Raw genomic sequence first — 61,767 nt, forward strand, 5'->3', positions numbered from 1 at the left:
GCAGGCAGCAAATCTGCTGACCTCTGCATCAGATTCCTAGAGAGAGCAGCTGCGGCAGCCAGCTCCAAAGCTGCCTCCCATCCAAACTCTTGGCTCTGTTCTCTAAATTCAGACTGTAAAAATGGAGAGAGCTGATCTTAGACCCCCTGCCCTCTTACAGGTGAATTGCCCATGCCAGAAATCACCTTTACCATTATTTTGTCCTAGCTGCTCTGACCACATCCACACCATATATTTAAACCACATGACACGCCCCCCCCCCAATTCCTGAATCCCAGGAACTGTAGTTCGTTAAGCGTGCTCAGAATTGTAGCTCTGTGAGGGGTAAAATTCAGTACCCAGGATTCTCTGGGGAAAACCACATCCGTTAATGTATGGGATGGCTGAGACCCCTGCCAGAATGACCAAACTCTCCAAACTGACAACAGTATGTTAAATCATACAACTGAATTTAATACAGTCATCCAGCTTATAGACTAACTGTTTATTTTAAAAAGCAGCAGCAGCAAATTGGAAAATTATTGGAAGGTAAATCTACAGTGGATATGTTTAAGCCTCTTTTAAAAGTGCCAGTGTAGAGTTTGGAGTTTGGGGGAAAGCAGCTCTCCTGGGTTTTACAAAAGGGTTGTTTCCAGCCCTACCTGGAAATACCAAGGACTTCTGTATACAACACATGTGCTCTCCCACAGAGCTACAGAACTTCCCCCAATGCCATTAGGGTGACCAGATGGAAAAGAGGACAGGGCTGCTGATAGCTTGTTCCACAAAGTCAGCATAAAGGTAAAGGTAAAGGGACCCCTGGCCATTAGGTCCAGTCGCGGATGACTCTGGGGTTGCGGCGCTCATCTCACTTTATTGGCCGAGGGAGCCGGTGTACAGCTTCCAGGTCATGTGGCCAGCATGACTAAGCCGCTTCTGGAGAACCAAAGCAGCACGCGGAAACGCTGTTTACCTTCCCGCCGGAGCGGTACCTATTTATCTACTTGCACTTCATGCTTCTGAACTGCTAGGTTGGCAGGAGCAGGGACCAAGCAACGGGAGCTCACCCCGTCGCGGGGATTCAAACTGCCAACCTTCTGATTGGCAAGCCCTAGCACTGTGCAGTATATTTTTAAAAGGATTTCTAGTACTTATTAATAAAAGATTTGTATGAGTCATTGTACGAGACATTGTCTCAGAACCCCTTTAACTTCCTAAATATTTCAGTTTCTGAGGATAATAAGACTTCAGATCACTGCTTTCATCAGTGTTCTCTTGGGGGAGGAAGGGGGTTAAAGTAAGAGTTCATTCTGCTAGTCTCTCACAGTCTCACCAAATGACAACTCAGGATTTGGAAGCAGGAATGGAGCAGTGGCTATCTGGGCGGACATCTGGTCTCCTAAACCTGCTTGCACCCGGGTCTGCCTCACCTATGGACAGCCCTTTAAAAAATGCCTGATTTGAAACCAGCCCAACCAGTTCTGTTGACTGATAGCAAGCCAGGTAATTTGTTTTTTTAAAGTATCACTCTTACACAACAGGAACATTCATTTTGAGATATGAATGCATATGCAAGTGAGCATTGGCTTATTTAGTAGATAGGGGAGATCTCAGCTGCAAATCTTGGCTGCAACTTGACAGACCAGCTGCATCCGGAGGCATGTGCACTCATTAGTTATTGTTATTAATAATACTTAACATAATTATTTAAATGTATACAATTGTCTATCAATAAATATTTCCTGGGCGGCATATATCAAGAAACTGGAGGGCAAGTAATCTTAGTGACTTGACACTAATAACTAAAGTGAATTAGAATGACATGCCGCATTTAATCAAGTGCCAAATATGAGTTAAAAAGTCTTACCCTATTTACAACACTTTAACCAACCCGGTTATTACTATTATTATTAATCAAACTTCTGTACAAAACTTCATCCAAAGATCACAGGGCGGTTTACAACATAAAAATACAAAATGAAAACACAAAATACATACCATAACAACCACCACCACCAATAACCCCCTCTCACAGCACTTTTAAAAGGCCATCAATTGTTTAATCAGTTATATAGTTACCATATTTTTCGCTCTATAAGACGCACCAGACCACAAGACGCACCTAGTTTTTGGAGGAGGAAAACAAGAAAAAAAATATTCTGAATCTCAAAAGCCAGAACAGCAAGAGGGATCGCTGCGCAGTGAAAGCAGCAATCCCTCTTGCTGTTCTGGCTTCTGGGATAGCTGCGCAGTGTGCATTCGCTCCATAAGACGCACACACATTTCCCCTTACTTTTTAGGAGGGAAAAAGTGAGTCTTATAGAGCAAAAAATATGGTACTACATAACACAGATTAGAGCCAAATACACTCTACTGCCACCTGCCTCTTGGTCCTTTTCTGGTCTCTGCTGCAGAAGTGAAAAGTCTCCAGGTAAAGTCAACTAGTGTGGAAGGTGGGAGAGCAGGTAGATCTCATTCCCTCTCCCCCAGTCTCTCACTAGTGTCTGCATAAATGCCTTCTCCTTCTTTCCTGGGCACACTGCCAAGAACAGTTTGCAGTGGTTCAAAATGTATTGCTCTGGGGAGCCCCCACCCCCGGAGTGAGTGTTTTGCTGAGAGGCAGTGACTTCTGGAACTATGACCACCAACCACCCCATGGACCACAGCTAAGTGCACAGCTTGTTCATTGTAAGCTGGTGTGCACCATCCTAGTATAGGTTAATGAAACTTCCAGGTTTTCAGTGGATAAAATACTAGGTAAAAAGGACTTCAGTATTTTAAAAAACCCCACCTTGTTTATTATCATTTTATACTGCTGAAAGACTTTGCTGTTAAGTATGCAGCTTTCAAATTACCTCAATATAACAGAAAGAGCAAAGGGTGCTTAAATGTAAACATCTTTATTTTAAAAGGTTTCTTTATTATTTTTATTTTTATTTAAATGTCTATATCACCCTTCTTCTGAACATCACAGGGCAGTTTGCAATCTTCTGATTTTCACGGTAGGAAAAAAATTGCAGACATAAATTCACTTGGTCTCTGCATAACTCAGCAATCGGAAGTATGTATGTATGTATGTATGTATGTATAAGACACCATTAACTATTAGCTTACAGTCCAAGTCTTTGATAAGAAATCCAGCAGAGTCTGTTTACAACAGATGCTACATAAATGGCTCTGGGAAGTTTATAAGCAAGGCATGAAGGCAACAGCCCTCCCCATCTTATTTCACCTCGGGGATCTAGTCTTCAGCAGTACACTGCCTTTGACGATGGAGGTTCCATTTAGTTTAAATTTATTTCAATGTGTGGGTGAGTTTTGGGGGTTAAATGGATTTCGAGGCCCCACACCCAACCATAAGAGTGCACAGGTGCACCTTAACCAGAGTCGTGTGAATTTAGGGAGGTGAAACTGCATCCTCCTTGCTTTTTTTTGGACTCCAAGTCCTCCATGCCTAATGGAGGATCTTGTCTCACAATTTTTGTCCGTTGGTTGGCAGAGTTTAATACAGTGGTACTTTGGTTTACAACCATAATCTGTTCCGGAGGTCTGGTTGTAAACCAAAACAGGTTGTAACCCAAGGCATGCTTTCACCAATGGGGCCTCCAAAAAAACTGGGTTGTAATAAAAAAAATGGGCTGTAATCCAAGAAAAGGGACATGCACTTCCGGGTTTGACGTGGTTGTAATCCAAAAAACGGTTGCAAACCAAGATACCACTGTAGGAGAAACAAGGCACGGCTCCTTCACTGCAGGGCACCCTCCTTGCGCCTCATTATTTAGGCTGAAATGCTAACCCCTGCTACCTGGGAGTAAGCCCCAGTGAAACCAGTAGGACTTGATTCTGAGTAGACTTGGCTAAAATGCCCCTGTTAGTATTAAGAAAGGGGCTGATGCTGGAATTTTCTGTGTGTGTTTCACATTATGCAACAGGTTCTTATGTCATCTTCACACTTTGAAGACCAGTATATGATTCTCCCCGCCCTCCGCCTCTTGTTTCAGAAGCCTCCTTAGTTTTTCCTCCTTCCTTTTTTATTTTCTAATAAGTGAATATTTGACAGTTAAAACTGTCACTTTAAAGGCGGGCAAAGGGCAACAGCGAGAGCGTGCGCCACTCTTTGCCCCTTCACAAAGATGGCGGCGGCGTCCCAACCGCGCCATCAGATGCCCGAGGCAAAGATGGCCGCTCCGCCTCCTTAACGTCGAGACGCAATGGCCGCACGCACGCAACTGCGCCGCCTTCGGATCCTTTGGCTAGCCAAGCAATGAGGTGATCGACTAAGCGGCGGGGAGGAGTCGTTCCGACGGGTTGTGGTTGGCAGAGCGTTGATCACGTGAGACTGTCGGAATTTGTTCGCGGAAGTAGTAGTTGGGGTGAGTACAGTAGTGGCTAATTGAAGAGGTGAGTGAGTCCAAGTCTTAGAGGACAAGGGAAGGGTAGATCTCTCTTCTGCGTATTTCGTAGTCCTTAAAATGTGAGTCTCAGTGGCTTAATAAAGGCTCTTGGGTCTAAGATAAGCAAGGGGGGTGGGGAAGCTCCCCTTTCTGCTTTATTTTCTGCTGCGATCGCCCATTGCACCACTTTTCCATATCCCACCTTTAAACCAGAACCCCAGGAACTAGGTGCAAAAGACATAAGTTTTACAATTCGCCTCTGACCACATTGTGAGTCCGGGCATTTGCTCCCAGTGCCAGAACTGAACTGAGCTCACAGTCGTTTCACACAAAAGCCCACACATGATTATAACACTCATCATTTCAGCAGCCCAGTTTAGGTAGAAAAAGTCGTTGCTGCTGTTAAACAATTGAGCAGCCATTCAACAGGTGAGGTTTTCCTGGCCTTCATAAACAGTTGTATCTTAGTGGAAATCTGCATGCCCAGCAGCTGCTAAAGGCAAAGGAACCCTGCCAGAAAAATAAGGTGATATCCCCCCATGTGCTGTGTGTAATTGAGTGGAAGACGTAAGGCTTAAAGCCTTCCATATTTTTGAAGTGTTTTTGAAGAGTTGTGATCAGATAGCTACTTGATGTGACCAAAAAGCTTGAACTTATAACCAACCTTTTTATATCTGTTAGTTGAATTTCACATTCACTTTAGGAATGTGCACACTTTCTTCATCAGGCAGAACCTATGCAATGCTGCATTTCATCTTGGAATATAATACAAGAGATGTCATGTACAGTTTCTTAAAAAAGTTAAGTACAGGAAATCTGTGATAGTACAGCTCTGATGGGTTTCAAAAGGTAATGCTCTACTTCTGCTGGAAAATTGGTTAGTTGCACAGTGGAAGACAGATTCACATATGCAAGAATTGGAAACTATGTTAAGATCTCCAGACTTTGAGCACAGTGTAAGGTCCACAGGAAAATGTGATTTCAGGGGCTCTGAATTGCCATAGTGAAAACATGAACATGGTTCAGTACTGTAAAGAAAAGTGTAAGAGTCGGGCAAATGGAAATGTCAGAGACATTAAAACGGCACCTTTTCTGAAAGTTGGTGGAAGGAAGTAACAAAACGGAAGTTACTTTAAAATTCCAAAGTTTGCCAATTTTTTTTCCTTTGTTGGTTTTTAATATGATTGAATTGGCTTTCTGTTCCTTTCCTCCTTCTGTATGTATTTATATTGTGAATATAAATACATTATATGCTTCTCTTGCTTGCCTTTTCTATCTCCTGGAGGTGAAACCATGAAAAAGGAAAGACTGAATGCAAAAATGTTAGATTGCTTATTCTCGTTATCTGTTTGTCAGCCCACCTCTCGGTCAATGTTAAGGGGCAAGTTTTGCCATCTTCCCTACTTTGTAGGAATACAACAGCTGTTTGTGTACATGTCAGTTTAAACATACCATCTGCTTTGGGTGAACCCTAGCTATTATTTTAAATAAAGACCTCATATCTCAAGAGCTCTAACCCTTCATCTTCAGTTCTTTTTCTTGGTCACTCTAACATGCAGTGGTGTGGGACAAAATCTTAATGAGCATAAACTTCCTTGCCATTTTCCTTTACACACTCAAAAGTGAATTGGAGAAAGTACAAACCAAGCATACAAAAATGAACAACTGGAACACTGCTTAGACTTAATAATTAAGCAATATATAAATGCCTTAAATAAATAAAATCTTCAGTTGTTAGTGGAAAGAATATAAATGTGTCTCCTTACAGATCATCCTAGGTGGAGTGTTAATAAAGTAGCCTCCAATATGTTGAAGATATATCATGAATGTGTTGCCTTTCCCTTACATCAGGAATTTATGAAACATGTGGCCCTCTAGGTATAGTTGAACTCTAAATCCCATGAGCCCCAGCCAGCAGTGCCAATGGTCAGAGGTGATTGGAGTTGTAGTTCAACAGTATCAGGAGGGCCACAGGTTCTGCATCCCGGCAGTAGGGAATATGATATTCCTCTGTCATGTGATGAGAGAAAATGCCAGCTGCTGAACTACACAGAATTTCAATTGTGCTTAGCACAATAAGCAGGATAAATACACTGTGCACAAACTAGTTTTATAAGAGAGGTATAGGAACTAGCTGGAGGATTTCTTCTTGGTGGACTACTAATTGAGCTATAATGATTCTAGACTTGTAGCTAGGATTTCCAAATTGCAAGCCAAGTACTATTGTACTAAATCAGGAACTTGTGGCCCTTAAGATGTTATTGGGCTCCCATCGTCCCAACCACTGGCCGTATGGGGTGCCTCTAGTATTTTCTTGCCCACTACTCTACATGTCTTGGGTTCTCCACCCTGCTCACAAAAGTAGCCACCAATTTGCATAAACTTTGTATATGCTTTGTGTCGTATTCAAATTTATATCCTGTTTTGTTGATCAGGTGGAGGACTCAAAAATAAATCTGTGGCTGCACACCAAGTAATAAGATATTTGACCAGCTGAATGTCAGCAGGTTTAACCTGCTGAATTTCTGCTTGCCACGCAGTTGTTGAAAGACAAGAGCACCCTGCTTAATGCCAACCCTAAACCGTGCAAATAATTCTAGTTTCATGAGATGTAAACTTTTATGTTACAGTAGGTCTTTCATTCAAGATTCAGTTAAAAAGCAACCAGTGTTTTTAAACAGCATTTTTTGGGGTGGTTTTTTAAAATTATACCTCTTAATAATTAGAGCAGTGTTATTAGCCTAGGTCAAACAGACAGCCATTCTTTCTTAATTTTTAGGGTTTGTATCTTTCACACAAATATACCCATTTAAGTGTTCACAGCAACAGCCCAAGAATGCACCTATTTTCCTTCATGGGAAAGCAATTAATCACCCCCTCCATCACATTGCTGCTACATTAGCTTAACAGTCCCTCCTGTATTTCTCTAAAAACAAAACAAAAACACACCAAGAAACTGTGTAACAACAATGGACTACATGCCATAGCAACGTTGTTGTATGCAACTTTCTCTCAGCCCCTCAGTATTAGTACAGCAACACTGGGATACTTTGTAGGCCCGATATAATCGATGCTTTCTCAGTCACACAGAGACGCCCGTCCACCCACTGGCAATATGAAAATACTAATTATGGATTTTATTTGCATTTTTTTGAAATGTTTACATACAGAAGAAACAAGAATTTTAAATGCATGAAACTGAACCTGAGTTAGAAAGGGCACAAACTCCTTGCCTTTGCTTCTGCTTAGTCACAGCTGTGCTAAAACTCTGGATTTTTTTTCACTGGGCAATAATCACTTCCCTACCAGGAAAGATGTAAAAACAGGACTTCCGGGTTAGCGCCAGCGGCTAATGGCGGATTCCCTCCGAGCTCCGGAGGGAATCGGCTCCGCAGGAGTTGGGTTTTGCCGCCGCGGCGACGTGGGGACCCTCACAAAACACAGGCGGTGAAGCCTGTGAACTTGGTGACTCGGTGGGCACCATTTGCGCCCCCCCGACCCGCGAAGGAGCCCTTTTAAAGACTTCGGAACGGGGGACGGGGTGAGCGGTGCGGTGCTGAGAGTCGACTGCTTCTCCTGCGGAGTGAAGTCGCATGCCATGGTCGGAGAGCGCTGACTTCTTCTTGTGAACAATTGGACTTTAAAAGCAACAACCCGTGAGTAGTACAGAAATTGGATTTATAAAGAATTTTTTTTTTTTAATTAGGCACGATCGGGGAAGGCGCAAACAGGAAGTCCGTCTCCCCGTCTTGTAAATAATCTAAAGCAAGGATTAGCTAACTAAGGTCGAGAGAATTGTTTCTTGTTTATTGGATAAAAGACATTAATTTCACGATTTGGCAGTATAAGTAATTTTACTGGAGGATAAGAGCTAATTTTGGGAGCTGAAGTGCCACCCCCCTGGACCCGGGAGTGATCCGCGAGAGAGCCTGTTGAAGAGGTATTGAAGAGTTTGACAGCTGTCAAATTAGCTGTCAAGGCTGAAAAAGAGAACTTTGTTTCTGTTGTCTCTGCTGGTTATATTTGTTACAATTTGGTTATAATTTGTTGAAAACAAGGAAGAACTGATACAAACTAACTTGACTTTTGGATTTGAACTGGAAGGAATATTAAGTAACCAAAATCCCTCTAGAGGGGGTTTTGGGACATTACAAGAATGGCTGAAGGAGGGAAAATACAAGCTAAATTAGACAGAGTTTTTGTTCTCTTGGGAAAGTTACAAGGCCAAATTGATGTTTTGGCTACAAATGTTGCAACTCTGGATTTAACAGTAAATAAACTCATTGAATTTGATAAGGACTTGACTCAGGAAGTCTATGCAGCTGGACAAGAAGAGAAACTTGAGAACTTTGAGAGTGTGGAGAAAGAGATATATGTTGTTCCTGAGGAAAAGGAAGGAGGAGCTGTAATGTTGCAGATAACAAAGGAGAGCCAGAGGCCTGACATGATGGCTACAAAGGAAAATAAGAACTTGATGTTGAAAATTTGGTTTGAATTGGAGATTGAAGAATGGAGAGATCTCCTTATGTGGAGATCTGAAGATCCAAGGATTACAAATCTGATTAAGGTGGAAGTTGGAGCTTTGGGGACATTTGGACTTGAAAGGAGTAAGAAACAAGATTCGGGCTCCACTTTTAAGTATGGAGGTCTGGCTGGAAGAAACATGGATCCCATTCGGCTAGAGCTTCTCCGAGATCTGGTGTTTAATATTAAGGACTATCAAAAAAAACCGGCAGAGAGGAATTGAGAGAGAATTAAGAGCCTCGGACGTGAGATCTCCAGGCTGATAGTAGATCAAGACTGATGGACATTTGTTGGGGATTGAAACCGGGAAAGGGGGGGGGTGGAGTTTGGGGATCCAAAGGGTGCATAATTAAAATCTGTTTTTGTTTTTATTCTGTTTTGTTATTTGTATGAAAATTGGGGAAGTCGTGGAAGGGAATTTGGGTCGACTTTAGAAAAAAGTTTTAAGAATGAGAACTGATGTATAAATATTGATGTTTATAAGGTAAAATTGACTTTTTTAAAAAAAGGAACTAATTAGAAAAAGGTTAAAAATTGGGAATAAGAACTTGTTGAACTAACAATTTGAACTGGAATATAAGAAGGGGAGGTGTGGGGAAGTCAGGGAAATATGTTATAGAAAAATAAGGACTGTAAACTTTATGTGTTTTTAAATTTTTTTTTCCTTTTTTGACTTTTTAATGTATTAAAGTGGAAAATTCCAATAAATATCTTTAAAAAAAAACAGTTTCAGAATAAGTCAAGAAATCCCCTCAGAACTAACAAAGCAGCTCTTCTCTATTGTCTAAATTTAGAATAAAACTTGTCTGTGACCCAGACATCGTCCTCTTACCCCACTGTTTTGAGAAGGGATCTACTGGGTTCTGTTGAAGCTGTTTTGGGGTCTTCTCCTTGGGTTTCTATGAGTAACCCCATCAGGAGTGAGCAGCCTCCTATCTATCCAGTCTAGGGAACCACCCACTAACAGTGCCTCAGACTTATATGGATTGAGCTTCAGTTTCTTGGCTCTCATCCAGTTTATTACCGAGGCAAGAAAGTGGTCCAACACATTCACTGCCACACGGCAGTGTCATCAACATATTGCTGACAGTGTAATCGAAAGCTCTGGATGACCCCCACTCAGCGGTTTCATGTAGATGTTAAACAGCATGGGGGATAAAATCGAACCCTGAGGAACCCCACATTGAAGGCTCCACAGTGCTGAAGAGCACTCCCCAAACGACTATCCAAGTAGGACCAGAACCACCACAAAGCAGGTCCACTCACCCCTAACTCAGACAGCTGGTCAATGGTATCAGAAGCCACTGAGAGATTAAGGAGACATAACAAGGAAACATTTTTCCTGTCTCTCTTCTGACAGAGGTGCTCCTAATCTAATTTAATGGGATGAGTTACATTTTTGAATTTAGGGATGGGAATGTTATCAGGCAATGGAATAGATTTGCAGCTCTTTCAAATTTATTATTTTAATCACGTATTTTTGCTGTTTTTTTAAGAATAAAAACATTTTATCATACTTGGCTATCTATAGATCTGTAGATATCTTTATTTTAAAAGGTAGCGTAGAAGTCTACTCAATATTAAAAACGTTTTTTAAAAACCAGGAAAATGATTATGCTGAGGAGAAGATTCATTCAGTGGATGATGATGGCATTATCTGAATTTGAACTTTGATCTTTCCACAGCCTTGAACGAAGATAGCTTGCACTACTTTTTAAAGACATGCAGTTCTTTGGTCGGCTTATGAACACTTTAAACAATGTCACCGGCTTGTTTTCAAACCCTTTCCGGATCAAGGAGGTATCTCTGGCGGACTATTCATCTCTGAAACGTGTGAAGTCTGAAGATAGGATAGTGCTGTATGAAAAAAGTTCATCTCACTCTTGGGAGTGCCTTCTTCTTAACCCCAATAATGAAAAAGTTGCTTTCCGGTGAGTGGCAGGGAGACCTTGTTTAATTTTAGCTTCAATCTGTTCCTTAGACCTTAAGAAACTCTGATATAAAACCTCTTCCTAGTAGGAGAGGGTGAAATTGAGGGTGGATTGGGAAGAAAGGGGATCAAGGGGACTATGCAGGAATGAGGGAACATTGCTATAATAGCATAGGTTTTCATGGTTACTGTGCACCAGGCACTTGAGAGAGCCAGTGTGGAGTAGTGGTTAAGAGTAGTAGACTCATAATCTGGTGAACCGGGTTGCTCCTCCACATGCAGCTGCTGGGTGACCTTGGGCTAGTCATACTTCTTGAAGTCTCTCAGCCTCACTCACCTCACAGAGTGTTTGTTGTGGGGGAGGAAGGGAAAGGAGAATGTTAGCCGCTTTGAGACTCCTTCGGGTAGTGATAAAGTGGGATATCAAATCCAAACTTCCCCTCTTCTTCTTCTTCTTCTTCTTCTTCTTGAAGGGTTATAGGTTAGGCAGGTGGGGTGGAGGACAGTGATGGCTGGTGACTATTGGGTCTGGTAGGGTGGAAGGCAGGGAGACCAGAGCCAATGACAGGCAGAGGCAAGTAATTTCAGTTTGGTGGCCATCATCCTTCCTGCTGAGTTCTGCAAGGGCAACACCAAGACTAGGGAGGAGAAAGCTGGCAGAGAGACCCACCCCTGGAGTTGTTGTAAGTAGGAAGGCAAGCAGGCTGGCTGAATTGGAAGGGACCACGAGGCTCATCTAGTCCAACCTCCTGCAATGCAGGAATCTTTCACCCAATGTGGGGCTTGAACCCACAACCCTGAGATTAACAGGCTTCTTCTCTACCGACTGAACTATCCCTCAGGTGTGTTTTGGTTCTTCTCTTTAAACCTTCTGGAGAGGGTATAAAATTGTCCTGTTCCATTAGGACTTTTGACTGCTAAGTTTGAGTGAAGTCAAATATTTTGCAGCAGCAGCAAAACATTAATAGTTCTTGCTGATTGACTGGGGTTGTGGGTGTTTATGGTCTTGCATATTCTTAATTCTTTTAATCTTTGTTGCGAGCCCCACCGCAAGCCGGAGAAGCAGGCTCTAATCTTTCTAAGTAAATTCCTTTTGTAGGCTCTTCCAGGTAGACCACGAAGGATTTGCCCTTGAGCACTACGAGCTGTACGCAAAGAAGTTGCGCCCCTTCTATGAGAGTTCCCACAATCCTTTGCAGCTGGAGGTTTTGCAGCAACTGACGGACTGTTTTCGCAGCCACCCTAGCTGGTCGCTGGCTCATGTAGCGGTAGAGGTTGGGCTCCTGGAGAGCTTCCGTCACAATCACATCCTGAGGTATGAGAGCTTGGGCTCCTTCTAACGGGGAATGATTTATATTGCAAACTTAGTTTAGGGCATTTCAAATGGGAGTCTGGGGGCCATCTTAAAGCCTTTTGCAAATCTCCCCTCCTCTCCTTTTAAGCCCCCAAACTTAACTTGGGGTTTTAACTTGGGTGGGTCCTGTTTTGTTTGGAGGGTGGGGTTGTTTTAAATTGTTTTTAAATGTCAATTTGTATTTTTGTATTTTTTGGCCGGAGTATTGTTTCCCAACGTGGGGTGCACACCCCACAGGGGGGCAATTTTATTTTTAAGAGTGGCAATTTGAGAATGAGTTATTAACAGTTAATGGCCTTTTAGTCTTCCTCCATGTGAATAAATAAGAATTATATGTTGCAGGGGGAAAGGGCATCAGGATTTTAGAGATGCTTAGGTGGGGCATGGCCAAAAAAAGGTTGGGAACCACTGGTTTACGGGCTTTTGTTGGGGAGTGTACTGTTTATTACTGTGTATACATTAGTATTGTTAATTGTTTATTTTATTATGTGCTTTGTGTTTAGATTAAACTTATTGTATATTTTATGCTTCATATATGGTACCTTTGTGTTGTCAACCACCCTGAGACCTATGGATATAGGGCGGTATACAAATTTAAACAACAACAAGCTCTGTAGCTCTTCTCCTGCTCCTCCTTTAACTTTCTGAGATTGAGTACTTAAAAGGGGAGCTGGGATAGACTTGCAAAGTGGACAGGTGGGTGTCCCTGCCCATTTGTTAAACTTGGCCCTTGAGGCAGAACCTGGTAAGGATCACACCTGTGGAGCCCGAAAAGTCCCTGCTCTAATGATTGATTTCAGTGGCTCTGGCTTGTCCTATTGGAATTGAACAGGACAGGGGTGGCAGTTCTTCCAGTCACTGATCTTACCCTTTATCCTAGATAGTAATCTTTCCTAGAGCACTGAATACCTGCTATATTGGAAGCGCAGCAGCGGTAGAATTTGGTTTGCTGTTCCACAAAGTAACGTTAATGAGCTTTTCGAAGCAAACCGTTTTGGGTGGGCGTATGTGATTCTGGCTGGTTTTGCGCTTGGGCCTGGCGGTGTGCCCAGAATGCCTCCATCTTGCATTGCAGCTGCATAAACAGCAACAGCGGTGATAATGAATGCACTCCGGTGCACTTGGCCTGCCAAAAGGGAGACATGGAGTGCCTGCGGGAGCTGGTGGAGCAGTGCCATGCCCGTCTCGATGTCACGGACAAAAATGGAGATACCGTCTTCCACTACTCTGTCCGAGGGAACAACCCTGAGATCATAGAGGTGAGGATGTTAACAGAGAAAGGTAGGTTTCCTGGTAGAAAGAAGAAAATGAAGGGAAAGGTGCAGAAGCAGAGGAAACAGGAACTTTCCATGTCTGGAGAAGCTGGAGAGAGACTGTTCCCTATGAGTTTATGGGACTTTTCTTGCAGAGCCAGTGTTGTGCAGTGTTTAGAGTATTAGACTAGGACCTGAGAGACTGGGGTTTGAATCCCCACTTGGCCATGAAGCTCACTGCATGACCTTGGACCAGTCACTCCCTCTCAGCCTAACCTACCTCACAGGGTTGTGGGGAGGATTAAAGGAGAAAGGGCAGAGCCATATATGTCACCTTGAGCTCCTTAGGTGAAAAAAGGTGGGATATAAATGCAGTAAGTAAGTGGTTCCTAACCGGTGGTCTGTGGACCCAGAGGGTCCATGTGAGCCACCTGGGGGTCCATATCCATCAACTGTCTGGAACTTCCTGTTTTGGGGGCTGTGCTCTCATGGGAGAGCACTGTGTCCAAAGTTGTGTGAGAGCACGGCACCCCAAAGCACACACTTTTGGGTGCTGTGCTTTCTTGTGGGTCACGTGACTTGTGCAGGAGCATGGCCCAGAAGACGTCTGGCCTGGTTTTGCTCTGGAAGGTATGGCGACACCATTCCCATAACAAAAAAAATACCGGTGAGATATCAACTTTTTCCAAGTAGGGGGTCCATGGCTTGGGTCCGTAGTACTTAGCTAATAGGGAACTACTGTGATAAATAAATGAAATGAAAAGAATGCTGCTTCCATGGCTAAGGGCAAAACTATGCATTATGAGGCACACATGAGATTCCCAATCCCTTGCTTGCGCCATCGTTCTGGTGTCTGTGTTTGTGTGTAGATGCGCATGAGGGAAGGGTTAGACAGTGGCCCTTGCCCATTCACCAGTTTTCTTCTCTACACAATTTCTGGTCTGGTATTCCTGCTGAGTCATCTTATCCATCCTTCAGAGTCTCCAGACTTGAGTGACATTGTTCAATTGTTGCAGCTCATGGGCAAGAGGTCAACTGCCGCTTTGGACCATGTGAATGACGAAGGAAAGAGCCCTTTGCACCTGGCCTGCCAACTGGGCAAAGAAGATGCTGTTCATGCTCTTTTGAAGGTCAATGCTAAGTGCAGCAACATGGGAGCACTCGGCTACCCCATCCACATTGCCATGAAACACTCCCAGAAAAGGTGTGTTTGCTTTTTTCATTTGGATAAGAGCGCTAGATTTTTTTTTTTTTTTGCTAATAACTATATTTTTGCATTAACTATATTTTTATTCCCCTCCACCCCACTTCCTCCCAAAAGAGCCCAAGGTGGCGAGCAAGGAAACAAGGCCAAAATCTGAAACAGATTTAAACATAAACCACCTTTTCTCACAACGAATATGTTTTGGAGTTGCCTGAAGAAATGGCAATGTTCACGCCACACATTTAAAGCACTGTGGGGCCACTTTAAACAGTCACGGCTTCCCCCAAAGAATCCTGGGAGCTGTAGTTTGTGAAGGGTGCTGGGAGTTGTTAGGAGACAGCTGCCCCACCCCTGATTTAACAGTACAATATTAAAAGGATACATGATTGAACCGTAAAGGTGACCGACTCTGGGGTTGCAGCACTCATCTCGCTTTATTGGCCGAGGGAGCTGGCGTACAGCTTCCAGGTCATGTGGCCAGCATTACTAAGCTGCTTCTGGCAAACCAGAGCAGCGCACGGAAACGTCGTTTACCTTCCCGCCGGAGCTGTACCTATTTATCTACTTGCACTTTTGGGCGTGCTTTCGAACTGCTAGGTTGGCAGGAGCTGGGACAGAGCAACGGGAGCTCACCATGTTGCGGGGATTTGAACCGCCAACCTTCTGATCGCCAAGTCCTGGGCTCTGTAGTTTAACCCACAGCGCCACCCGCGTCCCCTGATTGAATCATGGAGTGGGCTTAAGCCTGGATCGGTTTTCCTTGGAGCCATTGCTGGCACACCTGCCACTTCCAAGGCACCATGCTTCCCTCTTGTTTTGCATGTGCACACCTGCAGGCTGGTTAATGGAGCCTTGGAAGTGTCCCCTACCTACTGAATATTCAGGGATCCATGCAGCTAGCGGGCAGGTGTTTGTCGTATCCCTTCATTCTTTTCCTTCTTGTTCTTCTCTTCCAGATGTGCTCAGGCCCTTCTTGATAAGGAGATCAGCCAGATTCAGCTGCTAGACCCACGCTATGGAGCAACGCCGCTCCACTGGGCCAGAAATGCTGATGTAAGCGGGTAGTCTGCTAGCTGGCCAGACATCTTTGCTTTAAAGAGTCTTGCTTTCCTGGTCATGCCTCCACAAAGAGCTCCTTTCCATTCCCCATCTCTGACCTTCTGATCTGTGTAGGCTTGCTGGCTCCTGGGTCTTTAATACCTGCATGGCACTAAGATGCTTCGGAGGGGATGGTGGCATGGCGTATGTCAGAAATGGGATAAGCTTGTACCTGCCGACTTCTTCCTGATGCTGAAAGCAGCCTTCCCCATCTTGACCTTGTTGGGCTGCAACTTCCATCTGCCCCTGCCAGCATGGGTTGATGGGAGTCATAGTCCAAATAATCTGGAGAGCATACGTTCCACATGGACCTGCTTATCCTCTTCCTGACCTCTCTAGCTGGAGTCCTCCTGCAGTGGCGATTGTGGAGAGTAATAGGGGTTCTGTTGCAGCAGACATTCTGTGGAATTGCCTCCCAAGGGAGTCTGACCCTTTTTTCATTTTTAGAAGGACAATAAAGATATTAATCAACACGGCATTTAGAAGTAGTTAGGGAATTTGGGTGGCATTTTTATTAACTGGTTGCTCTCGCTGCCAGTATTGTCATTATTTTGAGGGCCTTGTTTGAGTTGGTTTTTAGAGTTCCATTTGTAAACTGATTTTTGCTCAATTGTATGACACTCCCCATCTGACTCCCAGTCTCAGGTGATTTACAGTTTTATTTATGTATTCATTAAAATTCTATATTGCCCTTCATCCGAGGATCAGAGGGTGATTTACAATATAAAAACACAAAAATACGCAACATAATAACAAACAAAAAAGCAGTAACCCCCCAGTTTAAAAGGTCATAGATTGGTTTGAGAACAGCAACCTTAAAATAAAACATGCAAGAATCATAAATATAACACAGAACCAGCTTCTTCAGAGTCCAATGCTAGCTGAAAAAAATTACTTTCATTGTTTTATGGGACAGGAGAAGAGAAGCAAGGGAGCAAGGATGCTCAAAGTGGATATCACAGGCCGTAGGACTGAAATGTTTCCAAGTATTTAACTTAATTTTTTCCTCACATAAACGTAACAGAGTAAATATTTTGGTGTGCCTGAAATCTAAAATATTTATCTCCATACAAGCACTGTAGTGCTTTTATCAGCACAGAGAGAAGTCATCTGATTTCTTTCGCCTTGTGGAGCTTTGGGTATTAAGTTCTCTACAGGGCTGTACTGTGGGAGTTTGCAAACATAAACAGCCTCAAAATAGATTTCTAAGACAAGCCCATGGCTGCAACCCCCCCCCCCAATAATACAGGCTTTCCTGACATAGATAGATAGGACCTTTTACCATTTCCTGCAAAATTAAAATACTGGCTACATTAAATTATACATAAGCTTCCCAGACCCCACTATAAGGAAGCTGGATCTCCTGAAGGACTTTTGTATTAGAAGCCCTTATACAAGGCTACAGTATCCTATGTTACACAAGAGGCAGAGCAAAAGCAAAACAGAATGTGATGAAGCAGAAAGGCACGTGCCAAAGGGTGCAGTTAAGCGGAAAAACTGTATATTGTTATGGTAACTGAGACATTTACTGTGAATTGGATGTCCCTCTTTCTGTTGTGTTTGTTGAGTTTGTAACTCGGAGGGAAGCAGATGGAACCAGCCTTATAAGTGAGAACAATGTGTGAAATATGTACAATGTCTTTATTGGTGAGATAATGTGTGAGTTGAGGCAGGAGCCTTAAACTTATAATTTTTGCGCTTCTATGAGCATGGGTTCATCTTTAAGATCAATGATTCTTCTCTTTGGCCTTAAATCTAGGGTTTTAAAAATCCTAGGTATCTTCCTTTTTAAATATTTGTTTATTGTTTCAAAAAGAACATAATAAAAAAACCCCAACCCTATTCAAATGCATGCAGCAATTTCTCATTTGCCTAAAAGTATCTTCCCATATGCCCCAGGTACCTTATTTGTTTTATCGTTGAAATAAATCCGACCTCACCTGTCCCGGTGAAGAAGCTCTTGTGATCCAAAGTGTGGCTTTATGCCTTTCCACCTTGTCTCCTAGATGACCCGGCTCCTCATTGACTACGGCTGCGAAGTGAACGCCCTCAGCAAGACAGGGGAGTCGGCCCTGCACATCGCTGCCCGGCGGGGGCGCTTTGATTGCACCATGGTGCTGCTGACGCATGGAGCCCTGGCAAATGTGAAAGGGGCAGATGGAAACACCCCACTGCACCTGGCCATGAAGGTGGGCTTCTCATCTGCCGGATGCTTGCTTTTCCCGAACTGAAGGGTGGGGCAGGGGCTGAGAGGAGAAGGGAGAGAAGTGCATAACATCTGCAGAGAACACCCACCCCCCTTTTTTATTCTTTTGTTGTAACAATCTCTGTTCTGGTTCAATATATAGACATAGCCCAGGGGTGGCCCACCTTTTAAGCCAGGTGGGCCAGATCCTAATCTCCAAAAGCCCCATGGACCAAGTTTGGTGGGTGGGGCACGGCAGCCCAGCAGTCTGTCACCTGGCATCAATATGACATCAGTGACAGCGGCGCTACTGAAGCATGTTTCCAGGTGGGTTCAGCGGAAGCTGCTTGCAAATGCACTTTAAAGTGAAGGTCACACCTTTCCCTGCCTCGCACTAGGCATCACATACAGCATCAACGGCAGGGCAGGTGGATGTAGTTTGGTGGAAATGACACCCCAGGCCAAATTAGAAGCCTTGTGTGCCTATTCAGGCCCATGGGCCAAAGTTTTCTCATCCCTCAATCCTAGCGCCTCAATCTTCCTTTCCTGAATATTTTTGTTTGTCTCTCTGCATGCAACCCGTCTAGTTAAAGTGATCCTTCTGCATGAAGAGACTCACAGAAACCTAGCTATTTGGGTAGGATGAGTATATATTGGCAGCTCATAGTGTGTTTGCCAAGATGGCCGCCAGGTAGGCATTCCAGCTCAGGAAGCTGAGGCTGGAGGGAGTTCCTGGCAACACTTTCCCCTTTACAAGCTCTTTTCCTCCCTGCAGCAAGACCATCTAGAAATGATCAAGGCCCTTATTGTGTTTGGAGCAGATGTGGATGTCCCCAATGACTTGGGAGAGACACCTGGGTTGTTGGCGGCCAGAATGAGCAAAGGTGAGAGGGGGGACCTGTGGGGAGGGAAAGGGAAGTATGGGAGCTGGGTGGAAGACAATGGTCCAGCACTGCCACAGCTACAGATGTAAAGGAGAAATAGAGCTGTGTGTCGTCAGGATATGGCTGGCAACGTACTCCATAATTCTAGATTTGGAGAATCCCCTTTGTGACCTTGTGGCCTCTTGCACAGATTTGTTCTGCCCAGGGGAGGTATGGTGGGAATCTCAGGCCTAAGGAGCACAAACAAGGCCCCAGCTGTGGCGTAGGATTCTGAGGACCAGGCCACAATCTCAGCGGGTTACTTAAACCACACATCCCGCCCTCTCTTGAGGCAACCACCTCCAGCCCTGTGTTTTTTTCAAACCAGGTACATGGGATTAGTCTGACTCACAGCAGGCAGCGGTGACCATTTCCTTTATATTAATGGATTTTCCTCTCTAATGCATGTGACGCTCTCACCATATCAAAGGTGCCAATCGGAAGGTGCTCTTAGACCTGCTGAAAATTGTAGGGATTGACCGCTTCCACCCACCTGGCATATCAGTACCAACTACTTCCACTTCCCAGGAAGGACTGCTGCCCCCGAGGAGCACTAACCAAAACCTAGGTAACAGACTACCTAGCCCTGTGCTTCTCTCTGTGTCTCTGCTTCACTGTCACTGTTTTAGGACCACTTTTTCTTCCAATCTGGGAAGGCATTTACATGTCGGAATAAACGTGAAACTTGAGCACGTGATCGTCTCAGTTGAGGGTTGAACCAAGGTTTCCTGTTGCAGTGCGAATGTGCTGGGGAAACCATGGCCAGTTGCTAATGGCACAGTGCTGGGATTCTTCCTTAAGGTCTGTTGCAGGGACGGATAAGCTGTGGCTTTTCAGATGGTGTTGGCTTCCAGCTCCCCATCAGCTCTCGTTAGCATAGCCAGAGATGATGGGAGTTAGCTTTGCCATCCCTGTTCTGTGACCACAAATGTCCTGACAGTATCAGTCATTTCCCTCTCTTTCTCCTTCCTCTTCTTTTTCTGCTTTGCGATATTTATATGCTAATATTCCAGAAAGGACCAAATGATGATGTAGCTCCTGGTAAGTGTTTAGGGGAAGCAGGAAGGATTGCCATGTTCAATAGAAGACTTTGCCTTTTGATAGGGATGTTTTTTATGATATAATGGTCATGGCAATGGACTGTGTGCTTGCTACGTATCTTCCTTCGATACAGCAATTAAAGGTATGAGAACCTTGTCTTCTATTGCATAGGGCCATTGGGGTGATGGGGAACTCAGTTCCTAGACTCCCAGCTTCCTAGTCTGCTGCACCTGCTTCTAAACATCCTGCTGAACAGAATATTTGCCTTTATTTTCCTTGGCTCTCTAGAATTCCAGGACGTCATTCATGTCTCTACAGCACTTGGTACCTTGCTGAAAAAACAAGATGTGGTCGATCTTGCCACCGAGAGGAAAAAAAGGTCAGTGGGTGTCGTTAGTAAGATGGGCTTCATCAAGTCTGCAATGCTCTGTCCTGTTGTGAAAACTGATAAGACTCAGAGAGAGGAGACCATAGTAAACCACAGTTAATGATGTACTTTGAGTGTGCTGATTCAGGAGAAACAAACTAGGATACCTGGCTTAGTGTCATATCTTTATCCAAGGACCAGGATTTATTCTGCTCCAAACAAATCATGGTCTGTAACCCAAGAGCAAACCTTGGCTACAGACCATGGTTGAATTGGAGCAGAAAAAACCACAATCCTAGGTTCAGCCAGGATTGTTTCTCCCACACACCAGAAGGAATAAGTTGCCCCAATTTGGGGCGTTCATGCAAACTATAATGTGTGAATGAGGTCACTGCATGCCCAGAGAGGAGGGATCCCTACCCCATTTTCCCCCTACCTGCTTGCATCATAAGCAGGGAGGGGAAGCTTTCTGGCCCTCCAAACATTGCTGAACTCCCATCAGCCCTAGGAAGCACGACCAGTTGTCAGGGATGATGGGCCTTGTAGTTCAGCAACATCTGGACAGCCAGAGGTTCCCCACACCTGATCCTCAGCATACCTTTCAAGAACTACAGTTCTTCCTCACCTAGGGTAGGGAAGATACTTTGATGGTTAGTATGTTGCCCCATGAGGCATCTGAATTTTAGGAGTGAATGTGACCTTGAGAACATTAAGCTCCTTCTCTTCTCTCTTCCCTCTCCTCTCCCCTTCTCTAGTCAAGACCGCCTTTTGAGTCTGGATGGTGGGGGTGTCCGGGGCCTGGTGCTCATCCAGTTCCTCATCGCTATAGAAAGAGCTGCAGGGCGTCCCATCCGGGATCTGTTTGACTGGGTTGCAGGGACGAGCACGGGGGGAATCCTGGCAGTGTCTGTTATACTAGGTAAGGAAAGAGCGCTCATGTGGGTCCACAGGTGGAGGAGGAAATCTCCCTACCTGGTGTGGGAAGAGTTCTGGAGTGAAAGAGAAAGGATGAGTGTTGGATATCTTCCTGGCCTAAAAGACTGTTCCTGTCATCTGTGAGAGAAGTGGCCCTGACTTACTGCGGCTTCCCCAGGCTGGGAGATGCTATTGGACTCCTAACTTCCATCAGCCCCTGCGTGGCCAAATGCTAAGAATTATGAGTAAAGCAACATCTGGAGGGCGCCAGGTTGGAAAAGACCTGATGGATAATTCACGAAGCAAGGGGTTTGCTTTTCACGAGAGATGGTTGGAAGTGGGTTTCACATTTCTGTCCAAGCTGCCACATGGCAAAGCTGACTGTGTGCTCTGATCCTAATCTATCCAAATGTTTGCTTTAGTCTGGTTTTACAGTGCTTGGATTTTTGCAGACTTTGCAAATAGGGGAGGCACATAAACCATACCCTGCTCCTTGGTGATTCTGCCCCTTTCCTCTTCCATGTCTTCTCCACTAACCTTTGTTTCACTTTTTCTAATTTCCTTATGGCTGCTTTTGTATATTGCAGCAAAACATGGGTCTTCGTGTTTCCGCAAAAAGTTATTTTCTGGGTTTCCAAGCACTCCAAATGCCCTTCAAACATTATGGAGGAGGAAACAGCACCAGGGCCATCTTACCCATAGGCGCAAGGGGTGTGGGGCACCTGGGCGCCAGGCTTTCAGGGGCACCAGGCCGAGAGTCCGGGGCCCGAGAGTTGAGTCCGGGGAAGAGAGCTGTGGCGGGCTCTTCTGCTGTGGGCGGCTCTGTGCTGCGAGTTCGGGGGTGACTGAGCCAGCGAGACGCTGAGGCGGCCGGCCAGCTCTGCCCTCCTGTGTGCCTGGGACTAGGCAACCTGGGGGGTGGTGGTGGTGCCGGGTGGATCTTTGCACCCCAGTGCCGCATATGCTTAAGACAGCCCTGAACAGCACCTGTGTGTGTGTGTGTGTGTGTGTGTGTGTGTGTGTGTTTGCACACATGCACACACACACAGCCCTTGGGGTAACACTAATGCCTTTTGCCTCTCAGGGAAGCCGATGGAATACATGCGCTGCTTGTACTTCCGCATGAAGGACGAGGTGTTTCGAGGGTCGCGGCCCTATGAGTCAGAACCCCTTGAGGAATTCCTGAAGAAGGAGTTTGGAGAGCATACCAAAATGACGGATGTCAAGCAACCCAAGTAAGTAAAACAGCAGTGACTGGTGCCCTTTGCATCTAGTACGGGGTGGGGGATGACTGTGGGCAGAACTGGACCCATTGATAGGCCGTTCCAAACCAATGACAGGCCACGCTGACTAATTCTAGTATTGTCCCCGACCCTCCCTCCCTTCTACAAGGATGAAACTAAGAAGGAATCCAACATCCAGGGTGAGTTTTAAGTCAGAAGGCAGGCAGGTGGGGGCTGATTGAGGCCAGACTGAGGTTAGGCAGACAGTACCCATTAGCCCTAATGGACTAGACCTCCACTGAGCCAAAACCAGAGGGATGCTGGCTTTGCCCTTTATCATGATGGCTTCCTGATCTCCTGTCCCTGGCGGAGGGAGATCATATCTATGACCACCTGTCTGAGGCAGGACCGGAAAGCACATAACATGGTTTTTAATATTTAAAATTTTATTATGTTTTTATATATGCTGGAAGCCGCTTAGAGTGGCTGGGGCAACCCAGTCAGATGGACGGGGTACAAATAATAAAGTTGTTGTTACTCTGCTGACTCTCACCAGGTTTGGGTCACCTCAGTGCCGAGGTGGGAGGATTGCCTGGGGGTGCTGCTTAAAATCCCATGGAAGAGAGGTGGGATATAAAAATAATATGTGAAGTTGCCATGTGCTGAGTCTGTCTAGCCCAGTACAGTGGTACCTCAGGTTAAGAACTTAATTTGTTCCGGAGCTCCATTCTTAACCTGAAACTGTTCTTAACCTGAGGTACCACTTTAGCTAATGGGGCCTCCCACTGCTGCTGTGCCGCTGGTGTGCAATTTCTGTTCTCATCCTGAGGTAAAGTTCTTAACCCGAGGTACTATTTCTGGGTTAGCAGAGTCTGTAACCTGAAGTGTCTGTAACCTGACGTACCACTGTATTGGCTAGTCTACTGTGGTTGGTAGTTAGGCCCAAAGTCACAAGAATCATAAAGATGGAAGGGCCTTGGAGATTAATGAGCCCAATCCCCTGTTCAGGCTGCCACTACAGCATCACTGACACAGATGGCCAGCTATCTCCAGTGGAGCCTTCACTACCTCCCAAGGAGATGGTTCCATGTCAAACAACTCTTACCATTGGAAATCTCCTCCTTGTGTTCAGCTGGACATTTGCTTCCCTGCCATTTCCACCCACTGGTTCTAGTTCTGTTCTCTGGAGCAACAGATATCCTGAGATCCTTTTACTGGAGATGCCAGGAATCAAACCTGGTACCTTCTGTACCCTCATCCCCTTACAACCAAGCTGAAATCTTGTCTTCATTCCTCAAAATCCTTACAGACTCATGTTGACAGCGACGCTATGCGACCGACAGCCTGCTGAGCTCCACCTGTTCCGGAATTACAACCCTCCAGAAGGAAGAGGCAAATCCTGTTACAAGTCGTCGGGTTTGTTTCAAGCGTTGACCAGGCCAGAAGGTAAAAGACTCGCTTGCACAGCACCCTTGTGGAGTCAAGTTGCTTGTTGAAGAAAAGCAAGCCCCTACTCAAGGATTCTTCCTCCCCCTTCCTCGTTTTTTGTGTGTGCGTCTCCAAGTAATACTGATCATACATGTTATGCTGATCTCCATATAGCATGGACCACGTCTTGGGTGAAGTTGGAACAGATCAGTCTCCCTAGACTGTGTACTTGCGCCAAAATAAACCCTGTGCAATTGTGAATGCAACAGTGTACATATTCCTCTCTTCTCAGAGGTTTTCTGTTCTGAAAAAATAACTCATGGAGCAGGCAGTAGTGGCCAGCAGTACTTTGTACCACAGTAGAATCATACCATCCAGTGAGGGTTAAATGACCCATCTTCTGCTATTCTTTCTCCAACAGTTTAGGTGCAGTCTCAGAAATAGGATTGTGTTCCCTCATTTGTCTGGGCTAAAAATCTACTGATGGGTTATCTTGTATTTTTTGAATCCAGCTGTGCACATTCCAACCAACATCTTCCCTGCCTTCATTTCACTTTGTGCAGGAAAGGTATTTGTGATGTTGGCTGGCACAGTCAGTCCACTCCTACATTGTGTGTTGTAAATGTGTGCAATCACAGTCCTTCATCCTTTTCTCCACTCTGTCCATGAGCTTTTGCCAGCTGTGTTACAGCATCAGAGTTTGTCTCTTACGCCACTTCTGGCCAGTCTGTTTCATTCTTCTGATTGTTTCCTGGTCCTTATTTGCTGTTGCCGCCTTTAAAAGGTTTCCTAGGTTGTCAGTGTGAAAGTTCTCTGAACCCTTGGTGTTTGCTTAGTCATTTGGATGTGATCCACTGTTTGTCACTTGGGCAGTGGAGAACCCACAGCTAATAGGGGTCTTTTGGCCTCAGCTCTCCCATCTTTCATATGGGGATAATAATGCAGACGTGTTTTAGAGATTGTCCTTGTTATGTGGATTATTGAGAGAATGTATGCACATTAAGCTTTTTGAACCTCTAAAGCAGGGATGAGGAACTTGTGAGCCTCTAGATACTGTTGGACTCACATCAGGCCCAGCAGTCATGGCCAGTGGTCAGGAATGATGGGACCTGTAGTCTTACAACATCTAGAGGGGCACAGGCTCCCCTCCCTGCCCTGCAGTACTATGTGCATTCTTAGTAGCAACAGATCTTGTTCTAGCAAGCAGCTGGATTCACATAGTTTAGTATGTGGAGAGAAAGACACATCTTTCTTTGTTTCCCCCTCACAGATCAGCTGATGTGGCAGGCTGCTCGTTCCAGCGGAGCTGCCCCAACATATTTTCGGCCCTTTGGGCGCTTTCTGGATGGAGGTCTGCTGGCCAACAACCCCACCATGGATGCCATGGCTGAGATCAACGAGTGCAACAAAATCTTAATCCAGAATGTAAGCTTAAGTGGCAGTCCTCATTGCACTTAAAATTCTGGGGGTTGTGGCCCCCTCCTACGGAAGAAGCATTTCCTCCTTTTTCTAAAAGCACCCAGAGCAGCATGCAACATAATCATAGTCAATACAAAGTACAGATAAAAAACAAAAAAACAAAGTACAGTTGGGCAACCAGTTTTTAGCAGCTAATAACGCAATGCAGTAAACAAAAACCCTACAACAGCACCAAGTGTAAAATGCATTCCACACTAAAACTAGGTGTTAATGCTTTAAAAGTATGACAAAATACAGCTTTAGAATAGGTTCAGCTTTACTAACCGATGATCTTTGCCTTCCATTCTTCTAGGGTGAGGGCCACAAGGTGAAAAAGCTGGGAGTGGTGGTCTCTCTCGGGACTGGGAAGGCACCACAGGTCCCTGTGAGCTCAGTGGATGTTTTCCGCCCCTCAAACCCTTGGGAACTGGCCAAGACTGTCTATGGGGCTAAAGAACTGGGCAAGCTGGTGGTGGACTGCGTGAGTATTAGATGTGGATGGATCAGTGGAATGGAACAACCAGATGTTAGCAGAGAACGTCTCCATTTGGTGGGGATGGGAAGGTAGCAATATATTTACCAGCTCAGACTCCCAATACATGTGAAGGAATTTCCTTGTAGGGTTTCAGATGAAGACATTCACAAGCCTGCTTAGAGATGATGGGGATTGGACCCAAGAGCTTCTGTATGCAAATCAGACATCCTACCACTGATCTCTGGCCCTTCTCCAGATCCTATTATAAAGGTTTCATTGCTAAGGAAAGTCAGTTCATTGATTTGGAGGAGCCCTCTCAACCCCAGTGTTTTCAACAAAATTTTATGAACCATGGGGAAGTGCCAAAGCAACATCTGGAGGGTATCATTCTGGCTACCCCTGCTTTAATGTGACATGCAAGCAAAACCACTATAGACTCACAAGGACAAATTTGGCTGAAGTGAATGGACTCCGAGGTTTTCCCTCGTGACCCTACCTGCAAGTTGCTGCCACAATACAGACATTATAATATTATGAATATTATGAAGGCTCTGAAAAAAACAATTCTGTTTCTACTTAGGGAAATCAGTGCATTTTCTTGTATTCTGTGGCTAAGCTAGAAGCATTATATTTAGGAGAAACTTCCCCCTCCAAGCCATATTTGTGCAATGCCTGCTTGTTTTGTCTTAGCCTTCTTTTACCTTGTAGTCCTGGGTATCTGAGTCGTAGGATGGATCACTTCCTAATGGTGTTGATGTCTCTTTGCAGTGCACTGATCCAGATGGGCCATGTGTGACCCGTGCAAGAGCCTGGTGTGAGATGATAGATGCCCATTATGTCAGGTATAGGACTTGTCTACCTTGATGTTCTGTGCAGGTTGGAAAGAGCACAACTGGAACCCTCGAATCTCCGGTTCTCAGGGACTCTACATGGGGTGTGAGTGTGTGTGGTTTGCACACAGAAAGTCCCAGGCTCGATCCCTGGCGGCTCCAGTTAAGGGCTGAGAGAGACCCACCCCCCTTCCCAAACCCTGTAGAGCCACTGCTGGTCATTGTAGACCACATTTAGCTATGTGGATCAAAGGTTTGACTCAATGTGAAGCAGCATCCTCTGTTATACTAAACCAGGAGATGGTTAGGATTGTGCCTCTGCTAATTATGTAAGCTAACAGCAGAACCTTACTCAGTGGCGGACTTTGGGCCCTCAAATTTCAGTGGCGCCCTGTGTCACATCAACCCCCCTCCCCACCTCTCACACTTTGTTGTACAGCATTGTTTGGGTGCCCCCTGCAGTGCAACTGCACTAGTCACCCTATCCTAGAACCGTCTCTGCTTTACTGCAGTTGTGGGTCGTGTTTTGCCTTTCCAGAGCAGCAGTCAGCTGAGGGACTGATTTTATGCAGTCCCTGCAAGCAAGCAAGCAAGCAAGCAGTCAGACCTCTGGCAAGGATAATCTGTCCCTGCCTTGATAGCCCTCTGAGAGCATTTGCCCAGTTCATGTAATACAGTGGTACCTCAGGTTACATACGCTACTGGTTACATACGCTACAGGTTACAGACTCCGCTAACCCAGAAATAGTGCTTCAGGTTAAGAACTTTGCTTCAGGATGAGAATAGAAATCGTGCTCCAGCGGCGCAGTTGCAGCAGAAGGCCCCATTAGCTAAAGTGGTGCTTCAGGTTAAGAACAGTTTCAGGTTAAGTACGGACCTCCGGAATGAATTGAGTACTTAACATGAGGTACCACTGTATTCTTATGTAGGGTATAACTGTGTTGACAGTGAAACAGGGCTGCACTTTCAGCCCCCCTCCCAGTATCTGGTCTCTTTCCTATAACAGCCACACGTTGCACACTGTTCTCTGCAGCAAAATTCTTAACACAGAAGCCCCTGCTTATATGTAGGGGGTCTGTGCAGTTGGGACACCTGCGCAACACAGGCGAGTCCTTTCCTCACAGCCCTTTTGTGAGGCAGGTTTAGGCCGAGTGAAAGTGCTCTGGGTTGCATTATGTGGAGGTGCAGTCAAGGAGTGAACTTGGAAGCAGGCAGAAAGACTTTGGGGCAGAAGCAGAGTGAGGGCCTCACGAGTGCAACCATGCTTTTGAAGTAATGTGCATTGCCATCTGAAGAACAGGAAGGAGAAGGAATGTAAAACCATTAAGGCCAGAGTTTAAAATTACCTAACCATGCCAGAGACAGGTGGTCGGTGTTAACTGAGAAGATAAGTCTGGAGAGAAGGGGGAGGGTTTGGGTGAGTCAAGAGCCTAGTCCTTAACTGTGGGGAATGGCTCAGGCTGAAGAACTGGGGCAGGCTTGACGCATTTACGGGGAAAGCTAAAACCCCACTGGCCCCTTCCATCACCCGATGAAGCGACTAAGTCAGCCTGGGCCTGTCAAGTAGGAGGCAGCGCTACCTCTTCCTGGCAGCTGTATCAGTTGCACCTGAGAGCAAAAGAAAGGAAACTGAAAGCACCGATGTGACTGCATCTGGCAAAATGCCATGGAGTTAAAGGTGTCCAAAGAGTTTGCCTGCCAGAGCCCCTGATTTGAGATTGTTGGTGCCTTGCACCCGTTGCACTTTGGGGATCTCTAACTGAATCTCTACTGCACCATAGCACTCTCTTGAGTACAGTGGTACCTCGGGTTAAGTACTTTATTCGTTCCGGAGGTCTGTTCTTAACCTGAAACTGTTCTTAACCTGAAGCACCACTTTAGCTAATGGGGCCTCCCGCTGCCGCCGCGCGATTTCTGTTCTCATCCTGAAGCAAAGTTCTTAACCCAAGGTACTATTTCTGGGTTAGCGGAGTCGGTAACCTGAAGCATATGTAACCTGAGGTACCACTGTATTGGGTTTTCTGTCTTGTTTTCCATTGTCTCTGCCTTCTATCTCGGAGACTTGCCTTTTCGTCTCCAGTTGCCAGGCATAGGCCCAAACTCTTGCTCTCGTTCCCATCTTGCAACACCCTAACACATTCTTGGCACCTGCAGGTTCAACCCTCCTTTGGAGCTGGATGTGATGCTGGATGAGGTGAGCGACGTGATCCTGGTGAACCTTCTCTGGGAAACTCAGATGTACATTTTCAAAAACCGGGCAGAATTTCAACAGCTGGTAGATATGCTCCTGGTTCCATGATGCTTTGCAGCTCTGCCATGCCTCCCTGCCGCAGCGACCCTGGATTCTCAGCAAGGAGTGGTAGATTCTGCTGGCCTGTGGCCCCTTCTATTCATGGCAAGAAACCGACTGGAAGAATTGGAGGGCTGCACCCACCGAAACGTCTTTCAGCTTGCCCAGTTCAAGTACTTGCTGTGGCTGCTCTTTCCAGCAAGCCCGATTCCAGTACACCAGCTGCCGTTCTAACTGGAAGGGGCTCACTACGTTTCGCTTGGCTTGTGTGTGGTAACATGGGATCTAACTGACCAGAGTTGAACTATCTCTGCTACTTCTGGGCATATTGGACCAGGTGCATTGTCTGACGTGCTGGGTTTGACTAACGTGCCTTTCTGTCCAAAATTACACATGAGCAGTTAAAACAAATTGAATTGCTTGTTTCTCTCCCCCATGCCCTTTCCTGGTTGTTTTTTGCTTCCTTCTTTCTGGTTCCTCCTTGCTTGATCTGAGTGGCAGAGAGGTGAGAGCAGGGAGGATCAGCTGGGTTTGACAAATTATTTCAGACAGTATTTGCCCACCAGCAGAGGTGTGGAAGGCTTCTTCTCCCCGCTTATGAAGAACTTCCTTAACCAGAATAAACAGTGTACAGGGGATCAAATATTAAACCGAGTTAGCGAGGAGACCTTTAGTTATCAGATCCAATGATCAGGCACACATTCCAGTGTCTGTTTTTTCCTGTTCTCCTATAGATTTGTTTCCTTACTAGATTCATTCCCCCCCCATCAGTGCTGCTGCCTCCCCCCAAAAAAGTGCTGCTAACAATAACCTATTGGCTCAGTTTGCATGTCACAACAAACCGTGGTTAATGGTTTGCCTTCCGCTTTGCTCTTCCCTTCTAGCCACTGGGAGCAGCAAACCACAGTCCTTGGCTTAGCAGTGCATCCAAACCTGGAATGATTTGTTTGTGTCGCTCAAGTAATTTGTGATTGGTAAGCACAGAGCAAAGCTTGGCTTGACATCCTGCTCTGTTTGGAGTGAAATGAACCACGGTCCCTGAGCCCAAGGATCGTGGTTTGTTGCTCCCACTGGCTAGAGGGGAAGAACAAAGTGCAAGGAACCTTCTGCGCTGTAGGGATAAGCTGTTACATATGGTTTCCCATAATGTGCAAACACTGCCACTACTCTTGCATTTTGACTACTTTAATAGACTGTACTAGAACTACAGAAAAAATGTCCCGGAGAATGTGAAATCTAATTGGTGTTTCTCCCGCCCCTCTGCCCCACTTTTTGTAAATCACTCTTAGTTTGTATAAATATAACTCTGAACTGTAGTGATGTTAATAGACCTTGATGTCTTCATGAAACTGACACAGTGTTAAATAAAAGGAAATGTGTGATGTGAAAACTGACTTGCGCTTGAACTTAATACAGCTTGAAGGGCTGTAGCTTGGTGGCAGAGGGTTTGCTTTGGATGCAGAAGTTCTAGGTTCAATTCCCAGCATCTCTAGGTGCGACTGGGAGAGACCTCTTGCCTGAAATCCTGGAGAGCTGCTGCCAGACAGTGTAGACAGAACTGAGCTAGATGGGCCAATGGTCTGACTTGTATAATGCAGCTTCCTCTGTTTCGGTGTTCCAAGTCTGAGACTCTCTTCTCTAGAAAGGAGCAAGCAGTTGTCATGGATGGTGCAAGCTCCATTAAAAAATCCATGAGTACAGCATTGCTGGTTCAGTCCTGTGTTCCAACTGAAGTCTGCACCCAAAACCGTAATTGAGACAGTTGCCCCCTCTGTGCTCTCAGTAGTTGGCAGCATCCACAGCTTTCTCTCTCTCTCTTTCTTTTCTTAATGCAAAATAGAATTAGGGTCCTTCTACAGAAGATAATTTTATATATAACTGTCCAATAGCAGGCCTGCAGCTCGCCAGTTTATAGCGACCGCCTATAGACTATTTGGGTGAACGGCATACGAGTATTCAGGAAGAAATGGGCTAAGGTGATGGAGCTGCCGGTGGGAGGTGCATCTAAATGACTTGGAATGGAGGACTGAGATGAAAGCAAAATCTGATCTTGAATCTGATCTAGGTCAGCTTTTTCCAAAGCTGGAGTCATATTTTCATATGGAGATTCCAGCAATGTGATTCTGCCATTTGCTGTTGACACTCAGAATCACTTCCAGTGTTTGACCCCTTGGATTAAATACAAGACCCAGTATATGCATACATGATCCTTAAGCAAATCTGTTTATACAAACCACCACCACCACTGCTTGCTTTAGAGCAGGAGTGGGGAACTAGAAACACTTCAGATGTTGCTGGACTACAGTGCCCATCATTCCTGCCCACTGGCCAAGGCTGATGGGAGTCCAATGACAGTGGGCTACAGATTTTCCCCATCCCTCCTTTAGAGCTCATTGACCAAGGGCTGGGATGGAATGAGGCTGAGGTCCAACACAAACTTAAGCTCATTGGCTCATATTTGACTTCACTTTGGTGTTTTTCTTCCATGCTAGCAAAGCAATGACAAACCTAGACAGCATCTTAAAAAGCAGAGACATCACCTTGCCACCAAAGGTCCATACAGTAAAAGCTATGGTTTTCCCAGTAGTGATGTATGGAAGTGAGAGCTGGACCATAAAGAAGCTGATCGCCGAAGAATTGATGCTTTTGAATTATGGTGCTGGAGGAGACTCTTGAGAGTCCCATGGACTGCAAGAAGATCAAACCTTAAGGAAATCAGCCCTGAGTGCTCACTGGAAGGACAGATCCTGAAGCTGAGGCTCCAATACTTTGGCCACCTCATGAGAAGAGAAGACTCCCTGGAAAAGACCCTGATGTTGGGAAAGATGGACGGCACAAGGAGAAGGGGACGACAGAGGATGAGAAGGTTGGATAGTGTTCTCAAAGCTACCAGCATGAGTTTGACCAAACTGCGGGAGGCAGTGGAAGACAGAAATGCCTGGCGTGCTCTGGTCCATGGGGTCACGAAGAGTCGGACACGACTAAACGACTAAACAACAACAACAAGCGCCCTTGGCTCCCCCCCCTTGTGTTATGTGCCTTGCAATGACAAATGTCATGTGTGAATTTGGCCATCATGTATATTGTGGCAGCATCTTCACCAGGGGCTGCTATCATAGGAATTGCTAGCAGACATACCTGTTCATAGCTTGGCTAACTTGTGCATGTTAAAATTGAGTTTCAACATTAGAACGCCATAAAAAAGTGGGGAAATGTGGCAAGGCAACAAAATTTCACCACTTTTGAAGTTAGCACTTTATCAAGTTGCGTCACTGACATCTTGGGTATCCATGTTGGGGTCCCTCCCTGCTTGAACCATAACCCCCAGATTCTCAGCTTGCTTCCTTTTTTAAGGTTAAGTTTCTAGCATTTATGGACCCTGAAGTATGAGAAAAAATGTACATACTGTATACCAATCTTTTCATTTTTAATGGGAAATTATCCTGCTCCCCGCTTTCAGTATTTTACTCCTTCCTCATGGACACTCCCTCCTAAATATTCTTATGGATGCCCATGTCTGTAACATTGGTTCTAGAACCACATCAAAGAGATTGGAACATCTGTGGACAACAGTGGATGACAAAGTAGGACATTTACAGTATAGCTGATCCCTATGCATTCTATATTTCAAGAGATAGGCATGTTGTGGGTGGGTGACAGCCTTATGCAGTTGTTTCACCCAAGACGACAGCCAACTCAATCATAAATAGCTATGCAGGGAGCTGTATATTGAAACGGGCAATAAATAATTGAGGGTGAAGTCACATGACCTTCATGGCTATAGCAGGATTCCTCCCTACCTGGTATCTGGTTACACTTAAGGATCAAGTTCTAACATCCTGGCTGGTGAATTATTAAACCCCCACTAGCAGCGTTTTTCTTTTCAAAGTAAGTGTGCCGACTCTTCTGTGGTGTTGGAGAGGAGGCTAAGGGTGTGTGGAACTGGATTAATACATGTTCCTGAGGACTGCAGACCTTCTCAACATTTCCGATCCTTGGGAGGAACTCTCGGGTCGTTGTTAAACACTCGAGGGTATGGAGCAGTCCTACAGATCTACCATCTCTATCTACAAGGTGAGGCTTGGTTCCTTGCGTGCATGTTCTGGAACATAAGAACTACCATGGATTGGCTGAAGGAAATGTGAATTAGAAAGACGTTCCTTAATGAGGGGTTGCACAAGGGAGTGATAAAAAGGAACCAAAGATCTGGCACCGGGGGAAAAATAAATAGGGAAATTTGCTTGATTCTTAACATCTCTGATCCAGATCTCAGACGGCACACATTCAAGGGATATGGATTTTGAACCCGGAACAGGCAGTCGTTACAATCTGTGACAGCACAAACCACGTGGCACTTGCCCTGAAAGAGGCTCTTAACCTGATCAGGTTTGCGGACAAATTGATAGCTGCTTCACCCTTTATGTAGCATTAATATTCACTGCCATTATACTAAAGTTTCCAAGCAAGCATGGAGTGACTGGAGGTGGGTACACTTCCTAAACACTCCTGGCTGTGTCCTAGAGAGCTCTCAAGCCACAGGCCCCAAGAGGGGTACACAGCATGTTTCAGAACATGCCACTGCCATTCACTCTGGTGTAGTCATGACGGTCACGATTGCTGCATAATATGTAAAGTGGCTCTCTTTAAGGGGGAAGAAGCAGAAGCTGATGTCCTGCTTTTTACTGTTTAGCATAAGGCTCACATGGGACTCCTTCCGTAAGGGAATTAGATTCAATTCAAGACAGACTTGGCCTTCAGGCTTAAAAAGATGCCACACATGAGAGAGGAAGCAACAGAGGAGATGCCAGGGTGGCCAATATCTGAAAAGCAGAAGGTTGCTATCTAGCTGTTCAACGGGGTGGCAATGGACATAACACTTCTATTCTTTGCATTTCAATAATCCTGGGAGGCGTTTGCTATTTCTACACCATTTGGCCCAGCTGAGCTGAAACAGTTAGTTGCAGGCGAGAATCTGTTGTTTTAAGTTTAGAACAGAGTTCTATCTTACTTGCCTTCCCCTGCACTAAATGCCTCCAATGCTGATCATTTTGGTTGTCTTCCTCTGAATTTTTCACAACTCCACAATAGCCTGTTCCCAAAAGTGGGTGTTTCCAATTTGCTGCCAAGGTTAGGGAAGCCAATGAGGTGCCTTTCTGTTTTTCCTGGACTCCAGCTCACATCAGCCCAGCCAGCATGGCCAAGGATCAAGGATGATGAGAGCAACATCTGGCAGGCACCACATTGGCTACCCCTGCCATAGGGAGTGTTTCCACCAAAAAGGTTTCCTCGGGTGATTTGAGAGCCATGCTAATATGCTGTTGTATGTGTTTATTTTTTAAATCCTTCCTTCACGCGGATGGTTCGCAGAGCATCCTGGAACAGTTTAACCCAGCTCTGGAGAATCTGGTCTACCTGGGTAACAAGTATGTGCAGGCTTTCCATGGTGAGTGGCGATGTTAACTGACTGTCTGCAGGTGAGAGGTGAATATCTGTGTCCACCGTGTTGGCCCATCAGCCCTATGGAGATGTTTGACGTACACCTGGGGCTATGACGAAACTAAGATTGTGGCTGTTGACTTTGCCTCCTCAACATGCCCAAGGACCACATGTAGAGAAGAACACCTGCACAAGGACACTTGTGTACAGTAATAATACTAATACTACTACTACTAATTTATTTGTACCCCGCCTACCTGGCTGGGTTTCCCCAGCCACTTTGGGCGACTTCCAACAAAGATTAAAAATACATTAAAATGTCACACATAAAAAACTTCCTTGATGTCTTCAGATGTCTTCTGAATGTCAGGTAATTGTTTAGCTCTTTGACATCTGACAGGAGGGCGTTCCACAGGGCGGGCACCACTAGGCCCTCTGCCTGGTTTCCTGTAGCTTTGCTTCTTGCAGTGAGGGAATTGCCAGAAGGCCCTCGGCACTGGACCTCAGTGCCCGGGCAGAACAATGGGGGTGGAGACGCTCCTTCAGGTATACTGGGTATATTCCTTCAGGTACACAGTAGACATGAATTGCATATGTAGTACACATGTAACATACCAAGCACACAACTGATGCCATTGTATATACAGTAATCTCCAGTGCTTGACCTATGGTGTCCTTGAGGGAGGAGTCAGCAAGTCTAATCAGAAGCCCATCCTCCTATGCCAGCTGTCCCAACAGCAACTGGAGGACACCCAGTCTGGCAAGGCTTTCACAGGGGGTTCTGGGTGCTGCTGTCAAGTCTTCTGAAGATAGTGGAAGGAAGTGAGGAGGGGTGGGCCAGGGAGGGTGGCAGCAAATGGAAGAAAGCAGAAATGGAGAGCAAAGGGGAAGAGCTGTGAAGGAGGAGCAAAAAAGATGAGGAGTTGCAGGCAGGGAGAGGAAGCCTCCTAATTCTCCTCTTTGAAATTTCTGCAGCGTTATCCCAGGCTGCCGATGTCTATTTTACAGCAATCCAAAAGATCGGGGAGCAAGCCCTGCAGAGCTCTACTTCGCAAATATTGGGTAAGATTCCTGCTGCTACACTCTTCTCTTCTGCAGGTCCAAGACCCCTTAAGTGGTGGGAGCAGGAGTTGCCCCCACATATTTTCCTGGCAGCATTCCTGTGTTTGTTAAGAGGGGAGGTGGTGTTACTGGGTTGTCGTTTTTATTGTAATTATACATATTGTGGTTTTATATTTTGATTTTGTTCTGTGAACTGCCCTGAGACCTCCAGGTATAGGGCAGTGTATAAATTCAATCAATAAATAAAAAATAAGAGCTGCAGAATGTTATTGAAATATACTCAGAGTCGAGAGTGGATTTCATGCTCTTTATTCAGCTCATAGTGGTGAGGAGGAATGAAAGTTTCCCCAAAGTATCTGCTTTATATACATTATTTACACAATGGGCTGCACATGATTGGCTAATTCCGGAATTCTCCTGTAGGCCAATCAGGTTGTGGATTGACTTCCATCTGGAGCTGGATTGGGTGGCTCCTGCAGACCAATCATACTGCTGCATTGTTCTAGGACCAATCAGACTGCTGCATTCTGAATCCTATTGTTCTAGGACCAATCAGACTGCTGCATTTTGGATCCTATTGTTCTAGGACCAATCAGACTGCTGCATTTTGGATCCTATTCAACTCAGTACATAAGAGTTATCTAGTCTAGAGATGAAACTGGCCTGTTGTTTTCCTATAATTTTATAAGACTGAATGCAAGAAGAGCCCTGCTGGATCAGGCCCAATTGCCCATCTGGTCCAGCATCCCTGTTCTCATGGTGGCCAACCAGATCAAGCAGGACTCAAGGGCCACAGTGACCCCCCCCATGGGATTTCCAGCAACTCATATTCAAAGGCTTACTGCCTCGCACAGTGGAGGCCTTAGAGGTCTTGGGCAGAGTTTGGGTTTGCATGTCACATTAAAACATAGCTTAAAAGAAACGATGGTTTAACAGGAGTGTGCAGTGTGCACTGAAAAATTCTCGCTCTGTTCCTGCTACTTTCATGCTGCTGGGAATCCTGCCAGAGCCTAGTTTGTTGTGTCACCTGAACCTTGGTTATCACTTGTGATTTGTTTACAGAGAAACAAACCACAAGCCTGGGTCTGGACATCGCAGCAAGCCAGACTCTGGCTTGTTTCCCGGTAGCAGACCAGGAGAGGAGTGGAGAGAAAATGTTTTGGCAGTGTTCACCACGAAGCTCCATGTCCATGTGAAACCATAGTTCGTTTTTTACTCTTGCTTGAGGCAGAAATCAGAAGAGAACTGTTTGTAATAAATGCATTCTTTGAGTGAATGCTGGACTTCTGTTCTTTTTTATTTTATGATAAAAAAAACCAAATGAAACATCAAGCTAAAAGTAATTATAAAAACAGTAATAAGAACAAGAAAAATAACATTGCAATATAAATATAAATAATATTAATATAAATAATATAAATATAAATGTTCATAGAAAGCTTAAAAAAGAATTCATAGTGCAAAATATATTCCATAGTGGAATACAAGGTTCATATTTAAACCAAACAGATGAAATAATAATGAATGGGCTTATATTCAAACGGCATGTGAGAAATGTAAGATGCTTTTTTAGAGTCTTGTGCGAAAATATCCTACAGAGCAACAGAATGTTTCACATTCCACTTCATTTCTTCTTCATCCGCTCATGTAGTTCAGAAATTTTTAACCAAGTTTTCAACTAGAAACTCAATTTTTAAGACAGCTAAAAAGAAAATTAGCTCCACCCTCCATACCTTTGGTTTAACTTCAAACAGTGCAATCTTACACACATTGACTCATAAGTAAGCCTCAGCAGGAGTCAAACAGGACTTTCCCTAGATTGCATTCTGAATTGCTTTTCACAGACTTTTCATGCAGGTTATCAAAGTAATTATAATAACTGAACTTTTGTTCCAAGATAACACTTTGCAGAAGGTCATATATCACTGGCGATTGGATAATAGGTCATTTATTGTTTTCAGTATATAGTGTGTTTGATAATTTCTGTAGTGACTTTTAGAGGGCAAAGTTCCTCATCAGTCTTTATCTAACCTTAAATTCATTCTTCCTCATGTCACCCTGTCAGAACAGGATGCTGGACTAGATGGGACTTTGGCCTGATCCAGCAGGGCTTGTCTTTTGTTTAAGAATTTCACAAAGAATTCTCCTTTTCTTTCTTCCTCGAAGGTGAAATCCTGATACAGATGTCTGACACCCAAATTAACTTGAACCGCAAGCTGGAAGCAGTCGTGAGTATCTGGGAGGGACATTTGTGCAATAATGGGAGGTTGTATAGGGAAATAGCCGAGTCTCGTGCTTGTGAGTCTAACATGGTGGTTGGGTTTCATGTGTGTAATAGAAAGGAGAATTTATTTTCCTTTTGCTTTGCTTGCCTATTTTGTTCATGCACAAGGAATAACATTATGTGTTAGTCTGCACAGTACATGTTTGCAACTGCTTGCCACTATTTTTATTTATATAATTATGCTTAGAAAGATTTGCATATATGCTCAGTCATAAAACTCTCTAAGCAGCGTAGAACAAGTAAAAATATAGGTATCTAGAATACATATCTATGGACTTGCTGAAATAAAGCTTTTGGCTGGTGTCTAAAACGATATTGGGTGGCTGTCAACCTAACATCAATAGGCAGGAATGGCCTCTGTGAAGTGGGGCACGTGGTTGTGGCCATCCTAATCTAGCTCTATATTAGAGGCCAGTCTACAGTCACAGTTCTCCGGGGTTCAGGGATGAATGGATCTGTCAGTTTCAGCTTCTCTCAGTTTTCCATCCCTGCCTCTAATATTTCTTTCAGTTCTTCACATTTCCACATCCGTTTGAGATTTTTAAAAAGTAATCATGAAAATTCACCAGCATTTTAGTGCATTTTCTTTCCCAGTATCCACATCTGTATGCAATTTCTTCTCATGTCCATATTTTTGCAAAGCATTTCCCCCTAATATAATGCATTTCTCTGTGTTGTTTTTGCTAAGATATGCATTTTTAAATGCACGCTTGACCCCAGCATATGCATTTTTGTACACATTACTTGACTGGAGTTCTGCACTGCAAAATTTAGAGAAGTGTGAATTTTGAAGGATGGCTGTGTTTTGCTTTTTGGGTTGTTTCAGAAAGTGAGAATTCGGCAGAATTGCCTTTATATTTCAACTGAATCACATTTCTTCCCCATCCCTACCTGAACCATACTCAGTCTTCTGAGCTCTGCTAATAATTAGGAACACAGGGATCTGCTCATGTTCAGACTATTTGTCCATTTAGTCCAGTGTTGTCTACTCTGACTGGCAACATTTCTCCAGGGTCTCAGGCAGAGGAGGGTCTTCCCCATCACTTGTTATTTTGAAACTGGAGATGCTGGTGATCATCTGCATGCAAAGCATGTTCTCTCTACCACTGGGCTACGGCTGCTTTCCTATTTAATGCCCAGTTTTTTGAGCCAGGTGAGTGATGCTGAATTGGTTCCTAACAACATCCTCTTCTCTGAGCAGGCGCAGACCTTCCATGCAGATTTGCTGCAGCACATGGAAAAGAACACTAAGCTGGATGTGCAGTTCATCAATGTGAGTGCCTGTCTCGCCCTTGTCTTCCGCTTTGAGCCATCCCTTTGGCTCCTGAAAGGCCTTGGCCTTGCGCACAGCACTGTAACACAGAATAGCAGAATAATGTGCTGAGAGTTGCCAGGAGACCCCTATCACAGAGCTATGATTTCCAGAGTGGTTTAACAATAAATTCCTCTTCAGAGATAACTCCGGGAACTGTAGCTCTGTGCAGGGAACAGGGGTTTCCTAACAGCTCTCAGCACCTTTAATAGATAACAGTCCCCAGGATTCTTTGGGGGAAACCACGACTGTTTCAAGTGGTATCATAGCACATTAAAAGTATGGTGTGGCTGTGCACCTGGACTCAGGTGCAATGAAAACATACTTTGTTGTTGTTAACGTACAGTCAAACCTTGCATTCCAAATGCCTCCATTTTGGAACTTTTTAGCTCCCGAACACTAAAAACCCGGAAGTAAACGCTCCGGTATCTGAACGTTTTTTGGAAGCCGAACATCCGACGCAGCTTCCGCTTGAGTGCAGGAAGCTCCTGCAACCAATTGGAAGCCACGCCTTGGTTGTCAAACATTTTGGAAGCCAAATGGGCTTCCAGAATGGATTAAGTTTGACAACCGAGGTTTGACTGTATTCAAATTTATTTCAGCAAACTATTGTGCAGGGACTGGGTCTTGCCCCCCCCCTTTTCTTAGCCAGGAGTTCAGGCTTTTGTCTTTAAATGTATATATTTTAAAAATCTTTTCAATGTGCCTGCTCATAGGATAGCCGGCAGCGATATGAGAAGGAACACAGACGCAGAACTGCCAACATAGATAAATGCATTACGGATCTGTGGAGAATGGAGAGAACGCGAGACAAGAATGTCTGGGAGATGAAGGTGTGGAACAATATGGAGGCTGCTTTAATATGGGTGGCGCCTTGGCACTGCCCAGTCGTTGCTCTTCAGCTGAAAGCTAGGAGTGGAATTGCGATTGGCTTTCCAGACTATTAGGGGGTGTTCTGTGCTTTTAAAGTGCATGCACCCCATTATAGTCTGTCTGCACCAGCGGGTGAGACATAGCTGCTTCGGGTGTTGCCATTTGAAGCTCAGCACTCGTAGTGTAGTGGTTAGGGTGTTGGACTGTGGCCTGGGAGACCAGGGTTCAAATCCCCAGTCAGTCATGAAGCTCACTTAGGTGACCATGGGCCAGTCACTGCCTCTCAACACAACCTACCGCTCAGAGTTATTGTGAGGACAATTTGGAAAGGGGGAGAGACATATACACCACTTTGAGGTCCTTGGAGGAAAGGCGGGAAAGCAAAGCAAAAATAAATAAATACATGGCAGCTAGACTGGTGACTGGGAGCAGCCGCTAAGACCATATAACACCGGTCTTGAAAGACCTACACTGGCTCCCAGTACGTTTCTGAGCACAATTCAAAGTGTTGGTGCTGACCTTTAAAGCCCTAAACAGCCTTGGTCCAGTATACCTGAAGGAGCGTCTCCACCTCCATCGTTCTGCCCGGACACTGAGGTCCAGCGCTGAGGGCCTTCTGGTGGTTCCCTCACTGCGAGAAGTGAGGTTACAGGGAACCAGGCAGAGGGCCCTCTCAGTAGTGGCACCCGCCCTGTGGAACGCCCTCCCACCAGATGTCAAAGATAAAAATAACTACCAAACTTTTAGAAGACATCTGAAGGCAGCCCTGTTTAGGGAAGCTTTTAATGTTTAATAGGTTATTGTATTTTAGTGTTCTGTTGGAAGCTGCCCAGAGTGCCTAGGGAAGCCCAGCCAGATGGGCGAGGTATAAATAATAAATTATTATTATTATTATGAAGCAAATTGCCTCTGGGTGTGGGGCAAGGAGATGATGAGTTAGTGCCCCTGGGACCCTGGCTTGCCAGTTCACCTACCCAGCAGCTGCCACCTGCTCACCCAGCTCCTGTGGCACTTTCCCACTACTCCTATACCTCACTCTGAGGAAGGGGGTACCTCTTCAGAATAAGGATTTCTGGGTGAGGTGTCCTGAGAGAGTGCTGTGCTGTTACTGCCGTAAAAATGTAAACTTACTAGTCGTTCAACAAAAAAATTAAAGAGAATTTCCAAGGGCTGCAGTGAAGCAGCAGGTGTGAGCACACGCCTGGGCCCCAGAGGGCTCACTCTGAGGAAGGCTGACATAGATCCTTTCTCCCCTCACTCCAGGAGAACATGATGCGCTTGCACACCGAGATGCAAGAATTTGTCACTGAGAGCCAGAAGGCTGCTGAGCTGGAGGAGAAACGCCGCTACCGCTTCCTAGCTGAGAAGCACCAGCTACTCTCCAATAACTTCCTGCAGTTCTACACCAGGGTAAGACATATGTAATAAGAGGGAGTTATGTAGGGAAAGGGCGCCTCAGCGTACCCAGATTTGGTGGTGGAGGGGATGGTTTAATTTGGCATTAAAGGAGAAACAGGGAACCCGTGACCCTCCCCAGGTGTTGTTAGACTACAGCTCCCATCATCCTTGATCATTGGCCATTCTGGCTGGGGCCGATGGGAATTGCAGTGGAACAACACCCAGAAGGCCGCAGGTTCCTCATTTGTTGTATTAAAGGGAGTCTGGTGAGAAGCCTTCTCTTGGAGGGAACCAAGAGGCTTTCACTATAGCAAGAGACCCCAGTTCCTTACCGTGAATAGCCACAACTCACCCAAGTTAATCATAGAATATTAGAATGTACAGTGCTTGAGGAACTCTGAGAACCCTGATTTCCAGATTTCAAAGATATCAAGTTTCTAGCTCTTAAGGAAGCAGCTAAGACATGGGAAATATTTGGCTAACATTATTTGCTTGCTAAAAGCTCAGAAACTGGGGAAGGTAGGGAATCTATCACCAGATGATGAAACGTTAGTACTCAGCACAGCTCCCGGTTTCTCTTCAGTACTAACTTCCCTGATTTACAAGCTTGTTTCTCACCAACATTTTATGAATGCTGACCTTCCTTGTCTCGGGGCTTATTTTGGTTCCTGTAAAAAGAGCTGGGAGAAAGGAGGGGAAGGAATTCTGCAAAGTCAAATCAAATTGCCTACAAATAACATAACCAACTAGTGACGCAGGTGGCGCTGTGGGTTAAACCACAGAGCCTAGGACTTGCCGATCAGAAGGTCGGCAGTTTGAATCCCTGCGACGGGGTGAGCTCCCATTGTTTGGTCCCAGCTCCTGCCAACCTAGCAGTTCGAAAGCACACCAAAAAGTGCAAGTAGATAAATAGGTACTGCTCCAGCGGGAAGGTAAACGGCATTTCCATGTGCTGCTCTGGTTCACCAGAAGCGGCTTAGTCATGCTGGCCACATGACCCGGAAGCCGTACGCCAGCTCCCTCAGCCAGTAAATCGAGATGAGCACCGCAACCCCAGAGTCGGTCATGACTGGACCTAATGGTCAGGGGTCCCTTTACCTTTACCTTTAACATAACCAAACACTGCAAATTGAACAAACAAGCACCCAGTTTGCATAACTCTATATATTCTAAATGCATTGTTTGGTTTTGTGCCTGAATCTCTTAAATATAGCTTCAAGTGGCCATTTTTACAACTTTACTTGGCAGGCAGAAATTTGTGGGACCTCTTAGACAAAATTGGTGGTAGTGGTGATTTCTCCTTGCTGCAATCTTTGGGACTGCTGTTTTGAATAAGATGTGGGTCGCACCTCCCGCTTCCCCCTTTGTCATTATACTTCCCAAACTCTGTTATTGTCTTCTTTCCTCCTGCGAAGGCCTGTGCCATCATTCAGAGCAAGGCACCATTGTGGAAGGAACAGCTGGAAGCCACCCGAAATCCTGCCCCAACTTCACTCAGCAGCACAACGCTCAGCCCAGGACATGCATCTGGCTCTCTGGCTCCTGCTCCTTCCCATCTCGAGATGGTAAGAAGATGGAAGGAACCTTGGGCAGGAAGGGTTTATGAAACGAGGCACACCTGGGGTATAATTACCAAAGTTAGCTGTCAGGGAACTGCCATCAGAACGAGAGGAGGAGGAGGGGCTCCACGACAATGCTGGTGAGGGGCCAAGTAGGGAGAGAGGCAGGTCTCCTGTTGGGGAAGAAAATCAGCGCGACACCAGGGATGGAGGGGGGCCAATGGGGGAAGCGGAGAGCAGGCTCAGAGACTCTTCACTGGACACCAGCGGAGAGAGCACAGGTCCTCCGCTACCCACGCCCACCCTGTGCAGAAGACTTCCGCGCAGGGAGAGTAGGAGGAGACTGGGCGTCAAACAACTTTTATGTTGGAAAAGGTTGAAGAAACGCCCACTGTCGGATTCTGCCAGCGACTGAACAGCCACGAAGTGAGGGGCTGTCCAGCCAGGAAAGGTTTAACCAGGCCACCTAGCCGGGAGTGGCGGCAACTTACGCACGAGCAACCCCATAACCATTACAGCAGCCATTGGGATACTGTGTGCAGTTCTGGCTGGATTGGGGAACCTCAGGCCTGTGGGCCAAATGTGGCCCTCTGGGCCTCTCCATCCGGCCCTGGAAATTATTCCCAAGCCACACACCCTCCCTAGCCATACCCTTCACTGGCCTTGTTTCACATCCACCTTGAGTGTTTTTGCCTGGCTGGAATGTTTCCTTTAACTCTATGACTGCGTCTTGCTTTCCCTAGAAGGAGGATGAAGAGGGAGGCGTGTGGGTGCGTGTAGAAACTGTATAAAGGTAAATTGTACACTCATTGCTCCATCAACTTTGGCCTCTGTCCCATCCACTGCTGGCATATGACTCAAGATAATGTCACTTCAGACTAAAAAACATTCCCCATCCATTGGGGTTTTTGTTTTTGTTTTTAAAGATGACTTAGGCCCATGCCTACACCAAACCTTTAAAGTACATTTCCCATTCTCAAAGAATCCCAGGAACTGTTAAGCGGGATTGTAACTGTGTGAGGTACAGTTCCCAGGGTCCTTTTTTCCTTTATTTGGGTGCAGAGAGTGTTTTAAAGGTATGCTGCATATGCAGCCTAAAAGGGAACGCAATACAAAGTTAATAACATTAGGCATGGTGTGGAGAAAATTGGTAGTTTTTATTTTCCCCTTTCATAAAACATGAATTCCCTGTCAGCCACCCAATTAAGTTGATTGGTGGTTCACGGTTTCTAGTGGTTGTGAAATGGGTGTCTGGCCCAGAGTGTGTCACAGGAGATGGCAATATGCCTTAAGGATTGCTTCCAAGGATCTTCTCCCCTGGGATTGCTTTCACAAAGTGCCCACTCTTCCTCTCATTTCCTTGTTGCAGCCCCAGAGGCCTCTGGGTGATTTCAGTCCAGTGATAGCAGGGCGAAGCGCCAGTCCCTTCCCACAGGAGACGGCAGAAATGTTGCCTGCCTCTCAGCCAGAAACAAGGAGGAGAACCCTGCAAAGAACTCCCTCTATCGGTAAGATATTTCAGGGGAGAGGGAAAATCCTGGGTTCAAGAGGAGTCAGGGTGTCCCGTTTGGTTTTTTTTATAAGATATTTATTGAGATTTTACAAAAAATAGACAAAAGTTTACAAAGAAAAATAAGAAGAAAAATACAGAAAAGAAAAATGTGAGTTTCAAAGGGGTCCCCGCTTCGCTGCAGCGGTAGACCCGAGTTCCGCGGAGCTCTCCCCTCTAAGCTAGAGGGAATCCTCCATTAGTCGTTGGCGCCGCCTCCGGGTGTCCCGTTTGATAGTGGATGAAGACTGTCCATTCAGAAACATTTTCCCAAGATGCCTTGGAATTCCTGATATATGGGTAGGCATGATGTGTTTAGGTTCATTGGAGACAGTGGTGAAGCATAGGACTGGACGCTTAAGAACCACTGTAGTGTCAAAATTAAGAGTGTTGGACTAAGACTGGCAAAACCCATGTTCCCAGTCAGCCCCTATTAAGGTGACCTTGGGCCAGTCCTTATCTCTCAAACTAACCTACCAACTAACAACCAGTGTGGTTGTGAGAATACAGTGGTTGGAGGAGGAGAGAATCATGTATGCCACAATGATCTCTATGGAGAAAATGTGGCATTACATATATGAGAGACAAATATGGCAATTTATCTAACCCATAGACCAGGGATGAGGAACTTGGGGTCCTCTAGATGTTGTTGGACTCCAGCCCCTTTCAGCCCCAACCATCATGGCCAATGGCTATGGATAACTGTAGCTGTTGTCCAAAAACACCTGGAAGGCCACAGGTTCTCCACCCCTGCCAAAGACAAAGTCCAGGGTTGTTTTGGGTTTTTTTACAGGTGTCATTTGACCTATTTATGGATAAATTCATGTGAACTATATAGCCCACTTTTCTAGCAAAGCTGGGATCCTCCAAGAGATCTTGCCTCTCATAATTTCTTGCAGGCTCTGTTTCCACCGGCCAGCGTTCTCGTTCCAGCTCCTTTGGGGAGCAGGCAGCAGGAAGAGCAGAAGCTGGGGGCAAAGAGGGGAGCAGCAACAGCGTGCTGAGAGTCCAAGCCATAGCCCCCCACTCTGCTGGTTCCAACCGGACCCTTTTGCAGTTCAGCATTGGAGATATAGTCACCGTGCTTATACCAGAAGCACAAAATGGCTGGCTGTATGGCAAGCTGGAAGGTACATCCACGTAAGTCTGCTCAGACATGCATCTGTGAGAGTATAATAATAGGTTGAGGAGGTTCTTGGCTTTGAGGGCTTCAGACCACGTATTGAAATTTGTACCATGCTTCTGAATTTATGCACACCACACATGTTTTTCTTTGACTTGGAGCTTATCTAGGAGATCAGTTCAGATCAGTTCAGTTTCTGAGTCTTAAAAACAAAACAAAACAAAACATCTAAACTTAGTGCAAGAGATTCAGGTTTTTTGATTGTCACAGCATCTCATCAGTTCAGTCTCATTAAATGCAGAATGAGAGCAGGGCTCCTAGACCTGTAATTAATAGCTGTATCTTCTGTATCCCTTATATTATAGGGAACCTGAGGAACTAACATTCCAGAATAAAAGGTGTAGCAATAATGGACATAAAAGGGGACTGTTGTCATGTGCTTTTGGTTTCAGGAGTGGCTGGTTTCCTGAAGCTTTTGTGAAGCCACTGCAGGAGACAAGAGACCCCCAGGAGACCACCCCCAGGTGCTGTGAACTTGAGTTGCCTCCATGGTGATATTCATACGTGCTGTTCTTTGCTCTCGGGCAAAGCCTTGTTGAATGTGCCCCCATAAATTAACTCATGGATTGAAATAAGTTTAAAAAGCAGCAAATATATACAGCTAGCATCAAAAGCAAAACAGGTCAGCCAAAGTTGAAAAGACTGGAAAAATGGGAAATACAAGTTTTTGCTCAGCTCTGGAAAGACGTCAGTGGTTTCCCAGCAAGCCTTTCCAGGAAGAACATTGCAAAGCGACTGAAAAGGCTGCCTCCCTGGTGCTTGTTAGGCATGCCATTTATTTATTTGGAGAAGTCCTGTGGAATTCTTGGAATAAAATCCTTTGTATGTTCATTAGCCTCTGGCGGGAATTTCAGTGTAAATGCTGGTATATGTGGAGACAGGCGGTCCTTCAGGTACTCTGGCTCCAACCAGTCAAGGCCAAAGAAATAAATAAATGTGCCCCCTGCACCCCAACAGCTTTTGCCAGCCTTTCTTTCCCCTTCTTCCTCAGAATGTTTCCTCTGCGGAGCAGTCGCAGCGTAGACGAGCTCCTGGATCGGCCCAGCACCCCATCAGCCAGCAATTACTGGCACAACCCCAGCAGACCTCAGTCTCCAGGTCCTTCTCCTGCTCTGCTGGGGGCAGGCAGCCGCCGGAGCAGCTCAGCCAGTGCCGCAGCCACCTCAGACTCCAAGGTAAGTGCTTACGCCATTTTGGGGTGTTTGGGAAACCTGTTTGTGGGTTGGGAGACAGGAACAGAGCAATAGATTTGGATGAATTAATGATGCACAACAGGGTTGAGGAACTTGTGGCCCTTCAGAGGTTGTTGGGCTCCCACTCCAGCCTAAGGTTCCCAGATTTTTTTCAATGAATCCTTAACCAACCAGTTTCCAGGATTCTTTGGGGAAGCCATGTGCAATAGATGTGCTTTAAATGTATAGTATGGATCTGCCTGCAGCGTAGCAAGAGTGAATGGATGTGCATGGTTTTAAAAAGGTAACTAGTGGCCCAAACATCAACCACAAAGGGTGTGGAGGGAGAGTTTATTATTCCTTCTCCTGTTCCTAATGAAAATCATCTCCCCTGAAGCTGCTATTTGCTTCAGACAGGAAGCATCCGTTGGACCAATGGAGGCTTCCCTTCTGATGCAAACAGGACATGATTTCATTTGTGGAATTAACATGGCATTTAGAAATCCCCTGCAATTCTCTGTTAGATGTCCTAGATAGACATCTCAGTACTTCTGCAATTCCTCCTGTTACATCTGCTTATTGTCCTCACTCAGGACAGTCCTTCTCTGAGATGTTCTTCTCTTTCAGTTTACAGTAGCCACCCACAACCTCAAAGGATAGCATCCCATGCCACCCTCATCCATAGCCACCTTGGTCCCTTACTTTGCTACCTAGACAGAGGGAGCATCTCAGTCCCTTCTCTTTCGCTCCCCAGGGTCCCTTCAGTTCACTCCTCTTCTCCATGACATCTCAGCCTGATTTCTGGTGGCTCCGGGGCAGCAGCTCTTTCTGCTAACAGTAGGACGCTGAGTGTTGAACGTGGGCTTGGGTGGGGCCACCTGGCCAATTGATGGAGAAGCCTTCCTTTTCTCTCTTCCTCTGCTGAGCATTATGGAGCGTCTCTTCCAAAGGGGCTGTCTTGGAAGCAAAAGGAAACTAGTGTTGTGGTCTGGCGGATTCTCAGCTTCTAGGAACGGAAAACACAAGGGGGTTGCTGCTTGCTGTGGATTGAGAGTTTGGCCATGTTCACACGAATAGTTACTGCAATTTAACAAATGCACTTGATGAAATAAAAGATGTCCTTTACACTCCCATGTTCATACTGTTACAAAAGTTGGACTCCACTGGATCAGTTGACATGAGGAAAGTACATTGGCTCCCAGTATGTTTTTAAGCACAATTCAAAGTGTTGGTGCAAATATCTGAAGATAGCCCTGTTTAGGGAAATTTTTAATGTTTGACCTTTTATCGTGTTTTTAATATTCTGTTGGGAGCTGCCCAGAGTGGCTGGGGAAACCCAGACAGATGGGCGGGGTATAAATAATAAATAATAATAATAATAATAATAATAATTATTATTATTATTATTATTATTAACAACTCCCTGGTTAAAGAAGATTAATAACTTACCCTGCACTGTTAAAAGACAAACACTTGATCTTCCTCTCCTTGGCTGCCAAAGTAGCTCTCAGCAATATTTGTTTGTTTGTTTGTTTGTTTGTTTGTTTGTTTAATGCTGCTATGACAGGAAGTGCCCAGATGGTACTGGGACCATTTTTTTTAAAAAATTGAGAATGACCAGAAAACACAATAATGATTGATTACAGAGCTAAAGCTCAGTTTCAATGCATAGGGGTGTATCCATTGCTGCCTTTCTGCACCCTGAAAATCTACTCCAGAGAGTTGAGGAAATTTGGGAGGGCGCATGCAATGGAGGAAGAGGAAGTCCACAAATGCTGGACACCTTATGCAGCAGGTCTCGGAAGCATCTCTGTCTTGGAGAGCTGTTGCCAGGTAGAATACACTTATGTTGGGCTATGGCGACAAAAGACTCCACCCAGTTTGGCATTTGTGGGCCAACTTGTCATTGAGTCAATAATAATGCATTGGTTGTGGCATTATACTGGACCATCCACACAACGTTCCAGTTGCTCTGTGATTCTTTCCCAGTGTTATTGTATTATGGCCACCTGGAGGGGCACTACAGCACAACAAAAGCAGAGCAAAAATTCAACAACCTTGGAATGTAAAAAGTTACAGAATTTCAGCAGGAAATGCACTGATTGGAAAGAAAGCAGTATGTTTGCCTGGAAATTTATGCAGGCATAATCAGTATTGAAAGTGGAGTCATGTATGACTGTCCTGATCATGAATGCACAAGGCTTCTTACCTTTATACATATGACAGGCAATAGGTATTACAAATAAATAAACAAAATATGAGTAACTGAAGAACATATGTCAATGAAAACCAGTCCAACCTCTGGAATAACCATACCTGGAGGGCCTAATGCTGTTTCTTTCTGTTCGTGTGAACACAGCCTTGGGTGTGTTGCTGAAGTGTTTAGACAACTAGAGAGCTTGAACAGATGAGAAAGCATTCCCAGGTCACAATCTCCCATGTGTGGAAGATCTGGATTTCGTAAGCTTACCATGTGTAGGAGTTACAGAAAGGTAGCCGTGTTGGTCTGCCATAGTCAAAACAAAATTTTTTTTTCCTTCCAGTAGCACCTTAAAGACCAACTAAGTTAGTTCTTGGTATGAGCTTTCGTGTGCATGCACACTTCTTCTGAAGAAGTGTGCATGCACACGAAAGCTCATACCAAGAACTAACTTAGTTGGTCTTTAACATGTGTAGGAGGTATTTTGACATGACTTCCCTTTTCAGACAAGTTTTCTGTTAGGGCTGCCGTCCGTGCAAGTAAGAAACCCTGGAGAACAAAGCAGCAACAATAAGCAACACTGGACTTGCAGCAGAGGTCCCTTTTGCTCAGATTGGAGGAGGCCATTCTGTGATGAATGACTCTTGTCATCCGTGTTTCTGTAGGCAAGTCTTTCGAGCAGGAGTAGCTAACTTGTGACTGACATTGCTGAACTGTATATCCCATCATTCCCAGACTGCATGGCCAATGGCCAGGGCGATGGGAGCTGGAGTCTAACAATATCTGAGGTCCAAAGGCTAGCCACTTCTGTTCTACAGGCTTCGTCCTCTTCCCCTGGGGGATGTAACCTCCAATATAGGAATATATGCAAACTGAGCAAGCAAACACACACCCTCAGTAAATTTCATTGCAACAACTGAACAGTAATATTTTTTTTAAAGCAAAACTATAAACTCTGAACAACCTGGTTTGATATTGAGTGGAATGGATCAGCGAATGTAAATTGGAGGTTGCTTTTTTAAAAAAAATTGGGTTGGATGTGTATTGGGTGCGCTTCTGACCTGCTGCCAACCATTACTGCAGACACCACTTGAACCTATACATGTCTGTGTGTTTTGCATGTCCCTTCCTTTCTCATTTTGTCTCTGTTGAAAATTCATAAGGTATTGTTTCTCTCAGCCTTCACCTTTTTTTCTTTTCTTTTCTTCTTCACTGCAGAAGCCAGCAGGGAGGGAACATCATCCAGAACTGTTTCCCAGGTAAATGTTTGTGTCCTTTTTCTCATGAACAATATACTCCCTGCTTATGCTAAGGCCATTTCTTTTAAGAGATGCTTTTATTTCTTCAGACTATGTGATGATGCCACATCTCACTCACTCATCGGGGCAGGGAGTTGTTTTCAGCTTGAGGGCCACATGGCTTTCTGGGGGCCATGTAGACTAGTTTCTACACAAACAACACACCCACCTCTAGCCTAGCCTCCATCTAGGCAAGTGAATGGCATTATCAGAGCTCAAGAACACATCCCAGTCATGCAAAACACAGCCAAGGAAGGTAGGCGAGGGCTGTGGTCTGGGGAGAAGAGGTGCAGTTTGGGAAGGGATATGGGCTGGGAAGTCTCAAGGGCCAAACGGAAAGACCTAGAGGTCCACATTCAGTCCTTGGGCCTGAGGTTCCCCACCCCTATTATACACATTCAAAGAGTGTTATTTTGTCCTCTTAGAGTTACATACCCTCCAGCATTTCTCCAATGAAAATAGGAACATCCCATTCCATAATGATAATTTTACTATTTATACCCCACACATCTTGCTGGGTTGCCCCAGCCACTCTGCACAGCTTCCAACATATATAAAAATATAATAAATATAATAAAACATCTAACATTAAAAAACCCCTTCCCTATACAGGATTGCCTTCAGACAGCTCAAGGGTTGGATAACTCCAATATCCTCCAACATTTCTCCAATGAAAATAGGGACATCCCAAGGAAAAGTGGGACACTGCAGGATCAGATTGGGAACTGGGATGGCTTCTGTAAATGAGGGACGTCCCTGGAAAATAGGGACACTTGGAGGGTCTGGAGTTACAATACCCAACACTTCCCAATGCAGGAGATGTCCAGTTGATCTAATTCAATGGACAGTCCAGTTGACCTAATTCAATGGTGATGTTTGATGATTTATAATGTATATCACGAAAAGATGGACCTCATTCAGATATTCATAGATTAATAGTCTGAGATGAAGGAGCCTTTTGGCTGCCCAGGCAGCAGAGCCTTCAAGCAAACCCTGATCAAAACAGGAATGATCTAGTTCACCATGTTTCCCCATTTCATCTGAACTAGAAAACTACAGTCACCAGCTTTGGAACAAGCCAGGATATTAAAGCACAGTGGTTTGATACCCTGAATTGTTCCAAAACTGTCTAGTAACAATAGTTTCGCTGTTTGGCTAAAACGGAAGCTAAGGTTAATGAGAGACTTCCTGGCTCACACATGGCTTGTGTAAAGGGGCTTGTTCACATCTAACTTATTAAGCCCAGAATATGATGATGATGATTTATTAAATTTGTATACCACCCTTCATCCGTAGATATCAGGCCTGCTCACAATATAGAATTACAATATTAGAAACATAAAACACATAATAAAAATAAGAATAAAGATAACCCAATAATTCTCCTCCCATAACACATTTAAAAGGGCATCAGAAAAGGCCACAGCAGAAAAGGCCTGTTCTCATGTTGCCACCATATGGACCTCTCGTGGAGGACCCTCAGACGATGATTTCAGGGTCTGGGTAGGTTCATATGGAGAGAGGCGGTCCTTGAGATATTGTGGTCCTGAGTGTGCATCGAAACTAGGACACTCTGTGAAAGACCATATCCATAGCTGTCAACTTACAGATTTGAAAATAAGGGACCAGCAGCCTCGAAAATAAGGGATCAGCAGCCAAAATAAGGGATTTTCCGGGCACAGGTATGTTCGACTTCTGAGCCCCTCCGAGCCAAAGGCAGAAAGCCCAGCCAGCAGCCAAACGAAGCCTCAAGTGGTGGTTCCCACAGCGCAGCAACCCGGCAAAGGGGATGCAGCAAGGAAAACCACCGCCACCACTCCGCTGGGAAGCGCTGAGCAAAGGCGAGTCCCCAGGCAACGCGGCCGATTTGATCGGCACAAGGCATGCAAGCTCCACCCCCCAGTCGTTCTTAGACTCCTTATTGGGTGAGCAACGCAGCCAAGCAACACAGTTGGAGCCTTCTTCCTCCCTGGCCGGCAGGGAGGGAGGGAGAGGAGCTGCTTCCTTTGAAACCCGGGAAATTTAAGGGACATCATCAATAAGGGATAGCAGCGGGACACGGCGCTGGCATAAGGGAGTTTCCCGCCAAATAAGGGACAGTTGACAGCTATGACCATATCTGGTAATATCTGACCATATCTATTAACCTAGTAATTCATCTGACACCAGGCACTTTTCTGAGGACCACAGATTGTATCCAGTGTGTTGGTAGCCTTTATGTTGTAATGGAGTTATGTGGCTGGCTTGAATGCGTTTCCAAAAATTTAATATCCACCTTTCTTTTTCTTCTTCCTAGAGGTACCAATCCTTTCGCTACAGTCAAATTGCGCCCAACGGTGACCAACGACCGATCGGCACCCGTCATCCGGTGAAAGCCAGCTATGGTTTGGGGAGGGTGGGTGGCTTGCACAGAAAGTTGTCCTGGACAACCCTTCTCATCCCTGAGCTCAGGCTGTCATTATCTTGGGGAAGCTATTTCTCCCCAGGTGGCCAGCCTGAGTGGAGGGCAATTCTTTAGTCTCCTTTTCCATGTCTGCTCATGTTGTAGTGGTCAATAGGTCCCAAGGTCATTTTGTTTTGTTCTTTTAAGGCTCCCCCCCATCTGTGCAAAAGGTACGTTTCTTTCCCATTTGTAGCATGCATTTTGCCAGGTTGTGCTCTGTGCTACAATTTCCCTGCAAACTTTGTGCAAACGGGTGAGGATGACCATAAACAGGCTGTCTGGAAGTGACTTTGGACTGGGCAGAGAAACAACTGCTTCAGAATGAAGATCGAGAGACATTACAGCAGACAGCAGTCATCTGGTGTAGGACATAAGTAGGGCACTCTAGGAAGAGCCCTCAGAACGAGTCTGTGGAAAAACCTTCAGAAATCTTCTGCTGGATACTTGGTTGATTTCATGCCCACACGGACAGCTCAGGAGATACTGGTCAACATGATATAATCCAAGCCAGTCATGACTGCCATACAAAACATCTTGTTCTAAAACCATTGAGGGGCACCATGAATGTTCAATGGTCAGCCAGTAAATCTACGTGGGAGTCAGTCTTGAGAGACTGCCATGTAAACTTCCTTGCTCAGGTAACTTGCAGAATTGTCTGCTCCTCACCACTGGTAGATTTAAAAGGCATCCTTGTTTGAAGATGCCTGGATATCCTCTCCTACCCCCATTCATCACAGACCACTGTGCTACCAGTTTTGATAAGCACAACTGGGAATAGTTCTAAAATTGCTGAGGAAGGCTAGCTGCACTGCATTATTTCACACACACCCAATATGTTTCTGTAAGTAGCACTAACAGAAATGGGGGTTTTTTTGGGGGGGGGAGAAAGAAAAGAAAGAAAGAAAGAAAGAATAAAGTAAGAAATAAATAAACATCTCCTTTGGGTTGTGAAGTTCATATTTCAGGCGTGCCTTTTGATAGGGGAGGGGAGACACACTTCACGGAAAACAAAAGGGAAGAGCAAGTTGCAGTTGTTTGAGATCTTTCCTTTTCACCTTCACTACTTCACTTTGCAAAGTGGTATTATCTCAAGGCAAATGTATCAATGTTCACAGAACTAAGAAGTTAGGAGGAAATGCAGGATTGTCGCCTTCCTCCCATGCAAGTTGATTTGCCAGTTCTTTATTTCCTTTGCCTCTTGTCTCCTAAATAAGATGCAATGGGATGGTGATTTTGAAGAGGGTGAAAGGTGCAGCCAGATTTCCTGCATGCCCAGCTGCTTCCTCCATCTCACACTTCACTCAGACCCTCAGACACCCTGCCAATCCACAGTACAGTACAGACATATCTTGCATGAAATTAACTTGCACAATTTCAAACTTGTGTGGTTGAAATAGCTCAAATTAAGAGTCAGAGTTCAGGAAAGCTTGGGGAAAACATGTAAGTTTTAATGGGCAATTTGAAGGTCGTCACTGCCACTGACTCACAAATTACCTGAGGGAGGCCACTGAGAGAGTGGGTGTGCTTTCACCAAAGAGGCCTGCTTTTGTGTTGTCACCAAGAGACAATCTGCTGGTCATGGAAACATCATCAGGGTAAATTTCAGAAGATCTAAAAGATCAACTTGTTCTACCAAGGAAGTTCATCTGCTAGGTAACTGGGCCCCAAGTTCTTTAGAGCTTTAGATGTCAAGAACAAAACCTTGAACATGGGTCTGTAGCTTATAGGCAGTCAAGTGCAGATCTTTCAACAGTTATTTGAATATGTGTTAAGCTGGGTGTCCCACTAAACACACAGGCAGCTGCATTTTGCGCAAGCTGCAGTTTCCAAACAAGGTGCAAGGTTAACCCTGCAAACAGCGCCTTATAGTCTTTGCACAAAGAATGGACTCTACTCCAAAAAAGCTTAAGCCATAATAATCTTGTTAAGTGGTGCTGCAAGACTCTGTCGTTTTGTTTTTTGCAACAGGCTAACGTGACATGGCTTCCTGTCTGGAAGCATGACCCATGGGTACTGCAGGGGCTTTCCAGTGGTGATTTCCATGATTGCAGTGAGATATTCTTTAGCCACTGGGCTTTGGGGAATAACCATCCCCATTCCGGGTCATGGATGGAGAAGAAATTTGATTCAGTTCTCATTCAAAGGCAAACCTTCCTAATCCGCATTTTCCAAAACAATATGCAAACCGAAACTCAAGCATTCTTTGGAAGTCATGTTTCCCCAATTCCTAAAGTTCATGTCCGCAGCCAAATAATGTGTATATAAAGATACATATGTTACTGAAGAAAACATACAACAATGCATTATGTTAGGGGAAATTGCATACAGAAATTTGTATAGGAGGAGAAATTCACACTGAGATGCCGATGAATTTTCATGTGGACTTTTAAAAGAATAGAATAAAATCGCAAACTGATGTGGAGAACTGAACTTGAGATGAGAAACTGAGAGAAAGTGAAATTGGTTGATTGGCCCATCCCCTAGGCACATGTCTCTCCATGTAAAATGCAGTGTTCAAAACATTCAGGGCATGTCACACAGAGAAGATTCTCAGTGTTTGAACCATTCTAACAGATAAATTAAGACACCAAGAAATTCACCAAGGCTACTGCCTGACTGTTGGTATTTTGCGGGTGAGATTCAATCACATATTGACAAATTCAGGTTACTGAATTAAAGTGGATTTGTTGATCCTGCGTAGTGCATCAAACCCACTTCTAAAAATCCCCAGACTTTTTGCAGTAAGGAAAGTGACAAGGAAATTATTGGAAGAAGTGGAACCACAATCTCTTTATGCAAAGTCATGTAACCTCCCTGCAAACAAATCAGAATGGATGCTCAATAAACAGTAGACGTCTTCTAACCTCCCCAAAGACTGTATGAATAAATCAGGATGAATGAGCAGTAAACAAATAATCTCTGGAAGTGACCCTGGAGCCTCTGAGCATTTTTGCTAGGGTTGCCATATGTCTGGAATTTCCTGGACATAGCCAGAATATTGCAGTCAGAAGCAGTGTCCGGACGGAAGCTGCTAAAAATGTCTGGGAAAATCCAGATATATGGCAACCTATGCCGACAATGTCATTTTGGACAATTTTCCTTAAAAATAGCTCAAAAACTTCCTTTTTTTGCAACCTTGCTCAACAACTTTGGGCAAAACTAAAAAAAGCCAAACAACTCATGTTGTCATGTGTTTATTGCTTTTATCACAAGAGGAAAATATACAAAGGTTCTGTGGAAAGCAATTGTTATGCATTGTTGTTGCGTTTGGGGTCACGTTCACACCATACATTTAAATCACACTGCTTTCCCTCCAAAGAATCCTGGGAACCGTAGTTTACCCCCTCAAAGAGCTACAATTCCCACCACTCTTAACAAACCACAGTTCCCAGGATTCATTGAGGAAAGCCATGTGCTTTAAATGTGTGGTGCAGCTGCGACCTTGAGACTGTATTATGCATTTCATTGTTTGCCTGTTGCTTCAGAATCTATCTTCTGATACAAACCTGCCTTTCTAAGACAGCAAACCACCTTATTCAAACATGCTGCCCTGAAGACTCTCTTAACATGTAAAATACATTTTAATATTGAAGAGAATATTTTTGTGTGTTGTGTTTTGTAATAATGAGATCAAATTCTGTCTTGTCAAAATAAACAAGAAATATGCCTGGATATTGTTATGTGGCACCTCACTTCTCTGAGCAGTGAGATGTTCCAGCAATATTTATTTCCCGTTGTTTACATAACAAAGGGATGAATGAGCCCGTCAGACCTGCCCAGCAGGTTTACCTTGAACAAAAACCAGCTGAAGCTCACAGCAATATTTTCCTTCATCTGCTACACTTCCTTGGACTGATACAGCTCCCTTCTGCTTTTACTTGGTGCAGGTACCACCCCCCCTTCCCTCACAGGGCAGCTTCAAGGTCCAGCAGAGAGACTCTGTTGCCATGGAAGGCCTGAGCAGAAAAGCTCACCAGATGGTGGCAGAGATGAAACTGATCTCAGGACAAAATGTCACCAACATGAAAAACTGGATCACACGGAAATAATGTTTCTGACGTCTGCATGTTGAAATGATAACATATTCTTGCAGAAAGAGACACTATATTTCTCTTTCTTCCCAATCTGCTAAATAAGCAAAGGATGTTTTGGAGGTGGACAATGCTGAGCTAGATAGACCAATGGTAAGACTCAGTATAAAGCAGTTTCCTATGTTACCTGAACAAGCAGCCTGGTGCCTTTGACATGCCTTTGGTTGTTCAGTCTAACCACCACCAGGTGGCAGCAGAATCTAGCAGTCCTTTCCCATTTCCCTCTCAGTTCCTGTAGCTGGTGTTTTGCTAAGGAATGTCCACAAGGCCAGCCCAGGATATTTTGCTACTTGAGGTGGAACAACAAATGGTACCTCCTCCCCAGAGGAAGGTGCATGGTGCACATGGCTGGCTAGTGCAACCCCTGCAATGCAGGAAAACCTGCAACCTTGGAGATATCAGCACCTCCTCCTCCTTCTTTGGTGATCACTCCTAGCCGAGTGAGATTGTCTTCCATGAACACTGTTTTAGCAGTAAGTCCGTAAGTGACTGTGGAGGCCAATTCTGGATCCACACAGTGGTAACATAGGTTTCCAGGTGGGAGTTGATCATAGTGTGGATTTGCCAAGCGTGCCTTCCTCTTAGCACGTTTCTCCACTTCGTCCTGAGTTCAAGCATCTTCAGAGCCCATGACACCTTTGGTAAAGGCTGTTCTCCAACTGGAGCGCCCGCAGGCCAGCGTTTCCCAATTACTACAGCGTTTCCCAATTACTACATTATTTTAGATTTGCCTTGAGAGAGTCTTTAAACCTCTTTTGTTTATCAGCACCACGCTCTAACCAACTGATCTATCCAGTTAGCAAGTCAACAAGCATAACTTCAGGAACTAGGCTTCAGCAGGCAGGCTTGATTTTTGGCTGATTTTTTCACACCAGGGCTGAGCGTCCAACTGGCTGATTGCCAGGTGAGGAACCAGTTTGGTTTGCCAGCCCTTGCAGGCAGCACTGAAGGCAGTCATCCATTGATACCCTTAGCCTTCATGAATTTGGCTAATCTGCTTTTAAAGTATCCGAGCTATATTTTTCATGGGTGGAATAATAATAATAATAATAATAATAATAATAATAATAATAATAATAATAATGGGAGAGGACTCCAGAGTTCCTTGAATTTGGCTTGGTAGTAAATTGGCAGCTAGTGTAATTCTCTCAGGACTGATGCTGTATGATCCGTAAGGAGCTGCCCATAGCTGCAGGGTCTGAACCATCTACAAGGGCAGCCCCACAAAGAATGCATTGCAGTAATCCATTGGGAAGGTTATGAGCCATGTGTCAGAGCGGCAAGGCTGTCCTTTTCTTGGAACAGCTGGAGCTGGTGAACCGGCCGCTGTTAGATGTGACGTTTACCTTTTCCCTACAGTAAACAGAGACTATGCTGGGTTGGCACACGCCACACCCTCTCTCTCGCCACACAAACCTACCCTGCCTCCCCCCTTGCATGGAGTTTGGTTTCTCCTTCAGTGGCGCCAGGTGTAGCGCCTGTCAGTCACCTTTTAAACCTGGTTTAATGAAAATCTCCCCGGTGGTGGTGGCCGGGACTGGGTTCTCTGCTGTAAAGAGGAGTGAGTGAGAAGGGAGCTTGTTTTCTTTCCCTCGTAGACGCCTGCATCTCAAGGCCTCACGTGGGCCTCTGCACAAGCCCCCCATTGTTGCCTGAGCCCTCGCGGCCGGGAGTGGAAGGGGGAGCAGGGGGAGACCTGCTGTGGCTCCTTTAGCCGATTAGCCTTATTAATAGAAATTAAACCCCGTCTGTGAGCTCTGAAAGCCCCTACATGCTCCCTTCCCTACCTGTGCTCTTACTCCTTTCCCCCCCTGACAGGAATGTATAGATAGGGAAGCGGGTGAGGAAGGGAAAGAAGTTAAGAAGCTTACGAGGATTAGAAACCAAGGCCTTTCACTTCTGGGACTTGTGAGGGTAGGTCTTAAAACCTACCTGGGCTCATTGGTGACATGAGTGCCAGCTTGGGGGTTTTTTTTTTCCTACGGTGGCCTAACCTCACCCCCACTGCCTTTGCCCTCAGAAATATTGTGCCAACAGAATCTCTCCACCCTTCCATGGTGCGCTTTTCAGGGCTGCCATTTTTCCACACCTTGATCTTGCAAAACAACAACAACAACCCTCCTGCAACGGGTTAACAGTCGCATTCCATGCACAATATATTTTGAAGTTGGTGGGACTTACTTCTGAGCAGACTGCAGCATCTAATACTTAAATATGAAGACATCTTAACTACTTCTTGCAATACACCAGAAAGAAAAACTTGCACAAAATGGGGAAACTGTAATGAATGCACACAACTAGTATTTTCAGAGAGGGCTCTCACTCGAAGATAGGTAAAGGTAAAGGTAATGGTACCCCTGCCCGTACAGGCCAGTCTTGACAGGGTTGTGTGCTCATCTCACTTAAGAGGCCGGGAGCCAGCGCTGTCCGCAGACACTTCCGGGTCACGTGGCCAGCGTGACAAGCTGCATCTGGCGAGCCAGCGCAGCACACGGAACGCCGTTTACCTTCCCGCTGGTAAGCGGTCCCTATTTATCTACTTGCACCTGAGGGTGCTTTCGAACTGCTAGGTTGGCAGGCACTGGGACCGAACGACGGGAGCGCACCCCGCCGCGGGGATTTGAACCGCCGACCATGCGATCGGCAAGTCCTAGGTGCTGAGGTTTTACCCACAGCGCCACCCACGTCCCTTTTACTCGAAGATACTACAATACTATAGCACCATGGGGCTTGCTGTGGAGATGGGAAAAGAACAGTGACCATTTTCAAAAGACACTGATTTTTGCCTATAAAGTGCCCATAATTTGTGATAGGTAGATTTTTAGAGAGTCAAACACCATGGAATTTTAATGTAGCCATCATAGTAAACATGGACTTTCTGACTATACCTGTCCATTTCTGAATATTCATATAATATAGATAACTTCTTTTGATCTTGATGTTTTCTCTCTCATACACACACCATGAAAGGAAGCTTATTTTGCCCCCCTCCCCCATGATATTATGAATCTGAAACATGCAGTAAGGAACTATTCATCAGTTTTTCTCACAGGAGTTATTGACAGTTCATTAATTGTGACTTCATCCAAATGGGTTTTAATCCATTCTAATCCAAACTGATTAAAATTCATTAAAAAAACAAACCACTATTGAGTTTTTGTGGTTTGGAAACACATTGAAAAGTATGGGATGAACAAATGACTTGCAGGAAGGTGTGTAAACGCCTTACAGGCAAATCAGTTCCAATGGGCGATGAATGCCACTGACACACAAGTGCTCCACAACTATGGCATAAGCTTTTCGTAAATGAAATCAGGATGAATGTTCAATAAACGGGTCATCCAGAAAAACACTTAATTAAGCATCTGTAAGGTGCACTGACCTTACAGTCAAAGTGCAAAGGTGCAGGGACGCGGGTGGCGCTGTGGGTAAAAGCCTCAGCGCCTAGGGCTTGCCGATCGAAAGCTCAGCGGTCCGAATCCCCACGACGGGGTGCGCTCCCGTCGTTCGGTCCCAGCGCCTGCCAACCTAGCAGTTCGAAAGCACCCCTGGGTGCAAGTAGATAAATAGGGACAGCTTACAAGCAGGAAGGTAAACGGCGTTTCCATGTGCAGCTCTGGCTCGCCAGAGCAGCGATGTCACGCTGGCCATGTGACCCGGAAGTGTCTCCGGACAGCGCTGGCCCCCGGCCTCTTGAGTGAGATGGGCGCACAACCCTAGAGTCTGGCAAGACTGGCCCGTACGGGCAGGGGTACCTTTACCTTTACCTTAAGGTGCACTGAAATGCAACGTGAAGTCGTTGTTTAAATTGTCTGCAGATGGAGCTGTTGCTTTACTTACCATTGGCATGGTTAGGGAATGCATGGGACAGTTGTCTAGATGTTAGTGCTATGGTGAATCTGACCCTGAACACGACTGCTTCTCATAGGACAATGTAGAAGCATGAGGCTCCCTGGGATGTTCATCTTGACCTCTGCATGTTCCCTGCTCTGAGATTGTGTCTTGTCAGTGTCATGCCCTAGGATGGCATCCTGCCAGCATCATTCCTGCAACTTTATTATGGCCTGGTCTCGGGAGCCAGAACCCTCCCCTCCTCAAACCCTGCAGGAAAACCTCAAGAGCGGAGAGGGAGGAAGCTTAAAGACTCTTGCCCTCTCCCAGCTACCTCTCACTTTGGAGAAGCTGGATTACAGGGGGATTGTGGCCCAGGCATGCCGGCTCTGCTCCTTCCCATTGGCTGGGAAAGCCTCTTAAAAGTGGAGAAGTGGTTTCTTTCTGCTAGATCAGCAACCTATGATTCTTTAGCGACTTTAAAACATAAGCAGCTGCTGACCCACATCCATGCTGTAAACACTTTGGTGCTTGAGCTGCAGGCTTGGCAGAGCCAAGGGGACTCTGGAGGAGGGTCTGGAAGCAGCTATTGATCACCACAAGAAGACCCCATCTGCACCAGGCTTTCAGGATCTTTGAGAGCTGAGGTTTTTGCTGGCTAGGAAAGAAGGATGCAAGAAATCAGAAGGCTTCTTCAAGGGGTTCTCATTGGATGTCTGTCATGGAGTGAGTTCTGAAAGGTTGTCCCCTCCTTCTTCAAACTAGCCCCAGGCACCAGGAAGCGCTCCTTGGATCCATCTCCTTGGAAGTCAAAAAGTGAAAGGGAAGGCACAGCCCACCCAAGGTCTGTATTTTAATATGGAGCATGCTATTTTGTATGTCAGGTGTTAGCATTGTTATATGCGTTGGGAATTAGTGACCCAAGGAGGATGCCCAACCGGTTTCAACTCAGGATGAATACTAGTGTCATAACATATTGAGCAAGGGATGCTCTTAAAGACTAAGTTAATTTGCCCTGGATGCTTTCCTTTGTGCTGCTTGTGCATTCAGGTGGAGAGTCTCTGCTGTTTTAGGTTTGGGGATCCCAGGAACTGGCCTCTCGGGTCTTGCAACTTGTATGAAATTTGGAGTTTGTGTTGAGTCCCTTATTTTGCAGAACCTTGTGTCCTGGGTTATGTTGTCTTGGCTTGTTTTAGAAAGAGTGC

General features: G+C 45.3%; 2 protein-coding genes across 4 annotated transcripts; both read left to right on the forward strand.

Moving 5' to 3' along the window:
* The first annotated feature begins 4,119 nt into the window (after positions 1-4,119).
* PLA2G6 (phospholipase A2 group VI) lies at positions 4,120-30,261 on the forward strand. 3 transcript variants are annotated; one of them, XM_053405595.1, is made up of 17 exons: positions 4,123-4,380; positions 10,583-10,828; positions 11,927-12,142; positions 13,257-13,440; positions 14,451-14,638; positions 15,595-15,691; positions 17,743-17,925; positions 18,697-18,805; positions 19,275-19,412; positions 20,174-20,264; positions 21,008-21,171; positions 22,252-22,402; positions 23,700-23,836; positions 25,089-25,243; positions 25,590-25,757; positions 26,520-26,593; positions 28,736-30,261. In XM_053405595.1, the coding sequence occupies exons 2-17, from the start codon at positions 10,620-10,622 to the stop codon at positions 28,878-28,880; spliced, it is 2,409 nt and encodes an 802-aa protein (XP_053261570.1). In that variant the 5' UTR covers positions 4,123-4,380; positions 10,583-10,619; the 3' UTR covers positions 28,881-30,261. The 3 variants fall into 3 exon arrangements, with proteins under 3 accessions (XP_053261571.1, XP_053261570.1, XP_053261569.1); XM_053405594.1 differs by having other exon boundaries at positions 4,123-4,352; XM_053405596.1 differs by lacking the exon at positions 19,275-19,412 and having other exon boundaries at positions 4,120-4,352.
* Positions 30,262-32,760: 2,499 nt separating this feature from the next.
* Positions 32,761-53,876, forward strand: BAIAP2L2 (BAR/IMD domain containing adaptor protein 2 like 2). The gene is made up of 14 exons (XM_053406398.1): positions 32,761-32,945; positions 34,239-34,314; positions 35,283-35,369; positions 37,536-37,597; positions 38,855-38,926; positions 39,682-39,798; positions 41,102-41,248; positions 42,652-42,801; positions 44,165-44,303; positions 45,244-45,484; positions 45,920-45,991; positions 46,519-46,702; positions 50,118-50,158; positions 52,494-53,876. Exons 1-14 carry the CDS (start codon positions 32,907-32,909, stop codon positions 52,567-52,569), a joined length of 1,503 nt encoding a protein of 500 aa, XP_053262373.1. The 5' UTR covers positions 32,761-32,906; the 3' UTR covers positions 52,570-53,876.
* The last annotated feature ends 7,891 nt before the right edge of the window (positions 53,877-61,767 follow it).

This window comes from Podarcis raffonei, chromosome 10 (genome assembly GCF_027172205.1).
Source record: "Podarcis raffonei isolate rPodRaf1 chromosome 10, rPodRaf1.pri, whole genome shotgun sequence".
NCBI classification, from domain to species: Eukaryota; Metazoa; Chordata; class Lepidosauria; order Squamata; family Lacertidae; genus Podarcis; species Podarcis raffonei.

Bases quoted from the DNA above. Each gene is read 5' to 3' on its own strand.
- PLA2G6 (XM_053405595.1), top strand. From the start codon at position 10,620: ATGCAGTTCTTTGGTCGGCTTATGAACACTTTAAACAATGTCACCGGC. The intron at 17,926-18,696 runs GTGGGCTTCTCA...TCCTCCCTGCAG, and splicing joins CACTGCACCTGGCCATGAAG to CAAGACCATCTAGAAATGAT. The intron at 19,413-20,173 runs GTAACAGACTAC...TTGGCTCTCTAG, and splicing joins GAGCACTAACCAAAACCTAG to AATTCCAGGACGTCATTCAT.
- BAIAP2L2 (XM_053406398.1), top strand. From the start codon at position 32,907: ATGGAGCAGTCCTACAGATCTACCATCTCTATCTACAAG. The intron at 34,315-35,282 runs GTGAGTGGCGAT...AAATTTCTGCAG, and splicing joins GTATGTGCAGGCTTTCCATG to CGTTATCCCAGGCTGCCGAT. The intron at 35,370-37,535 runs GTAAGATTCCTG...TCTTCCTCGAAG, and splicing joins CTCTACTTCGCAAATATTGG to GTGAAATCCTGATACAGATG.